The sequence below is a fragment of the Rhincodon typus genome, chromosome 37 (genome assembly GCF_021869965.1).
Source record: "Rhincodon typus isolate 14 chromosome 37, sRhiTyp1.1, whole genome shotgun sequence".
NCBI lineage: Eukaryota > Metazoa > Chordata > Chondrichthyes > Orectolobiformes > Rhincodontidae > Rhincodon > Rhincodon typus.
The window spans coordinates 5,415,556-5,477,516 of record NC_063368.1 but is presented as its reverse complement, the minus strand read 5'-3'; the positions used below and the strand labels follow the sequence as shown (position 1 = coordinate 5,477,516).

The window sequence follows — 61,961 nt, the reverse complement described above, 5'->3', positions numbered from 1 at the left end:
TTTCTGAAGAACAGTTCTGACCCGAAACGTCAGCTTTCCTGCTCCTCTCATGCTACCTGGCCTGCTGTGTTCCTCCAGCTCCACACTGTGTTATCTCAGACTCCAGCGTCGGCAATTCTTACTATCTCTGCCTTCTTCACTATTCTGTCCACCTTTAACTCTACTTTCTTCTTGAGCTATAATGAGCGCTAGTATAACAGAGTGGTTTTCTGGCCACTGTGAGGTGGTAGTTTTGAGTCAGCGGTACTGAATTTTTTTAAAATCACATACAAGCCTGTCAGGGTAATGACAGCAGATTTCCTTCTGCAATATACATTGGTGAATCAATTTCTTTTCTAACAATGCAACAGCTTTGCGATCACTAAGCTGAAGTCTGGAATTTAATGAATTTAACATGAGAATAAAGATAACAGAGGAAAAAATAATGGGACTTGAGATCGCATACCATCAGTGAAATGGTGGCTCAGTGGTTAACGCTGCTGCCTCACAGCACCAGAAACCCGGGTTCGATTTCCACCCTTGGATGACTATTTGTGTGGAGATTGTGTGTTATCCCATCTGCGTGGATTTCCTCTGGGTGCTCCAGTTTCCTCCCACAGTCCAAAGATGTGCAGGTTAGGGTGGATTGGCCATGTTAAATTACCCCATAGTGTACAGGGATGTGCAGGCTGGGTGGGCTAGCCATGGGAAATAAGGGAGTTACAGGGTTAGGGTTGAGTCTAGGTGGGATGATCTTCAAAGGGTCAGTGTGAACTCAATGGACTGAATGGCCTGTTTCCACACTGTAGGGATTCTATGATCACAAACCATTAGCTTTTGATGGTCTCCACCCAAAAGTTTTTGAAAGGAATGTCAGAGAAAATTACACTACATATGATCATTGAGTCCTCCGCCAAGGGCAATTAGGACTGAGCAATAAATGCTGGTCTGGCCAACATGACCCACCTCCCAGTTGTATTAATCATCATTGTCAAAGCTTTCTATATTCAGAAAATGGATTGGAAGGTTGTCCACGTTACTCAGTTAATGAGTGGCCAAGTAATTATGGATCCATCATTTTAACATGGATTGTGATTAAACAACAGGAATATATTGAAAGTGACAGACTGACTGAGTACTTGGATAAGTGTGAACTGACCAAAGAGCGTCACCTTGAATTGTTGAAGGGAAGGTCACATCTAATTAGCTGTGCTTATTTTTTTAAAGAGGTCACTAGCATGTTGGAAATGGCAACATCAACAGATTCAGTCTACATGGATTTCCTGAAGGCATTCCATGAAATTCCACCCAAAGGATAGCTGGCAATAAGGAAGATGCTCTCAAGTAGAGGGATCCTGTTAATATGGGTGATAACTAATGGCAAGAGAGGAAATTGGTGTGGGATAAATGAGATGATCACTCTGTTGTTGGATGTGATTTGTTGTTGGCCTCAGCTTTTTGCTGTGTATGTAAGTATCTTGGATGACCTTTGCAGGTGATATTAAGTTAGGAGACCCCGTAACATGTGTGGGTGGGGGCAGGAGGTCACAAAGGGACGGAGACAGACTGATGGGGGGGAACATAACTATTGGCAGGGAGAAATGTGAAGTCATCCTCTTGGCATTTGAGAAAAACAAGTTGATACATTTTCTTGATGATGAGAGGCGAGGAACTGTGGGGATTGGAAAAGGATTTAGCTATCTACATATAAAAGGAATCAAAAAGGCACATGCATTGTTGGCCTTTATAGAGTCATAGAATTGTACAGCACGGAAACAGACCCTTCAGTCCAATTCGTCATGCTGATCAGGTATCCTAAATTAATCTAATCCCATTTGCCAGCATTTGGCCCATATCCCTCTAAACCCTTCCTATTCATCAATATGAAAGTGACAAAATGATGCTTCTGTCTTAGACAGCCTTAGGCAAACTCCATTTGCATTCAGTTTTAAGCATCACATCTCCATAAGGATATATTCATGTAAGGTCTGCCTGAAGGCAGGACCTTGCTCAATGTCTTACTAATGTTTCACCCTGAGTTGGTTTCTTGGCACTTTTTAACCAATAGTGGTTTGCGATTGCCTTTCACTATCAACAGCAGGGCCCAAGTCCACAACAGCTAGGATAGGAATTAAATTGAGCTTCTCTCCTACATCATATGCTCACCAATCAAGTTAACTGTGGCCCACATGAATAGATTAGATATTCAGGGTCTCTCCATAGCATCTGTATTAAAGTTACTGCAAGACTAGGATACGTTGTTAAACAGAAAGTTCCAGACTGATACAGGAAGTGCATTATGCAAAGAATGATCAATAGCTGGATGCAATGGCCTAATGGTATTATCGTTGGGCTATTAATCTAGAGATCCAGGTAATGTTCTAGGGACCCAGGTTTGAACCCTGCCACAGCAGATGGTGGAATTTGTATTCAATTTCACTAAAAAAAAATCTGGAATTAAGAGTCAAATGATGACCATGAACACATTGTCAATTGTTGGGAAAAACCCACCTGGTTCACTAATGCCCTTTAAGGAAGGAAACTGCCATCCTTACCTGGTCTGGCCTACATGTGATTCCAGATCCATAGCAATGCAGTTTACTCTTAACTGCCCTCTGGGCAATGAGAGATGGGCAATAAATGCTGGCCTGTGAATGAATAAAGGGAAAAAAAGTTGGAACTGTGCAAAAGGTACTTAAACCGGATAGTTTGGGTGTCTATGAAAGGGCAAGCTGGCCAAACCAAACAGGCTTCTTTATCCGAATGTACACTTGTGATCTTTGGCAAGGGTGTAGCTTGACAGTGCTTATGCCAAAAAATCATTACGGGCCGTTGTGTTGAACCATTTTATCAACTAAGCAAACCTCTCTGGTAATGTTTAGTGATTAAAAGTGATTTGTCATTGCAGTCAGCATTTAGCTAATCCTGTCATAATGGGCATGATACACAAACCAGGACACATTCAACAAAATTGTTTAATGGAACACAAAGCCAAGCAAAATACAAGGTGCAACAAATCATCACAAAGACAGATTCATTATACCAAAGGCCTCAGAAGGTTGGAAATAGATGTCATTTCAGGTCGCAAGGAAAACAACTGAGACGTTGTCCTTTCTCAGGTAGTTAATGGAACGGAAAGATAAATACTGCTTTATTTATTTCAAATATGGTAGATACATACTTCAGAATAAAGAAAGCTTTAAGAAGCTGTGATCCCTTTTGTAGAAATGAGAAGGCTGACCTAACAGAACAACAACAATCTGGATTTATATAGTGATTTTAATGTGGCAAAATTCTGAAAGTGCTCCTTCACAGGATTAGAAATTTGACTGGGACAACACCAAGATCCTGGGACAAGCAAAGCAGAGACAAACATGGGAATTCCTAGAAGCCTGGTACTCCACGAATAAAGCCATCAACAAACATATAGAGAACGACCCCATATACACTCCATTGCGAAGGAAAACTGGAACGGAGGTAATCCAGCTCAACGGACTCCAGAGTTTAAATACCAGGCGAGAAAATACAACGGCGCTTCATCGGAGCCTGCACTGATGATGTTACCCAGCAGGGTAATGAAACGTCTGTGGAACAATGAACCAGCTCGGCGAGACAACCAACCACAACATCCACAACTCGAGCTACAAATCTACTCTAAAACCTTAGAAAAATCAAAAATGTAACACTGATCCACAAAAAGAGATGTCTGAATAGGTGACCAAAAGCTTTTTTATAAGACAAAGATTTTACGAATCATAGAGTCATGCAGTATAGAAGAGACCCTTTGGTCCATCGATCCACACAATCAAAAACTAATCGAAACCTGCCCTAGTCCCACTTTCCAGCACTTGGTCCATAGTTTCAAGTGGTTATCCAAGTACTGTTTAAAAGGTTATGAGGTTTCTCTTCTCAACTAACCGCCGAAGCAGTAGTATCTTCAAGCAGTTAAAAGTGTTGAGGAAGATATGTTTAAGGAGGGAATTTGTTAATAATTCCCAGACAGCTGAAGGGACAACTAAAAAGGGCAAGATTCCAAAACTGGGTGCATGCTGTGGTCTTGGAGAGTTGTAGGGATGGAGGTGGTTACAAAGATAGGGAGGGGTTAGGCCGTAGAAGGATTGGAAAACAAGAATGAGGATATTAAAATTGAGGCATTGCTTAGCTAGAACTTAAGATTAAAAGACAAAGGAACAGGAGTAGGCCATTCAGCCCCTCGAGCCTGCTCCACCATACTGATCCAACATTCCTCATACCTACTTTCCTGCACTTTCCCCATAATCTTTGAGCCCCCTATTGATCAAGAATCTATCTCTTTTGGCCTTAAATATACACAAGGACTCTGCCTCCACAGCTCCCTATGGCAAAGAGTTCCAAAGACTCACACAATGCTCAGAAAAGAAATTCCTCCTCATCTCAGACTTAAATTGGCACCCCTTTACTCTGAGACTAGGCCCTCTGGTCTTAGACTCTCCCATGGAGGAGAAACATCCTCTCAGCATTTACCCTGCCAAGCCCTTTAAGAATCCCATATGTTTCAATGAGATCACCTCTCGTTTTTCTAAATTCCAATGAGTAGAGTCCCAACCTGCTCAGCCTTTGCTCAGAGAGCAATCCCTCAGTGTTGGACATCATCTTAGTGAACCTTCCCTGAACTTCAAGTTCAGGACTGAAGGGTGCACGATGCTTGGTGTGAGCTAAGGTACGGGTGGCTTAGTTCAGGATTATCGATGGAAATCAGCCTGGAGCCTCCTGGAATAATCAGATCTACGGTTAACAAAGGCATTGCTGAGGCAGATGTGATGGAGGGCAAATGGGTCTTAGTGGTGGTGCAAATAAGCAATCGGAATTTCATTCTTTGATCGTCTATGATGCTGAAGTTGCAAACAGTCTGTTCCAGAAGCAGAACATTGTTAGGGAGAGAGATGAGAAGGCGTTTGGGACACTTGCCTTTATTGGTCAGCGATTTGAGTATAGGAGTTGGGGGGCCATGTTGCGGCTGTACAGGACAGTGGTTAGGCCACTTTTGGAATATGGTGTTCAATTCTGGTCTCCCTGCTACAGGAAAGATGTTGTTAAACCATTCCTGAGGAAGGGCCACTGGACCAGAAACATTAAAATTTTTGAGAAGATTTATAGCTCGGGTTGTGGATGAGGTTGTAGACCTGCTTGCCAAGCCGGTGGGTTTGGTTGCAAACGTTTTGTCACCCTGCTAGGTAACACTGTCAGTGCGCCTCCGGTGAAGGGTCAGTGTTCTGTCCCTCTTGTTATTTATATACCTCAGTTTGCTGGGGTGGTTGGTATTGAGACATGACCAACTTTCACTTGTCTCACTACACACGGACAACGAGGGACATGAATTCAACTGGGACAACACATCCATAATCGCACAAGCCAAACAGAGACATGCCAGGGAATTCCTGGAGGCCCGGTATTCTAACCGGAACTCCATCAAAAAACACACTGAATTAGATGCTGTGTACAAACCACTGAGAAACAAAACCAGAAGTAATACCAACCACCCCAGCAAACTGAGGCATATAAATAACAAGCAGGTCAGAACACCAACGCTTTACCGGAAGCACACTGACGATGTTACCTAGCAGGGTGACAAAACGTTTGCAATCAAACACACCAGCTCAGTGAGCCTGTCTACAACCTCAGAAACATTAACTCTGATTTCTCTCCACAAATGCTGCTGGACCTGATGAGCTTCTCCAGCAATTTCTGTTTTTGTTAGGCTTGAAAGGGTTCAGTAAAGATTTACAAGGATGTTGCCAGATTTGGAGGGTTTGAGCTATGGGGAGAGGCTGAATAGGCTGGGGCTATTTTCCCTGGAGCGTCGGAGGCTGAGGGGTGACCTTATAGAGGTTTATAACATCATGAGGAGTATGGATAGAGTGAATAGCCAAGGTCTTTTCCCCAGGGTAGGGGAGTCCAAAGCTAGAGGGCATAGGTTTAATATGAGAGGGGAACGATTTGGAAGGGACCTGAGGGGCAGAGAGTGGTACGTGTATGGAATGAGCTGCCAGAGGAAATGGTGAAGATTGGTACAATGACAACATTTAAAAGGCATCTAGATAGGTACATGGATAGGAAGGTTTTAGAGGGATATGGGCCAAATGCTGGCAAATCGGACTGGGTTAATTTAGGATATCTGGTCAGCATGGACGAGTTGGACTGAAGGGTCTATTTCTGTGCTGTATGACTCTATAGCTCTGTGAAGTCACTGATAGGCAGTGGTATTGATAGTGGAGTTAAGGTTAGGTTTAGGATTAGTTATGTTTAGGCAATGGGTTTGGTCACCCCATGTTTAGTATTTGCCTTCAAATCATGAAGATACTTGGAAATGTAGAAATGGAGAAGAATTTCACTTTGAAATGATAAGTGTGTCACCAGTAAATACAATAAGGAGTTCAGGAGAACCCTATTCACTCAACGAATAGTAAAAATGTAAAATTGGCCACCCCATATTGTAGTTGAGGAAAACAGTATGGCTATAATTGAGGGAAGGCGAGAAAGGAATATTTGACATAATTAGATAAGAGAGAGTTGGGAGAAGATTCATATGGTGCATAATCGCTGGCAGAGAACGAACATGGATTGAATGCTGTCATCATCCACAATCATCTTGAGATTCTGGAGTTCTACAAAAAGAACTGGAAAAAGATAATCAATGCATTTTTGGGCTTTACCTGTTGAAGAGCACACCATTTCTCCAAATGCATCAATTCACACAAAAGCACAGTTTGGTAGTAACTTGTTTTTTTTAAACTAGCATCAAGCGGGCCACCCAATTTACATTTTAGAATATTTTCCAACCCTGACAGATAGTAAATCAGTTTGATTTACCTGCTGAAAGCAAATTTTATAGATTGTCGTATAAAGTTCTTATCTCTGACGTTTTTCAGTCCCAAATTCCTGTGTTCACATTGAGATTGGAGCCAAGGTAAACTTTCCAAACTGAAATTATCCCTTTTCCTGACTCTCTCTCTGCCTCTCTCCATCAGTGGAAGTTCTGCAACATTGCAATTCCTGGGAGCGAGTAGGTATAGATATTTGTACTCAACAGGATGTCGCTGGGAATGGAGGGTTTCAGTTATAAAAATAGATTGGATAGGCTGGGACGTTTTTCCACTGGAGTGTAGGAGGTTGAGGGGTGACCTTATAGAGGATTTTTAAATAATGAGGGGTTCTAGATAAGGTGAATAGCAAAGGTCTTTTCCCTAGGGTGGGGGAGTTCAAAACTGGGGGCATATTTTTAAGGTGAGAGGAGAGAGATTTAAGAGGGACAGGAGGGACAAGCCTTTTGCACACAGAGTGTATATGGAATGAACTTCCAGAGGAAGTGGTGGATGTGGGCACAGTTACAACATTTAAAAGACATTTGGATAAGTACATGAATAGGAAAGGATTGGAGGGATATGGGCCAAGCATAGGCAGATGGGACTAGTTTAGTTTGGGACATAAGATTAGCATGGACTGGTTGACCTGAAGAGTCTGTTTCCATACTGTGATGCTATGATTCTATAACCTGTTTGGAAACACCTGAGAGGTAGAGGGGACTTGAACCTGGGTCTCCTGGCTCAGGAATAAGGACTATAACCACTGCACCAAAGGAGCCCATAGAGTGTGCAGGTCCAGATTAAGGTAAGCCATGATGCACCTGCAGTCGAATAGCTTGGTCAAATTTACACATGGGAGGAATGATGAGGTAGTGGAGGAGAGCCAGCAACCCATGGAGCTATTTCACAATCAGACAAAGTGCTGACTGAAGACGGGACAACTGCAGTAGGAAAACTCATTTTGTACGAGGAACAAGAAAAATTGATGCCCAATAATTTGCCAGTCGCACTCAGTGCAACCCACATATTGAAAAAAAAAACACAGATCACTCTGGGAGCTTGAGTTGCTGTGGCAACATACACTTTTTGCATAGATGATGAGGCCCGCAATACAAAAATGGTGAGGGCTTGGAAATTTTTTGCCATCATAAGGCTGACAAGGAATCTCTCCTGCTGTTACCACCTGCCATTGAAGTGTGTTTGAAGGATTTGCAGGTTGATACACAACCTGTTTGCTAAGTTAGAAAACCACCCTCCTTTACTCATCAAGTCCTGGGGTGGGACTTGATCCCAGGACCTTCTGGTTCTGAGGCAGGAACATCATCCACTGTGCCTCAAAACATTGTCACTGTGGTATGAAACTAGTCGCGGGGGCATGGGGGGGGGGGGGGGTGTGGTGGGCACAGTTTAAGGTTACAAGGTAGACCATTTATCACCGAGATGAGGACATTTTTTTTCACCCAGAGAGCGGTGAACCTGTGGAGTTCTCTGCCACAGCAAGTGGATGAAGCAAAAAGATTGAATGTTTTCAAGAAAGTGTTAGATGTAGTTCTTAGGGCTAAAAAGGTCAAAGTTCTGGGGATAAAGCAGGAACAGGGGATAAAGTGGGAACATGGTGTTGAGTTGGATGATCAGCCCATGATCCTGTTGAATGTTGGTGCAGACTTGACAGGCTGAATGGCCTAAAAGAGATAACAGATATTAGAGAGTGATTACAAGCCCTTGCTCAATCCCTGGCTCTGCAATTTGAGATAGTACCTGAAAGAATCTACAATACTGAGGTGGCACAGTGGCTCAGTGGTTAGCACGGCTACATCACAAGAGACCTGGGTTCAATTCCACCCTCAGGTGACTCTCTGTGTAGAATATACATGTTCTCCCTGGGTTTCCTCCAGGCGCTCCAGTTTCCTCCTGCAGTCCAAAGATGTGCAGGTTAGGAGGATTGGCCATGCTAAATTGCCCCCATAGTGTCCTCAGCAGTGCAGGCCATGTGGGTTAGCCAAAGGAAATGCAGGGTTTTAGGGATAGGTTATGTGGGTGGTATGCTCTTTGGAGGATCAGTATGGCCTGCTTCCACACTGTAGGGATTCTATATTAGTCAACCTCTGTCACTTCTAGGCCCTAATTGTTTCATAGATCCTCAAACTCACAAGTAGCTAGCTGATTTTTACTCATTAATGGATATGCGTCACTTTTGATATATAAATTATTTGACAACCTTTGTTGAATAATCATTTGCAACTAATTGCTGGATATTAATTACATTCTACGCATAAATATCTAATCCACCTTAATCCCTTGAATAAATTCTAGACTATGACTAACTGTATGGTATCTGTTATGTTCTGCTAATAAAGATTTTTCTTGTTTTAAATTGCCCATTTGTAATGTGGCATAAATTTGTGTATAATCCATCATTTTGGGATGTTTCTGATTCCAAATCACCCTTTTCCTCAATACCACCTCATTCAAATAGCAACTTGCCTTTGTGCAGCACCTTTAACACAAAATAACATTCGAAGACAGAAAATGACGTGAACAAACACGCATTGTTGAAGAAACCAAATTTAAATTGTACAGTAAAACCGAGGCCCCATTCTGGTCTCTCAGGTAGGTCTCACGAAACCGTTCAAAGGAGACCAGGGCACATCTCCCCAGCGATCCTGGACAATATTATCCCTCAACAAATATTACTAAAACAGATTATTGAATAATTTAATTTCATATTTTATAGTAATTAAGCTATAGGGAGAGGCTGAATGGACTAGGGCTGTTTTCCCCAGAGCATCGGAGGCTGAGGGGTGACCTTGTAGAAGTTTACAAAAGGCATGGATAGGGTGACCAGCCAAAGTCTTTTCCCCACGGCAGGGGAGTCCAAAGCTAGAGGGCATAGGTTTAAGGTGAGAGGAGGAAAGATTTATAAAGAACCTGAGGGACAACATTTCCATGCAGAACGAATATGGAAGGAAACTGAAAATCAAGGTGAAGAGCCTCCTTTTCAAGAAACAGAATCAGAAAGTGCTGGAGAAACTCAGCGAGTCTGGCAGCATCTGTGGAGAGAGAAGCAGAGTTAATGGTATGATCCTTCTTCTGAACTATTTAAAGTAGCTCCCTTTTAAAGCTCCCTGAGAATGAAGCACAATTAGTAAAGCGCTTAACTACTGCAGAGAAAAGACCATGTTTTGTCAAAGCTTTTCATCTTGCCCTCTTCAGGACAATTCGCAAGAAATATGAGAGTAAAGGGAAAAGAAATATATATAATTTGATGTGAGTGCTGATGACTGCATTCCCCATAGCAACACCTTGACCAATCAGCACTCTTGACTCAAAGTGTAAATATTATTTTTCCTCACGTTGGTAATTCTTGTGGAAGATGAAAACCTTTCTCAAAATGTGTCTTTTTTCAACATTACTCAATTTCTGCACAACTAAACCACTATAAATAACTTAATCTCAACACCAAAGGAAATTTATAAATTTAAATAGCAGGATTATTTTGATTATCTGCTTTTCAAGTTTTCATCTGGGAGCTCTATGTTGTTGATGCTGCACTAGCATCGCATACACAGGAACACCTTCAGCAGCGAAAGGACAGACTCTTTCATGCTGGCAAAGAGTTTAGTTTGACCATCAGCATCAGGAAGACAAATATCATGGCTCAGTTTGTTGCCATGGGGTCCTGAGCCAAATCAGGTGCTGCTTACCCACCATGGTGGAAGTCAGTATCTTACAAAAGGGAAGGCTGCTTTTGTGTATCCCACCATCATTCCAGTCCCAACTGGATCAGGGAAAACATCTTTAGTAATATTTTTCTTTATTCATTTGTGGGATGAGAGTGTCCCTACCCAGGCAGCATTTAATGCCCATCCTAATTGCCCAGAGGGCAGTTAAGAGTCAATTGCATTGATGTGGCTCTGGAGTCACATGTAAGCCAGACCAGTTCAGGATGGCAGTTTCCTTCCCTAAAGGACTTTAGTGATCCAGATACATGTTTCCTGACAATGCAATTAGACAATTGATTCACAGTCATTATTAGACACTTAATTACAATTTTTTTTATTGAATTCAAATTCCACCATCTGCCATGGCAGGATTTGGACACAGGTCTCCAGAACATTATCTGGGTCTCTGTATTAACAGTAGTGATAATACCATTAGGCCATCAGCACCCCCCCCGACCCCCTCCAATTTATGGGAGCTTGCTATGCACAAAACGGTTGGTAAAGTTACATGACAGTGGATAGACTGAGTTTCAATCTACCAGCATTGAGTACTCTGGTGTACTATATATAGTTTTAATCTCCTGATTTCAAAAAGGACACAAATTCATTCGAGGCATTTCAGAGAAGGTGCAACTGACTGATACTTGGAGTGAAGGATTATCATTCAAGGGACAGTTGAATGGGTGTGGCCTCTTTCTGTTTGAGTTTACAGGAATGAAAGGCGACCTTATTGAAACATTAAAGATGCTGAAGGGTTGTGACAGGGTGGATGCTGCTTTGTTCAGTCAGATGAAATCGTGGCATTTATTGGCAGAACAAACTCGCCAAATCAGCAGTACCGGAGCACATTAGTCTCATCAGCAGCAATACACACATTGTTTAGCGGATGGTGTCTGTTCTGGCTCAACCGCATTCATCACATCATTGGAGGCTGGACAACTGAAGATATTCTGGACAGTGAACTGGCTGCAGGGTGTCATCCAAATTAGAAATTAAGATGGCGCATGTTGTCACTGACAACTGGAAGATAATGGCTGACAGCTATGACCTCTGGAGACTGATTTTTTGGAGGAGCATTAGAAGAGCTCAGCTGGCTGTAAAGAGAGCCCAGAGTAAACAGAAGCCACTGAATCGAGCACCTTCTCAGCTTGCTGTCTCCTCTGTAGCAAATGCAGAAGAGAGTGCTATGCCACAATGGGGGTCCTGAGCCAAATCAGGTGCTGCTCAACACAGAATTAACCACCATAGGGCAAGTCAGTATCTTACAAAAGAGAAGACTACCTTTGTGGATCCCCCACACATTCCAGTCCCAACTGGCTCAGGGAAAACGTCTTTACTGTTTACGGCAGCTTGCTGTACACAAAATGGTTGATGAACTTACATGACCATGGACACACTTCATTGAATTTAAAGCAAGATATAATTGAACCGGAGAGGGGTCAGAAAAGATCCAACAGGATGTTGCCTGGAATGAAGGGTTTGAAATATAAGGAGAGCGGGGACTTTTTTCACTGGAGCGGAGGAGGTTGACGGGTGACGTTATAGAGATTTATAAAATCACGAGGGGCATAGATAAGGTGAATGACAAGGGTCTTTTCCCTAGGGTAGGGAAGTTCAGAAGTAGGGGCCATATTTTTAAGGTGAGAGGAGAAAGATTTAAAAGGGGCATGAGGGGCAACATTTTTACACAGAGAGTGGTTCATATGTGGAATGAACTGCCAGAAAAAGTGGTGAATATAGGTACAGTTACAATGGTTAAAAGACATTTGGATAAGTACATGAATAAGAAATGTTTGGAGGGATGTGGGCCAAGCGCAGGCAGGTGGGACTAGTTTAGTGTGGGAATATGTTTTGTGTGGACTGTTTGGACCAAAGGGTCTGTTTCCATGTTGTATGACTCTATGACCCTATAAAGCATGCTGAGGACAAAAAAGGTGCTTTAAAATTAAAGTTGTGTTGGGATGTCCGAGAATATAAAAGTTGCTAATTCAAGGCATTTCGATTGGGACATCCAGAGAACATCAAAGGGGATATAAAAGTGCAAGCCACTTTAGGACCTCCTAAGAATACAAAAATTAACATATTAATGCAAATCAGTTTGAGGCATCAAGAGGATGTGAAAGATAGGAATTAGGAGCAACAAAAGGTCACTTAGTGCTTCAGGTCTTCTCCACTGTTCAAGAAGATTACATGAAAATGCGAGTGACTTTGGGATGGCCTGAAAATGTAGTAAAATGATATAAAGTTGCATTTTTCTGAAGAAGGGTCCAGACCCAAAACGTCAATTTTCCTCCTCCTCTGATGTTGCCTGGCCTGCTGTGTTCCTCCAGCCTCCACACTTTGTTATCTATATACAGCTGCAAGTTATTTTGTGGAACCCTGAGGACATAAAAGTTGCTATATCAACATAAGTCAGTATTGGACAGCTTGAGGATACGAAAGATAATGTATAGATGCAAATCAAATTTAGGGAGTCATGAGGATGTAAATGTTGCTATACAAACTTAAGTTAGTTTGGTACATCCTGAAGACATGAGACATTATATAAAAATGCAACTCATTTGGTGGAAGAACTTAATGATGTAGACATTGATCATATTAAGTCCATGTCACTTTGGAGTTCCCTCAGGATCTGGAAAACATTGAAACTCTTCCGGGTAGCAGCAAGGATGGGAAAGGCGATATAAGAATACAGACCCATCCTTTACCCACCCTCTCCTTGACGGGGCAGTGACGTCAGCGACGCGATCGCCCATTGGCCGACTCCTGACCAATAGGAGCTGAGTTGCTAGCACGCTGCGTTTATTTTTAGGACCGAGGGGGAGGCGGGGTCACGTCGCGGCGGTGCACCCCCTCTCCCTGACGTCGTACGTGCCATCCTTCCGCCCCACTTTTTTGAAGGCGGGGGGGGTGGGGAGGGTGACTGGGGAAAGTAGATCCCGGGCAGGGACGAAAGGCTGAAAGTAGTTCCGGAGGGTTGTCGAAGGGACTGTTAACGGTAGGTGAGCTGATATAAGTACGCCAGGGAGCAAGGGGCGAAAGTTTGGGCAGAGGCTGCTCGGGGCTGACAGGCGGCGGCGGCACCACCACCACCAGGACCCGGGTTCGAATCCCACAGCTGCAAGTAAGCCTTCCCCATCTTTTAAAAAAAATACCAAATCAATTAAAATATCTTTATTAACAATAAAAAAAACCTTGATTCAATCGAATTACGCCCCTTTTCACCCAACCCCGCCCCCCAAAAAATTAAATGCCCCGTTTATATGTTTTGGGGGATTGCGGTGGGAATTTTATCCCTCTTTTACCTTCTTGGGGGTTTCCACTTATTACCCCATTGTCAGTTTTACGGCAGCGTTGCTTAATTTTATTTCAATTTTATGTCGATCGGTCTTAAAGAAAGCAGGCCTTTTAAACTAGAAAATGATATCCGTTCGTGAAGGAGGGGTACTGAGGTTAAAATTTTAAAGTTGTTTTTATTTTGGTGATCTTAACCCCCCCCCCCCCCACACCTCGAATCATCTATTGGTGAGAGTACCCTTAAAAAAAACTACCTAAGCTAGTCTTGAGGTTTATTTGATGACCTTAAGTTTTATTTAAAAAAAGGTCGTGTTTTTTTTTAAAAATGTACATATGTGAGTTTTCTTCTAAATCCAATTGTTTTTGTCAGCGCGTTAGAGATTTAAAAATATTCGTGGTGGAACTCGACTTTTTTTTTCCTTTCAGACTTAAGAATTTCAAAATAGATATAGGACGATTGTTGACGTGTTCAGTCAGTAATTTCAGTGCCAAATCGGTTGTGTGTGGAAAAAAAATGGATTAAATTCTCTAAATGTCACGGGGGAGTCGTTGTTGTTTACCCCCTTCTCTCATTTAGAGGTGACTTTGGAGGTTACCCCAGCACTTAACAAATTTTAATCAAACGGTGTTGGATTTAGTTTAGCTTTAAGGGGATTTGGAAAGGTTAAAGTCCTTGGGTTGGACCTTTTTTTATTAAAGTTGGAGAGATTTTACTGAACGAAATGTTATTTTATCTTATTTAACTGATTGGGGAAAGTGTGTCTGAAAGGTTTTGAGGGGGTTTTTGTTTCTGTCTTACCCCCACCCGTCCCGTCCCGTCTCCTCCCCTCCCAGTAAGGTTTGGATTTTAATGGAATTTGGAAGGAGGGGGGATGGGGCTCAGGGACATTTAATGTTGAGCAATAGGGAGGAGGGAGCGCGACTGCGTCTGCGCTGCGGGCTACCTCTTCCACCGGACTCAGTGCGCATGCTTGTTGACGCCGACCACGCTCTGCATTTTGGGGCCTGTAGTTCTTGTCACGCCCTTTCCCACAGTACTGGCGGTGGGGCGGACTACAACTCCCATACTGCATCGCCAGCGAGTCCCCCCCCCTCCCCCCGCAAACCAACCCAACCCAACCCCGCACGACCTTGCAGTGTTGCCTCCAGCCTGTAGGGCTCCTTATTTGGCTGCTTTGAGCTTGGGTTATATGTCAAGAAAACAGACGGCCAGCACAGCTGGGTTGAGTGCAGTTATTTTTTTTCAGATGCAGTCACTTTTCCCTAATACTATTAGCCTTAATCTGCGACAGGGATTCTTTTAGGCTTGGTGCATTGCTGTACTGGTGCCTTTCCCTGCTCCTGTATAACTTAAAAAAAAATCGGCAGTTGTCACGTCAGGTCAGGATGTTCCAGAGCACATCTGCCGGGTGGACGGGTCATCCAGCTACAGATGGTAGTCTCATTGGGGATTTGAAACCTTTGTGTTTCAGGGAGCTGAATACTGCTCACATTGCCACCAACAAACACTTCTCTAGCTTCTTCCTCAACTCTACGTATTCCCTGTTGCCAGCAAGACTGGGGAACATATTTTAAGGTGAGGAGAGAGACTTTTTTTTTAAAAAAGGCTTATTTTTTACACAGGGTGGTTCATGTGTGGAATGAACTTCCTGATGATGTGGTGGATGCGGGTACAATTACACCATTTAAAAGACATTTGGATAGATATGAATAGGAAAGGTTTGGAGGGATGTGGGGCCAGGAGCAGGTAGGTGGGAACTAGTTTGGGATTATGTTCGGTATGGGCTGGTTAGACTGAAGGATCTGTTTCTGTGCTGTATGAATCTGTGGCTCTAAATATTGAGGAAGGTTTCTTTAGCATGTTTGATTGTTTTCATCCTAAAGGACCCCATTGAGTAGATGTTGAAATGGGTTGACTCATGATAGATTAAATTTAATGTGGAGAAATGAGACATTGAAATGAAAGTGGGAGACTTGTAAATTTTTAAAATTTAAAAGGAGTGCAGGATCGAAGGGGAGATGGTGGTGTAGTGATCACATCCCTGAACGACTAGTCCAGGTTAATGTGCTGGGAACAATGATTCAAATCCTGTTGTGGCTGTTGGATTTAAGTTTCATTAATAAATCCAGAATTGAAAGCTAGCAATGATGACAATGTAATTGTCATTCCATTAAACACCGGTGATTCACTGCTGTTCTTCAGGTATGGAGAGATGATCACTATCCCTTGTTTGGCCTGTGATACCACGCCCACAGCAATGTGATTTGACACTTAACTGCAATCTAGAATGGCCCAGCAAGCCACTCAATTCAAGGGCAATTAGGGATGGGTGAATAAGTGATGCCTCCATCTGAATAAAATATGGAAACCAAGAGATTTGAGAGTTCGTGAACTACAATCTTGGGGCATGTTAACAATGCTGTTCATTTCTTTACACAAAAACATTGTGGCATTGGCTTTATAAATAAAAGCAGGGAAGCAATGTTAATCTTTATGAATCTGAGACTAATGTTGATCAATTCTGGGCACCATATTTTAAGAAAGATTTAAAGGTCTGGTGAGGAGGACACATTTTAATTGATAAAATAAGTGAGAGATTTGTAAGGAAAAGGTTACAGGGCTATGGTGAAAGAATAGAAAATTGGATCTAACTAGCTTTTCCAAAGGGTTATTGAAGAAACATTGGACTGTAAGACTGTCTGCAAATGCTTCTAGAAATGCTGTAACCAATTGCTTAAATTCTTTCAGAATTTGCTTTGTACGACTCCATTTGGTAGTCTGACCTATGTTGATCAGTGTAGGTGAAGTATTTATTGGTGTGACACAGTGGACTTGCATGTTGTCCTTCATGCTGGCAATGAGTGATGCCCCCTCAGGTTGAAATTTGGTATGTTGTTTAATGCCCCAGCACTAACATGAAATCCCCCAAAAATTGGGACAACTGGAATTGGCTTCTGCTTTGCTTAGAGTTAAAAGGCAGGTACTACATATACTGAGAGTGGATGGAATGAAACAGTTAAAGCAACCGAATAGCCATGATATTGATATTGCTGAATAATGGAGCATGCTTGAGGGCCTGAAAGGGCTGTCTTCCAGTTTCCTTGACCTTTTTTTATCACATTTGGCCAATTTCTATAATGGCCATGCTTTGGTCTCTGGTTAGTGATTTGTGGAGCTATGTCTGCTAAGAGGTGGATGGAGGCAGTTCCAAGTGCTTTATTACTTTTGACCTTCAGGCGATTAGCCTTCCCCTTGACATCCCAATCAATCTAGACTGGTTTCATATCTTGAGCAGTGTGAAAAACCACTGCATTGTTATAGTTTTGTTTTTATATTGACTGATCAGTTAGGTTTGGAGCTCACCTATTTCCTTGTTTTGCAACTGTTTTCATTGCATTCGAAACAGGAATTCATGTTCTTTCCAGTCTTCCCTTCCTGTGTTGACTCTGGGCTGGATAACTTCCAATGGCAAGGCAGTGTGTGTGGCGGCAGCTCGTGACAGTGAAAAGCCTTTCAGCTGAAAATGATCCTGCACTTGTCTGTCCACATACCTGCTTTCCAGCAGGAACTTTCTTTCCCTTCCAGCCTGGCTTGTTGTGTAGCACCCTTCCCACCCCACAGCTGATCCCTATGATCACCAACAGAATGGTTGGAATGGCTGAGATCCAGTCAGGGCAGTGCTCTTACCCACTAGACCATGGGCAGAAGGCTGGCTATGCATTCTCCCTTTTCTGACCTAATGTCTCAGTTCTGCAGCATTTGCTTTGGAGATTTGTCTTAATTCTGAGGATGTGGCAACCTGCAGCCATTAATCCATATTGTCATGACTCTCAGCAAAGATGCTGTGAATTTTAAAAAATTTTATTAATGAAATTCCCTCTGCCTTGGTTTATTATACTGGAGGGACACAGTCCTGAAATGTAGGTTCATAAACCCCTTTACTCTCCTCTCTCAGCTGCATATTTGAAAATATGCATGTTTTCATTCAGCCCAGCTGCTCCATACTCGTGCTAATACTCCAAATGAACCTCTTTTCATTCCATCCACCAATCTCTCTTCCCCATCAGTGTAATCTTTTATTCCTTTCTCCCTGCATACATTTAGTTTTCCCTTTTACAGCTTTGGTGGTGTTCACCTCAACTACTGGGCATGTTAGTAAGTCCCACATTTTATATAGTTTTGTGATTAAAGAAGTATCTGATTTGTTTTTTGGATGTATTGGTGACTATTTGTATTTATTGTTCTTAGTTTTGCTCATGATCACAAATGGAAATCTCTCTACATCCATTGGTAAGTTTATTTGCCCTTGCCAATGTGGGTTGTCCTCTTGCCCATCCGTGATTACATCAATCAACAGCGTACGATTCCTTTAACCCTTAGGCCTGTGCTACAGAGAAGTGGTCTAGATGTCCCACCGGTTTTTTTCCTAGTCTTGTCCCTTTTCTAGGATATTTTTTAAGGGCCTGTGTGCTTTTCCTCATCAGCACATGAGCTGTCACACTGATTCTGTTGAATCATTACATTTGAGACTAATGCTATACAACTGACATCAGTACTTGTCTGTGAAGTATAGGCAAGATGAATTCTCCCTAACCTAAGCATACTTTAACAAGTTTCCTGTCACTGTGATGATGTGGGAGTGAAACTAGGGCCTTTCCTGGTCTCTGATCTAGCTGCTGATTGGATAGTTAATTAGTAATTGAGTGAAATTTAAAATAGGCAGGCGTTATCAATGTTTTGACTGGTTATCTTGTAGATGCTCATTTCAAAATGGAGGTAACTTTAGGTGGATTTGTCGTGCAGGCAGAACACCAAGCAAAAGCTAGGTGGGGGACAGTGTTCGTATTAGGAACCTTGCAGTGTACATTTTTCACAGCAATGTAATTGTGTAATTAAAACAATTATTGTCAAACCAGTAAAATAACATGGGTGCTCACACTAAGCATTGTCTCTTTCTGTGCAGCCACTATTGTATGTACTGAAAACTTGGTCAAACTTCACTTGTACTCCTACATATTACAGCTTTTTATATTTGTGCTGTTGCTCATACAAAAAAAATGTGGTGCTAAAAGGAGCAAAAATGGTGAAATTTGTGCTGAGACTGTATGGGAGGAACAAATCAACTTAAAGTGAATGTCAAAGATGGCTAGGGAAATATTTTTGATACAGCAAGGCTGAAATATGCAAAGGGCATTTAAGATTGAACTGGAGGAATGAAGCTAACTCTTAAGCTGTGGGTTTGAGAGGAGACAGTAGAAGCCATTCATGGTCAGAGTGAAGGTTGAGCTGGTAAGTCTGTCATGTAGCATGGAAACAGACCCTTTAGTCCAACTGGACCGCACCAACCATGTTCCCAAACTAAATTAGTCCCACCTAACTGCAATTGACCCCTGTCTCCACCAACCCACCCCACCCCCCAAACCTTTCTGATTCATGCACTTATCCAAGTGCCTTTTAAATATTGTAACTGTACCTGCATCCACCACTACTACTGGCAGTTCATTCCACTCACTTTCCACCGTTATTTTAAAAAAAGTTTGCCCCTCATCTTTTTTAAATCTTTCTCTTCTCACCTTTTAAAAATATGCCCCTAGTTTTGAATTCCCTCACCTTGGGGGGAAAAGACCTTTGCTATTCACCTTATCAATGCTGCTCATGATTTTATGAACAGCTAAGGTCACCCCCAACCTCTTAGTCCAGTGAAAAAAGTTCCAGCCTTTCTAATAACTCAAAACCTCTATTCCTGGCAACATCCTGGTAAATCTTTTCTGAACCCTCTCCTGCTTATTATCCTTCCTGTAACAGGATGACCAGAAGAGGCCGCACCAATGTTCCGTACAACCTCAACATGACTTTCCAACTCCTATACTCAAATGGTCTGAGAATGAAGGCAAGTGTGCTGAAGACATTCTTAACCACCACCTCTACCTGTGGTGCAAATTTCAAAGAACCATATACCTAAACCCCTCGGTCTCTGTTCTACTACACTACCCAGGGCCCTAACGTTAATTGTATAAGTCCTGCCCTTGTTTGTTTTACCAAAATGCAATGCCTCCCACTTATCCAAAATAAACTCCATCTGCCACTCCTTAGCCCATTAACACACTTGATCAAGATTCTTTTGTAATCTTGGGTAACTGCCTTCACTGTTCACTATACCACCAATTTTGGTGCCATGTACAAACCTACTAGGCTGCTATATTCTCATCCAAATCCTTTATATAAATGAAAAACAAAGGTGGACCCCATACTGACCCTTTTGGAACACTGCTAGTCACAGGCATCCAGCCTGAAAAATGACCCTCTAACACAACCCTCTCTCTCCCACTGTATAAAGCCAACTTTGTATCCGATTTGGCAAGCCCTCCCTAAATCCCATGTGATCTAACCTTACTGATTAGTGTACCATGCAGAACCTAATCAAAGTCTTTACTAGTCCAAGTAAACATCTACCATTTTGTCCTCCATCTTTTTGACTATTCCTTAAACTCAATTAAGTTTGTGAGATGTGATTTCCCTCTCTCATAACCATGCTGACTGTCCCTAATCAGTCCTTGCTTCTCCAAATGGCATGTAAATCCTATCTTTCAGAATCACCAACAACTTATCCACCACTGATGTCAGACTCTCAGGTGTATAGTTCCCAGGTTTCTCCGTACAGCCTTTCTTAAATATAGAGATGACATTAGCCACTTGCCAGTCTTCTGGCACCTTACCCATTGTTATGGGTGATACAAATTTCTGTTAGGGGCCCTGCAGTCGCCCCTAACTTTGTGCAGTGTCCTGGGACACGCTTGATCAGGTCCTGGAGATTTATCTGCCTTTGTTTTCTAAGACCTGCAGCACTTGCACTTATGTAATGTGAACTGTTTTCAAAATAGCAATACTTATTTCCCCACATTCTCTGGCTTCTACTTCTTTCTCCACAGTTAAAACTGACCCAAGTATTCATTTTAATATCTTTCCAAGATTCAACACAAAGATGACTTTGATCCTTAAGGGGCCCTACACTCACTCTCTCGTTGTTCTTTTGCTCTTAATGTACTTGTAAAATCTCTTCCGATTATCCTTAACCTTCTCTGTCAAAGCTATCTTGAATCCCCTCTCTGCCTTCCTGATTTCCCTCTTAAGAATGCTGCTGCACTTATTTGGTCCCAGTTGTCCATATGTGATATGGTTTTTTCTTGACTAAACATCAATATCTTTATTCATCCATTATTCCGTAATCTTACCAGCCTTACCTTTCACTCTAACAGGAATAATGTCTTTGAACTCTTGTTATCACACTTCTGAAAGTGTCCTACTTGTCAGTCATCCTTTTACCTGCAACAGTCCACTCCAATCAACTTTTGAAAGTTCTTGTCTCATGTCATTAAGATTTACCTTACTCCAGTTAAGAACTTCAACTTTTACAGAAGGCTTCTCCTTTTCCAAAGCTACTTTAAAGCTAATAGTTATGATCACTTGTCCCAAGGTGTTCCTGTACTAATACTTCAGTCACTTGCCCTGCCTTATTTCCCAAGAGAATGTAAAGTTTTGCTCTTTCTCCAGTAGGAACAGTTTACATATAAAGAAAATTTTCTTGACCACATTTAACAAATTCCTCACCATCCAAACCTTTAACACTGGCAGTCCCAATCAATGTTTGGAAAACTAAAATTACCTACTATTATAACCCTATTATTCTTAGATGATATCTCTCTACACACCTGCTCCTCCATTTCCCTCTGACTGTTGTAGGGCCTACAGTACAATCCCATCAAGGTGATCATCCCTTGTTTCTAATTTCAACCTGTTTTCACTGAATGACCCCTCAGAAATATCCTCTAATTACAGTAGTAATGTTTTCCTTAAGCAAAAATGCCATTCCCACTCCTTTTTTGCCTCTTTCTATACTTGCTGTAACATCTAAAACCCAGAACATTGAGCTGCCAGTCCACTCCTTCTCCCAGCCAAGTTTCTGGAATAGCTATGACATCCCTGTCTTGTGTTCCTGGAGTTCATGCCTTGCTTGTAAGACCCTTTGCATTGAGATAAATGCAGTTTAATTTTTCAGTTACCTTGTTTTGACTTGCTCTTTCTTTTCTAAGTAACTTGCTCTTTTCTGATTCAGAACCAGCCTCATTTCTGTATTTTCATTATGAACTGTCACCACACCGCTTCCCCCACCCAAAAAAATTTCCCCTCTAATAGCTTACAGGCCCCTGCAAAAGAACTAGCAAATCTCCCTGTTCAGGTGAAACCCATCCCTTTTGAACAGGTGGTTTCTACCCCAGAAGAGACCCTGATGATCCAAGGATCTGAACAATGCACCACCACTTCAGCCATTGATTTATCTGCCCTATCCTTTTATTCCTTCCCTCATTAGAAAGTGGCACCAGGAGTAAACAAAAAATGATTACTATTGATGTTCTTGTTTTTTAACCTTCTACCTAACCGCTCATATGCACGCTGCAAATCCTGATCCCCTTCCCTAACTGTCATTCCTATCAATGTGCGCAACAACTTATGCCTTCTCGTTATCCCCTTTGACAATATGCTTCAAACGTTTTGAGATGTCCTTAACCCTGACACCAGGAAAGCAATGTACTATTCTAAATTCAAGCTCACTGCCCCAGAATCTCCTAACACGAGTCCCTATAACAGTTATTCTTTTAAATCTTGATAAACCCATTTAACTTAAGAATCATTCTTAGTGCCCAAGATCTGACTGCCACTTATATTTTCATCTGAGACTGTCGCTTCAATAGTACCCAAAATGGAATATCTGCTTTGAGGAAAAGCCATGAGACTTCTGAACTATCTTCTTACCTTTTCTGATAGTCACCCACCTACCTGACTGATCCTGCTGTGCAATCACTTCGCTAAATCTACTAGTCATCAGTGTCTCTTGAATGACCTCCATGACATTAAGCCTAAAAAGAAGCTCTGAATAGCACTTTGTATATAAAAATAAACTACTTTTCCACTAACTTTAATCTTGATCATGCAAAAATTTTAAAAAGTTTTTTAAGAAAAAAACCAAGTGCTTGGCTGAAACAATCAAAGCCTCCAATTCCTCAAGATTTAAAAAAACTCTCTCCAGAGCTGTCGACAGGTAGGCCTTTCCACAAGCTTGCTATGTAAAACAATCACTTCCCACTAACTTCTGTATATATATTTTTGAAATATGTTTGAAACAAAAATCCCTTTCCAGATTGACACTTGACAAACAGGTGGAAGCTTCTCTCTCTCCAAATCCATTTGGGGGAGAAAAGATCTCTCCTTCTTTTGTTTTGCATTTTTGGACTATAAAAGTTCTAAAATGATCTTGAATAAAAAAAAAACTTGTGCTTCTGATATACTTTAACCAGAAAAGATCTGCAAGACTGTGCAACTCAGGAGCAGCTGCAAAATCTACAAAGCTTTCAGTCCACCTTTTTTTAAGTCACCAAGTGGATTAACTGCTGGACATTGGCAAGTTTCACCCCAGTATCCCCATTGACACCATTTTAGTGACCTGTAACTACAGAGTAGCAAGACAAGGGAACTAAATTCCTCCATCTGAATACCATAAAATCTTGCAGTAGAGGGAAGCCATTTGGCCCATTTGTGCTTTGCCCAGTGTTTGAAACAGCTATCTAATTGCACACTTGTTGCTCTTTCCCTGTTTCCATGCAATTTGTCCTCGAAATATTAACACAATCCTTCAAGGGTTACTGATGCATCTGTTTCCAACATCCTTCTGAGTGCTGCAATCTAGATCATAACTGGATTGCATTACAATTAAAATAAAAAAAAACCTCCCCACCTCTGCCTCTCTTTGCCAATAATTTTCCCCAAAGTGTACTTATTTTTGGAATTTGTAAAGGTACTTTCTATAGTAGTCAAATTTGACATTGCATATAGTGCTTCTTTCTTAAGTCTCACTCTCCACTGGTTATTGATGTGTCTACCAATAGAACACGTTCTCCTTGTTTAGTCTTTTAGAACCATCTGTGCTCACCTGCAACTCTGGGTACTGAGGAAAATTGTAATATTTGCACTGGATCTGCAACGTCTGTTCAAATATGGGCTCGTTGGCTCAACCTGCTGATGAGAATGAATTCTTGGTAGGGCTATCATTAATGACATTGATCCACACGTGACTGTCATGTCATAGCTAGTGCATTGAGCTCACTGGCAATTGGTGGGGGTGTGTGCGTGCGCATACAGATGCTGGCTGGCACAGGCCCTAATGCAGAATAAAATATGCTCAAACACTGAAATTGTATATTGCAAAATGATAGCTCAGGGTAATTGTGATTATCGAACAATCAGTATCTTACTGACCTAGCACTGCTGTTGTGGTACAGAATAGTTTTCAACCTGTAATTCTCACAGGTAGCCATTTTTGTATATACAATATACATAAATCTTAACTGCTAGACCAGGTTGTAATAGCACAATAGCTTCCATTTTACTTACGGGTAATTGTGTTTTATTTCAGAAAATACACTTGCTTCTCAGTTGCTGCTTTGTGTATCTGGTGAATAATTTTACGTTCATGATCCCTTTTACTTGTTACAAAGTAGTTACACTCGGCTTTTCAGTAGCAATCGTGATAATTAATTATCTGGTGTATCGTGTAGTTGGAGAGAAGCATTTTCCTCATTGCAAAGTTTGCAATTAATGGTAGGGTTTAGTGCCTCCCTGATGGAGGTAGCAGCTGTTCCTAGCAAGCCACTGATCATGCAAACAGATCTTACTAGCTATGGCTCCTGACCTAAACTAATTGATGCCTAGCATGATGTTAGGGCAACCACACTTGGTACATCTGGGAGGCAATATTCAGTGAAATTTCAGGATGTCCAATGTGGACAGCATTGGGCAAAGAGCTGATGGTGCAGAACATCACAACTGAACGAGCAAATGTTCTGTTGTCAAGGCTCCTGTCAGTCTCTCGGGCAAAGTAGTAGATGGTGCCAACCTGTGAAATCGCACTCTGACACGGAGTTGCTGTTTTGAGGAATTGAAGGGGAAATGAGTTTTAATTTGTTTTCTTTATCCCTTTTGCGCACATTCAGCAGTGTTACAAATGTAACATCCTGCATCCAATGGAGAGTCTGAGCAATGGTACGTAGCTACCCACTGTCAGTTAACTTCCTTACATATAGTAATTGGGACAAACTCCAGCCCATTCTTGTACTGCTTGCTTTGTTCAGATGAATTTTGGAAGATCAGGAGCCAGTTAGCGTATGTGGTGGCTTGAAAAATGTACACATCTTTTTAAAATGGTGCCACTTTCCCATTGCCATTGACTGTATTTCACAGCAAGCACAGTAGAAACCTAACACACACACAACGCTGGAGAAACTCAGCAGGTTTCACCACCTGTGGTGAGAGGCACAGAGTTAATATTTAAAGTCTGGTATGACTTGTTCAGAACCTCAGTTTGCAGCATTAGCTGTATTTGTCACACCGCAGATGCTGTCAGACTTGAGTTTCTCCAGTGTTCTTTATTTCAGGTTTCCAACATCCACAATGTTTTTTGCATTTATCTAGCATTCTCCACACGACCCTCCATAAATAAAGTCTGAATGCTGGAACAGTTAACTGTTAGGATATGGGCAGACAAAGAAGCTCCTGAGCAGCACCATCTTGAAGTTCCGTTCCAAGCTACGCACTATCCTGACTTGAGCTATATTGCGTTTGCTGCCAGTCACAATCCTGGGACACCCTCTCTAAAAGCACTGGTGTACTTGCAACCTAAAGACTACAGCGGTTCAAGAAGGCAGCTCACCACCACCACCTCCAAGGCATTGCGGTGAGCAATAAAGGCTCACCTAGCCAATTAGGTCCATTTCCATATGAAAGAAGAATTAGGATAACTTTTAAAAGTTAAGGGCAGTGAATATCTGTTAATTGTTTCGGGTATGGCTATTGAGAATGGAACAAAGATTCAGAATGGGTTTTGGGCGCATTGCCCATGACCTGATTGAATAGCGACACAGGATTGAGGGGTTGAATGGTCTACTGTTGTCCAGTAGATTCACAGTTCTATAATGAATGAGGATTTAGTGTATTTGAATTAGCCAGTCCCTGCTAGTATAGCAGAGTTTTTAGTTCTGTATCCACAAACCAGTGAAGAGAATCTCATCCAGGATTCCTGCTCCCATTTAATTCATCGGCTTTGAACTGACTGTTGAACAAGCTGACGGCAGGGTGATAGCATCCTGTCCGCGTGTCGTGGATGGCAACGTTGTCCAAGTACCAATAAGCTGCTACTTGTGGAAGTTGTGACTCATTCCCTCCGGACAATGAAGGCAGGTATTTCTGTGACTGTGTATCCAATTTTTTAGGTGTGGGCTCTAACTGACCACGTCTGTAGGGATGGAAGGAAGTAATTGGCAAGTATGATCATGAAAATGTTTTGGAATTAGTTGTTCAGGTTGTAATGTAAAATGGCTCATATATGGAAAATATATAGAACGCATTGACCTGTGTACTTTGTATTTTCATTTGATTTTCAGCATTCAGAATTTTACATAGTAAAATGCCAAAACCTAAAAGTCCCTTACTGAGACACAAATTATTTAACAGAGCAGCAGTGATGAAATTTGAAATGATTTCGATAAAATATTTTCTTAATCTAATGTAGTAACTTGATACTGTTTCAAGAAGGGAGCGTGGTTTGCTGTAGGATTACAGTTCTATTAAACTAGAGGGAGCAGTTTGAGATATTTCAACAGGTGGCATGATTTACTTGTTTCAAGCTTCCATTTCTGAAGATGCTGTTTTAGAAGTGGCTGTTTCCTCTGACACCTAACCCAGGTGACATCTCTAGTTGGCAAGCTGCTTAATGACATATTTCATTGCAGCCCAAGCAAATAATTTGATCATCCTGCACTTCGACTGGGAATTATTGGCTGATTAAGACCCAGAGCTTTAACACATTATTCTACTCCTTGACTGCTCCTTGAAACCAGGGCATTGAGGTCACTTGTAACTCCACACTCTTTTCTCCCCAGCTGACATCAGCCAACACATTACAGATAGACTATGGATAAATTGGAGCTTTAGCTGCTGTTAGCCCCCTAACTTGCCAAAACTTTCTTCCATGTTCAAGCCATCCAGTGTGGATATTTTATTCCTTGGAATCTTCTCTCAATTGTCCGTTCCAAATGAATCCACTTGGGAATAGCCCTGCTCTGTTTTTCCTAATTATGTTCAGAAGACTTTGTTTGTTCACTCTCCACAGCACTTCTCCATTTGTTACAAATTTGGCCTATCCCATTGCCATCCTTGTTCTTATTTCTTTGTTGCCACATTGTGGACTCTAAATATAAGTTGTTGCATGCAGTGAAGTCCTTGGAAATAATCAAGGTTGGAAATATTGAGCTGTAGCTAATATTGACATGGATATGAATTGCAGTAGTGGTGAGGTAAGAATGGCTATGGGAAATGTTTTTGGAAATCAGCCATGTTGATGTGCAAGCTATAGACTAGCAGGTGTCAAGAAAGCTTCTACAGCTTTAGGTGCAGCCTAAATGTGTGAACAGCTGGCATGAAATAAGGTAAAGTCAGAAGTCACATGACACCAGGTTAAAATCCAACAGATTTAATTGAAATCACAAGCCCTTGGAGTGCTGCTCTGAAAACTTGTGATTTCAAATAAACCATTGGACTATAACCTGGTATTGTAACATCTGACTTTGTCTGCCCCAGACCAACACTGGCACCTCCACATCATAGAATAAGATAGAGGAAGCAAATGTGAACTACATTGTAAAAGATGATGGTTTACTTTCTTCATACTTTAAATGAAGAACCTACTGTGAAACCACTTTGTTTTTTGGAAATCTCTTGGTTATTGGTGCAGCCTGTTAAAGTTGATCATAATCTTTTGAAAATGTCTCCCCTATGGGTGATTGTATGACAGAAGAAAGAGATTGACAGTCCTCATTCCCCTCAAAACTTGTTATAACTTGCAGGTTTATCTCAATGTTAAGTGTAAACTTTCCCAAGGAATTTGGTCAAAGTTTACCAAGCTATGTAAGGTGATGTATTAAGATGGGTGTCCCAAAGATTTGTTTGAGATGGGTTTTAGGATGCTTTTATAGTAGAGGGGTGGAGAGGTTTCAGGTGAGAATTTAGAGACCATGATTGAGGCAGCTTTTGAGTGAAATTTGAGAATCTGCAAGAAGTCAGAACTGGATATCAGAGTGCTGGGGCAAAATACTAAGCTCCTGAAGAGGGGCAAGGGGGAGATGTGGAAATTGAGACCAGGAGCCCATGTAGATCAAGCACAGGGTGAAGGGTCAATGGACTAGTTTGCCTGAGTTGTAACCGGATTCTTGTGGCTGAGATCAGGAATTCATTGGAAGAGTCTGTTACAAACAATGTGAAAAGATTTGTTTAGTGTTCTTGTGTTTGTTAAATTGGCTTTTTTATTCCCTGGAATGCCTCTGGTATAAGTCATGGGAAATCTTGGTGATCCGAATGGAAACTGACTTTTTTGTCCTGACTATTCGTCTAACCTACCTCAATCTGAAACCATTTTCAGCATCACTGTGGTTACACAGCCCTGGGAACCTACAAATGTTGGAATTTTACGCAATTCCTTGAGGTGCCAACCTGGAAAGCAGCTTTATAAGTTGGAATCGGGAGAATGTTGCATGTGATGTTCCTGTACCAGCTATTATATTGAATGGTGTGAGGGTACTTTTATGTAATGATTTCTAGTCTGGTGACTGGGCAGTAACTCTGCTCTTTTATCTCTGAAATCCTTGCAGCTGTTGGGAGACTTCATTCCAGTTGTTGGACACAATTCCAAACGTGCCAAGCTGTAATTGTGTACCCAGTGCCCCTGTTGAAGTACAATGTGAGTTTCTATTTGTACCTTTTTAAATGTCCCTCTGTTTGACTTCCAGAACAGAGGCTTGATATGCTAAACTTGGTTTGAAGACTTGCTTCATTCTTTTTATAGCAATATAATGGCTTGATTGTAAATCAGCTGAAAGTTTCATCTGCTTAGAAATGACAAGTCAGTCTGATACTGCACTGTGTTGTCTTGTTGATGGGTTGAGCGTTTGCACCTGCAAGGTTTCACAGCAGATGAGCTTCCTATCTTGTTTGTGAGGGAGGTGAAGCTGCTACATGAAGGGAAGATAATGGGTGATGTAATTGGGTCGCACCCGTGTAGCTCTAACAGATGCTTGCAGCCTAGAATTGGCAAAGTCATGGCAGCAGCTTATTTGTCCACCCTTCTAACAGATTGGTGCATGGCATGTGACACAAGCAGGTGGTGAGATGGGGGGGGGTCGCAAGCAAAGTACACGTTAAAGACATTAAAACCTTCAAGCCACAGGAGTAGTGTTCATTGTCGCAGAGGAGAGAGCTTATTGTGATTTAATGACAAAATAAAATTGGAAGATGGTTTTAAAATTTGAAGGTTGTACTTTTAGGACAAGAGAATATCTTTGAAGGTTGTGCAACTTTGGAACACTGCATCAAAAGGCAGTGAAGGTGAGGTCACTGAATAATTTTAAAGTGAAGGTAAGTTGATACCAATGCGCCTCAAAAATGTAATGTTATTGGGAGTGTGATTATGAAATCGGAAACCTAATCAGATCAACCATGACTTGGTGAATGACACAGCAGGTTTGAGGAGCCAGATGACCTATTTCAGTTCTTGTTTCGTATTTTAGTTAAAATGGTTATTAGCTCATGTTTAGAGCTGCAAGTCCTTTGGTTGTTACCCTGAAGGTGCAGTGTTCATTCACTTGCAAAGGACTTCAGTATACTGGTAGTTTACACAGTGGCCAGTGTTTATCTGTGAACCGAAATGTGCTGCTTGATAGTGTCACAGCTGAGCTCTTGTCTTTGGAAAAGCTCCGCACATCTGGCAGCATCTAAAGAGAAATCAGAGTTAACGTTTTGGGTTGAGGAAGAGTCACTGGACCTGAAACGTAAATTTTGATTTCTCTCCACAGATGCTGCCAGACATGCTGAGCTTTTCCAGCACCTTCAGCTTTTTGTTTCTGATTTACAGCATCTGCACTTATTTTGGTTTCTATTGTATCTTTATCTGCTATCTATAAAAATGCACTGAATAGTGCATTTACAAATGTAGTACAAACTGGTTTATACTGTTGCTGAGGTTTCACAAATATGATTGGGTTCTTTAATGGGATGTGGGCAATGCTGGCTAAGCCAGCACTTGTTTCCCACCTTTCAATTGTCCTCAAGTGGTAGTGAGCCTCTTCATCGAACTACTGCAGTCTGTGGAATATAGATACATTCTGATCAGTTGGGAGGGGAGTTTTAGGATTTTAACGTAGCAACAAGTGAAGGAACAGTGAGACAGTTCCAAATCAGAAGGGTTTGTTCCTTGGAAGATGTGCAAGTGGTGGTGTTTCATGAGTCTACTGCTGTTGCCCTTGTAGGTGGTAGGTGCCATTGAAGAAACTATGATGAGTTACTGAACTGCATACTGACCATGGCACTCGCTGTCAGTGTATTTGTGAAGGGAGTGAATATTAAAGGTGATGGATCTACTGCCAGTCAAACAGACTGCTTTTGTCCCGGACAGAACAGTACAGCACAGTACTGGGCCCTTTGGCTCATGATGTCGTGCTGAACTTTTACCCTAATCCTAAGGTCTATCTAACCTCCACCCTTACCTTATACTATCATCCATATGCCTATCTAATAGCCGCTTAAATGCCCCTAATGAGGCTGACTCCACTACCCTCTCCGGCAATGCATTCCACGCACCTACCACTCTGAGTAAAGAACCTACCTCTGATGTCTCTGTGTGTGTGTGTCTCTTTCTCTTTCTCTCTCTCTATATCTATATCTACCTCCACTCACTTTAAAACAGTGCGCCCACGTAATTGCTACCTCCACCCTAGGAAAAAGTCTCTCTGGCTGTCTACTCTATCTATACCTCTGATCAATTTGTACACCTTTATCAAGTCACCTCTCATCCTTCGTCGTTCTAAAGCGAAAAACCCTAGCTCTCTCAACCTTTCCTCATAAGATCTTCCCTCCATTCCAGGCAACATCCTGGTAAATCTCCTCTGCGCTTTTTCCAACGCTTCCACATCTTTCCTGTAATGAGGCGACCAGCTGGACACAATACTCCAGATGTAGCCAAACCTTGACAGTGTCAAGTTGCTTGTGGTGCTGGAGCTGTGTTCATCCAGGCAAATGGTGTATGTTTCATGCAGTGTCAGGTGGCGAGTTATTTGCTGTAGAATTCCTTGCTTCTGACCTGCTTTCCTGGCCAGTGTATTTTATATGGCTGGCCCTTTTCAGTTTCTGATCAGTAGTAACCCCCAATGTGTTGGTGTTTTTTGGTTCATTGCTCACTGAAAGCTTTCTCTCCATGTCTCAGCCCAGCTCATTGTAGCATTGCAACCTGGTTGGCTGACAGTTAAGCTGGGCATTAAATGTGAAATACTGTACCACCTCCCTAGTGAAGGTGCTGATGGCACAGAATTAACTGGCAGGTTGAGGGGAGCCAATCTTCCTCACTATCACCTTGTTGTAAAATTTGTAATGGAAATTAACCTCACTTCTGATGGAGTTTAAAAGCAAACCTCATTTCTTAAAACAGCTGCAGGGCAAATAAACTTGTTCAAAGCCTGCAATGCCAGATCCCTCACTGGTTCGTTTGCAAAGACTTGTTACAGAACCAAATTGATCAGGAATGTTGGTTTGATTCCTGGTCTATGGTGTTAGCTGATCTAAGTATAAGCGATATGTAGTGCAGTTAGGTGAGAGATGGAAAAATTGGCCTTGGTTCATCTCCCCTACTCCAGATTGCCATCCAATGTTTCCATCACAAGGAAGTGGTGGTTATAAATCTCTGCTGTGAGCTAGACTGAGTTTATTTGTGTCCCCCTTAGCGTATACTATCTAAATAACCTGCTGTCCCTCCTGAGTGACATGCTGAGATGTGGGCTGTTGGTAATGTGCCCCAGGATGAATTGGCACCTTTTCACAAGGTGAAAATTATGCTGCTTCAAAACTTTCTTAAATTAACTGTTGTGGTTCAACCATGCTGAAGTGTGGAGAGGGTGTGAACTGAACCGCATATCGTCCCTATTTGCCGCTTTTGTGATGGTGAAGTCATCAACACTATAAATGTGCTCTGTTTCACCATCCAGTCCTGTACAGGATGATGTTGCCAGCTATTCTCAGACTTGCACAGTTAGGAAAGGAGTTTTTTGAGTCACAAGATGCCAATAGCATTATGAAAAGGCACAGTTCATCTTGGGTTGCAGTAAGAGCTTAGATCCAGCTTCCTCCTAACAGGTCCAGCAGGAGGAGGGGAGCAACATTGAATGTTTCAATGTGACAAAGCATTTTGGCATTTACTCTAAATACTTAGCTTTGGGAAATGGATAAGTGGGTATAATTTAATATTGAACTATAGATTCTGTAGTCTTATTTCTAACTGCACGCAGGCTGCAATTAATTTTGCATGAGGGGATATGTTAGCATGGTGCTTGAAGGGTAACCTGCTGCCATAGTGCTGCGATAGGGAGGTAACCTGTTCCAGTGTTAATATTTAAGCAAAATACATTTTGCTTATCATTTGTCAGTAACAGACAAGGGTGAGTAGCCAACAATTTTGTAACTTTCCTTCTAATTGAGCTAATAACATGCCTATCTATTTTTACCTCCTGTGGCATTGTTATTCTGTTAAGATCAACTTCAGTATCTCTTTACCTGTTTAAATGTTGGGTAGGTGTGTGCTGTGTTACAAGTCCCAGAAGGGTTTTTAACAGTGGGTAGGGGTGGGTAGTTATTTGGAGAGAGAGGTTGGTGCTTGTTGTTGCCTCATCATGCATGTATTTTGCAGCAAGATCCACAGGATTTTTGATTACGAGCCAGACTTCTTCACATCTTCAACACCAGCTCCCACCCCCACAACCCCAAACATAACTTCAAATTCAGCTCTGGGGTGATGAGGCTCATTAATCCTATTGCTGGAATACCTAATTTGGTTGAGTGGGATAGTAACTACAGGTTTTTTGTGTTGATACAAAATGTGATCAACATTTTGCGCCTTGGTAATAACAGAATACATGCTACCAGCACTCTGAATTTTTCTTACACTGCTACTGGAGCATTGTCTTCACTCTACACTGGAGATCTTGATAATTGGCTTTGTCTGCTCAAATTAACTTCTATTATTCTCCCAGTGAGTTTTCACTCTAGTCTCCTCTGGACATTAAGCTTAGCTTCTCAATTCAAGTTGTGTAACTTGGCCTAAATGCCACTGAACATATTGGTGGTAAGGATGTAATATGTCATTGCTCTGATATTTTAACTGAATCAGAATAATGGACTGTAGCCAGTGTATAAGAAGGATGTTTAAATTGAATTGTGCAGGAGTTCTTTTATATGTAGCTTGGACAATGTGGCAGTAGATGTTAAATTTGCATTGAGATTGAATTCTTAACCTCCTATTTCAAACAAGTTCAGTTTTTAAAAAAAGGCTGATAGGACAAGATGCATTGGTTTTCTCCCTTTCGTGTTTCCCCTTCTGTTCAATAAAAGCCAAGTCCTCTGAACAGTACGGTAAGACATTGCAATGATGATCAGAGATTCAACAGAAAGCCATTCATAGTCATAGAGTAAGCTATAGTACAAAAATGTAAAATATTGAGTGTTGGAGATCTGCAATAAAATCCACTTCTGGAGAAATTCTGTCAGGAAAGAGTTGTGTTGGACTGTGTTTCTCTGTCCAAAAGATATTGCCAGACCCTAGGTTTCTCCAGTGTTGTTTAAGCTGGGTACTGTTCTCATTAGCTATGCGCTGACTTGCATCTGCACAAGTGCTGCCTTCAGATTCTGGAAGTATGTAGGCTTAGGGAGAAGTGGTGGGCAGCTTAGTATGTTATTGTACCCTGTGTGAAGTCGAAGAGCCTGTGGCTATTGTCATTAAATTCCAGGTGGTTATCAGGAGTTAAATGTAATGACAGCAAAATATCTAAGCAATTTCCAGCATGGTCACTGGGTGATGATCAAGGTGATCTCTATCCTTATCACCCACCCCCATCCCTTGCTTCTGAGGCCAATTGTAGCTACAGTGGCTGAGATGAACCAGCTTAGCATGGAATTTGATTACTGTTTAATCAACATAATGTTGAAGTATCAAGGATGTTGCTGTTGGAATTTTAAGCAGCATAGAAATATTTGTGCAGCGGCCTCCATGTCTATTCTCAGTTTAAATGTTTGAAAACACAGCAGTGGTTGAAATGTTCTTAATTTAAGGATTTCTTTTAGAAAAACCTAATTTGCAACGTGGAATATGAACATTGCCAGTTCAGCCAAGATGTCATCTGCAGGGTAGTATGTTAGAATATTTCTAGTGTTGACCCATCCCATATTTAGATTCTATTTGCTGTTAAATGCACACCACATAGGTGCAGTTCAGCTTGTGTATGGGTTTAGCTTTCAAGGCAAGCACTTAACAGGTTGTATTCAACTGGGTGGTTATTTGTTCATTACTGTAGTGCCAGTGGCAGTAATATATTTTCGAGCCTGAGTGCTCTCAGGCTTGGTAAATAGCTCAATATTCATATGCCTCATTGTTTTTAATGCCTAATTAGACTGAGTACAAAGTAGGAGTATGACTGACTGCTAGGCAGTTTTTTTTTTTTTGTAGTCCCTGATGCACAATTGTATCACTAAGCTTGCATCCAGTCTATTAATACTAAGCCATTGCAAGGGTAAATTATGCTGATCTAACAGATCTTCCACTGTCAATGTTAAATACTAGCCACACAACATTCATTTCTGGTGTAGAGCATTGCATTCCAGGTCGTATGTATAAAGCTCCTTGAAACTTGCACACTGTGAAAGTAAGAGTGTGAATAAGTGAAGGATTTTTAAAATTAATTGCAAAGTAAATCTGGATATTTTAATGTAGTACTGAGAAAGCTCTGTTTCCTAGAAATCATAGGGAAAACAGGAGCCAGAGTAAGCCATTTGGCCCTTTTTTGAGCCAGCTCTGCCATTCAGTATGCTGGCTCATCATCCAACTCAGGCCCCTGTACTGGCTTTCTCCCCATATCCTTTGATCCCTTTAGCATTAAGAACTATATCTAACTCCATATTTGAGGGGGCTGCAGTGGCAAGCTGAAACACACTTTCAAGATTTTTGGGTAAAGCCTTAAAATGTGATGACCAAGCTCAGAATTGCCTGAATGCTTGTAGTTGAAAGAAATGCAATCACGTTGCATTGCTGTACAGTTCTTGTAATGTTTCTAATTTTCATCATCCTTTACAATCCTTTCCTCGTGCTATCGTGTGTTGACTGCCCTGGTTCCTATCTCTCCTGGTGCTATACCAGGATAGAGCTTTATAAACTTGGTATGAGCACCCAGATTTTCTTGCCAAAGCTTCTCAAGTTAGAAATGTGTGGAGGAGGACAGGAAAAAGAACCACAGCAGTTCCTACTATCTCAACTTGTAGATGCTGGAGAATCTGAGATAACCAGGTGTAGAGCTGGATGAACACAGCAGGCCAGGCAGCATCAGAGGAGCAGGAAAGCTGACGTTTCGGGTCTGGACCCTCCCTCAGAAACGGGGGAAGGGGACTCTGAAATAAATCGACGGGAGGGGGCAATGATGGAAGTTGGATAAAGGAGCAGATAGGTGGAGAGGAGACACAGGTCAAGGAGGCGGGGACGGAGCCAGTAAAGGTGAGTGTAGGTGGGGAGTTGGGATGGGGGTTGGTCAGTCGAGGGAAGACAAACAGGTCAGAGGTGAGGGTGAGGCTGATAGGTAGGGGGTGGGGGTTGGTCAGTGAGGTGGGAGGAGCAAAAGGGGTGGCCATGGGTACCCGCATGGCCCCAAGCTATGCCCGTCTCTTTGTAGGGTACGTGGAACAGTCCCTCTTATGCAGCTACGCTGGCCCCATCCCCCACCTCTTCCTCCGTTGTATCAGTGCTGCCTCGTGCTCCCACAAGGAGCTTGAACAGTTCATCCACTTTACGAACACCTTCCACCCCAACCTTAAGTTCACCTGGACCCCTCTGTTTCCATCTCTGGCAACCACCTGAAAACCCACATCTATTTCAAGCTTACCGACTCCCACAGCTACTTAGAATACACCTCCTCTCTACCACCTTCCTGCAAGAATGCCATCCCCTGTCCCAATTCCTTTGCCTCCGCCGCATCTGCTCCCAAGATGAGGCATTCCACTCCTGGACGTCCCAGATGTGCTTGTTTTTTCAAGGACCGCAATTTCCCCTCCATAGTGGTCAAAAATGCCCTCGACTGCATCTCTCTCTCATTTCCCGCAATAACAACGAAGACACAATCCGCCTCGTCCTCCCGTACCACCCCATCAACCTCTGGATTCAAAGCATCATCCTCCGACACTTCCGCCACCTGCAATCTGACCCCACTACCAAAGACATTTTTTCCCTCCCCACCCTTATCTGCCTTCCGGAGGGACTGCTCTCTCCATGACTCCCTTATCCACTCCACACTCTCCTCCACTTTTCCCTGCAACCGCAGGAAGTGCTACACCTGCCCCTACACCACCTACCCCCACACCGCATCCCCATCCCAGGCCCCAAGAAAACCTTCCACATTAAACAGATGTTTACCTGCACATCTGCTAATGTGGTATATTGCATCCGCTGTTCCCGATATGGCCGCCTCTACATCGGGGAAACCAAGCGGAGGCTTGGAGACCGCTTTGTGGAGCACCTGCGCTTGGTTTGTGACAAACGATAACACCTCCCAGTCGCAAACCACTTCAGCTCCCCCTCCCACTCCTTGGACGACATGTCCAACCTGGGCCACCTCCAGTGCCACAACGAAGCCACCCAAAGGCTGCAGGAACAGCATCTCCTATTTTGCTTGGGAACCCTGCAGCCCAATGGTCTCAATGTGGACTTCTCAAACTTCAAAATCTCCCCACCCCCGACCTCATCCCAAAACCAGCCCAGCTTGTCCCCGCCTCCTTGATCTGTCCGTCTTTTCTCCCACCTATCTGGTCCTCCCACCTCACTGACCAACGACCAACCCCCATCCCCACCACCTACCTACCAGCCCCATCCCTGCCTCCTTGACCTGTCTGCCTTCCCTTGACTGACCAACCCCCATCCCAACTCCCCACCAACACTCACCTTTTATTGGCTCAATCCCCACTTCCCTTGACCTGTCTGTCTTCTCTCCACCTATCTGCTCTATCCACCTTCCATCATCGCCTCCTCCCCTCCCCCTCCCCTATTTCTGAAGAAAGGTCCAGACCTGAAATGTCAGCTTTCCTGCTCCTCTGCTGCCTGGCCTGTGTTCATCCAGCTTTACACCTTCTTATCTCTCATTGCATGTTGCCTTACTTGGCAACATGCATTAATTAATCAAGTTACTTGAAGCTGGATGCTGTGGGCTGAAGAACCGTCCATCAGTCAGATGGACTTGGAAGGTGCAAGCAGACTTGGTACAACTTCTCTCAGCAGAGGCATTTTGGAACATGGCAAACGTACTTATCATCCATATTGAGTGACATGTATAAGTGAGATGGTGAATGCCATACTATGTCACCTTAAACACCTTTTCAATGTTCCAGTAATTGAATCGTCCTATTGAAGTATTACTTGCAGCAAAACAGTTGCAGTCCACAACATCTGTAATGCTTGGATTAGGAAAATGCATTTCTTGTTGAGCAGGGAGTTCCTAAATTATCGTGTGCAGCTGCAGCAATCCGGCAACAGCAAAACGACTGAGATTTTGCAAGCTTACTTCCTAGATTTTGTAACCATCCACTCCTGTCTATTGCAAGAAAAAGATGCAACTTATAATTTACTTTCTTAATCATTTGCTGAGGGTAACTTGATCACTTGGACTAAGAATAGTTTCTGCAGATGATATTTGAAATCTGAATGAGTTCCTGTATAAATCAATGTGATATGGAATTTAAATGAAGTTGCTCCAACTGGGAAAGGAAGGCCTTGGCCTGTTCCCTGAAATTTTGCAACTCTCTCCAAGTACACTGCTGTGAGAGGCACAAGCAGCTTTTTGATCATTTACCCCAAAGGAATTTGTTTTTCCTTCTGCATCAAAGTATTCAGCTTCCACTTTGCCCTCTGAGAATGTAATATTGCTTAAGGATAGGAGCAGGCAGTCAGGACTATTTTAGCTTGGGATTGTTTGGCATGGACTGTTTGGACCAAAGGGTCAGTTTCCATACTGTAGGACTGTGTTGCCTCCTGATTAGGCGGAGCTGTCACTAGCAGTTGCCAGGTGTTTTGATACAACTGTATTTCTGAATTGTATGTCTTCACCACTTAAATGACCAGGAGTACAATTTGTCCAAACTAGAAATGAGTCCAGAAAAAACACTTTGAACTTCCCAGCAGGAGGGCAAAATATTGGCGATTACAAGCCTGTCGCTGTGGTGAAGCCAATTTGATGTGATTTAAGTGCCTTGCATAACTTCAGTGATTGGATTAGAGGAGCACACAGTGCAGAAGTCAGCTATTCCTCCAACCCCCCCCCCTCACAGTGCAGACTCTTTGACAGCCATCCAATTAGTCCCACACTCCTACCCTTATTTTAACCCCCCTTTCCCAATTAAGGTGCATCCTAGATCATCTCTTGCTGCATGAAACACCAATCTCATTTCACCTCTGGTTCATTTCCCAGTTGCTTTATGTCCTAGAGTAACCAATTTTGCTGCCCCAGAAACACATTTGCCGCCTTTAATCTAGCAAACCCTTTCGCAGTTTGAACACCCATTAAAGTTTCCCCACAGCAGCTATGTGCAGAAATGTATATTTCATGTACCTGTCAGCTGCTTTGTTTTTCTGTTGTTAACTTTGTAACTGTCCTCTATCTTTAGCCCTCCAAATGTTGTGCACAATGGGTAGACTTGGTAGAAATGGTGACAGCGATCTGCTCTGTTATCCAGTGACTAATTTAATGAGTTGGGCAACATAATTTTCTATCTCCCACGTATAGACTTGCCGTTCATCATTTTTAACTTGGTCTGGTGCCCTGGCTGGGAGTTGAGGTTGGATGCGAGTCTGACCGAATCACTAGTTTGTTGAAGTTTAACAGTTGCAAACAGAATTCACAGTATGAGTATTTATGAACTAACTGCTGCTTTTCCCTTTTTTGTATAGGGGTTGTGTGAAGATTTGAAGCTATTTCTGCACTGCCTTGCCTGGTCGCCATATTATCAAGAATGCATTTGGAGATCAAGGTGGCTTTAAATTTCATTATCTCCTACCTGTATAACAAATTACCCCGGCGACGTGCAGACCTCTTTGGGGAGGAGCTGGAGCGGTTGCTAAAGCAGAAATATGAGGGCCACTGGTACCCAGAAAAGCCCCTGAAAGGATCTGGTTACAGGTGTGTCCATATTGGAGAAACTGTGGACCCCATCGTTGAGCAGGCCACAAAGAGGAGTGGGTTGGATATTGAAGATATTCGGGCTAATGTTCCTCAAGAGTTGAGCCTCTGGATTGATCCTTTTGAGGTATCCTATCAGATTGGTGAGAAAGGAGCTGTGAAGGTCCTCTACATGGATGACAATGAAAATAGTGCAGAATTGGACAAGGAGATAAAGAGCAGCTTTAACCCAGAGGCCCAGGTTTTCACACCCATCACTGACCAGGGCAACTCTTTGTCTAATTCCCCTTCTCCTTCTTTTGGGAATTCTGTAAGCCCCACCTTCATCCCAAGGTCAACTCAGCCAATCACTTTCACCACTGCAGCCTTTGCTGCCACCAAATTTGGGTCCACCAAGATGAAAACTGGAGGCCGGAGAATGGCTCGCTCTCCCACCAATGGTTTGATGAAGCAGAAGGGGTTGTCCACATCAATGCACTCACTGGTCCTTGGAAGCAACCAGATGCCGCCATCCTCCCTTTCTCCAAATGCCAAGGAATTTGTCTACCCTGGCTCGTTGAGCTTGTACTTCGGGAATGAAAACCAGTCATCCTCCGGCCCAGCTCCGTTCCCTAATGCCTTTGAGGTGCCACCAATCTACAATAACAACAACTTGGGTGAGAAGGCCCCATTTGTCGAAGGACTTGACTTGAACTTGAACACCATGCAGTATCCTAACCAGCCATTTCAGCCAGTTGTCTTGGCTAACTAAAATATGTAGTGAAGAATCCTTTCTATACATAGAACTCAAAGAAGGCCAACACTAAGATTAAAGTTGAAGAGCACTTCGGGAACAGTTTAACATTTAACCTCTAAACCCCACTTGCAGTCTCTAAACAGTGTTCACCATCTCCTAAGTTTTCAAATTTTTTTGAAATTTGTTCGTCACATCTGTACAATCCATAGGGAAGTTGTGGGTTTTAGAGTTATAGTAACTTGTTTTCCTGTCAAATTCTATATTCCACCCTCCCCAAACTTGGGAGGGAGGGCGGAACAGGGCACCAAAGTTCCTCTTAAAGGAAAAGTGGATGACTGAAATATTGGAATACTCCAAATTTGAGTAAAATAAAGTCACTATTTGTAACTGGCAGTCTTATCCATTTTTCGCAGTAGTTAGATTTGGGGCATTACCTCACATCTGTGCCAATATTTCTGTATTTGAGTTTGCACTGTAGTAACAGCTGTATCAGGGTTGTTAGGAGAACACACTATTTCCCTTTTTCAAATTATTGCTATAGTGCTACAGGATGGGAAGCCATGGCTGACAATTAAGTTTGGCAGGTTCATGGTGAAGCAGAATTCTGCCAAATAGCATTTAATGCAATTAGTGTATGTCTTAACTGGTTCAAACTGGTTGTCCAATGAGTCTTGACATTGCTCCTGTTTGCCCTCACTCCCCCTCCTTTTAAAACTCCAAGTGTTGTCAAAAAGAACACCTCGCTCTGAACTGCAGCAGAACCGGTCATCTTGGTGTTAAAGGGCTTTGAAGTTCTTCGTCCATGCTAATCTCCTCATTTGGATTACTACTGTACAATGGCAACTAGCAAAAAAAATCTTGTGAAGCTGTGGCATGTACTGTGGATCCTGCTATTTGGACAAAATACTTCACTGCATTGTGCTAGCTGGTTTAAAGTTCTACGTTGAAGATCTACAGTACTTTGCATCTTACTGAGAACCTTCTATGTCAATATGCTGCAAGTTTGATGAAGTGAGCACTTAACAACTATTGTGCCAGAAGAAGCTGTTTCAGAGATTTTTATGGGGTGTTTGTTTGCATCCTAGATATTGGTGAACTTTTGGGGTACTTTGTTTTTTTTTTAAAAAAAAAAAAAAACTCCTTTCTCATTTTCCAGTTGGGCTATTTGAGCTATGCTGTTTGTTCCTCTTCCTACTTGTGAAGAGAATGATGCTTCACTTGGTCTATGGATCAGTCACCACCCCCTCCAAAAGAGTCAAATGTTTGGCTAGTGAGGGGAAAGTACCAAACCTCAGGAAGAATTTCTGTTGTGGGTGCTCCGAGACATTCACCTCAACTGAGATACGACTGAAATGGCAAATGAGAAAAGATCAAAGACTGCACTGGATTTGAGTAACTGGAACCAGGGAGTGTGTTTTGTGATACTTTATCTGAAGCTGGTCAGGAATTGGGTGCATGAGCCATGTTTTCCATTGAAAAGCCCTGCCTCTCAACTAGTTCTTACTGTGTTCAGCTGTTTATGATGATGTACCAGGTTCACACCATATGTCCGTGTCCAACGCATGAGTGGGATCTAATCCTAGGAAGGATGAGAGTGACCAAATTAGAATTGTATCTTCTTACCATCCTCCCTTCCCAGTTGTCAGCACCTTTTTTAAATAAATGTTATGTCCTGTACATTGGCTATTTGAGGTGCTGCACTGCTGGAGCATTCCTGTTTCCCACCTTCAGTTTTTCAAATCCAGTATTGACTACCTACTTAAGTTATGTTCTCATTCTTCTGTCTAATTTAAATGACAATCCAAGGACCCCTGTTCCTTCAGCCTATAAGGAATAGCGGAAAATGTCTGGGGTCATTGTTTTGCATATGGTCTGAACCCAACACTCCACTGGAAAAGTTGAGTTCAAGTGAGTTTGCAGTCCTTGTTGCAAACATTGCAGTCGAATGTCCTTCGGTCATATGCACAACTCCCAAGAAACTGACCCCCTTCAGAAGGTTTGTCCTGAATTTGCCAGTTAGGGCATTTCAACTGTCTGTTGTGATGGCTTGCTACAGCCTGGATTTCACAAACCTCTCAGCAGCACTTCAACTAGGTCACAGCTAATTCTGTAACTGAAGTGTCACATGGTGTTGCTGTGGGGAGGTTGGGGAATGTCAGGGGTGGGGACTTGCCACACCTGTTTTTGTAGTGAATGTTGAGGGAACTCCAGAGGCAACTGTAGCTGCATGTGCTGTATACAGCATTCTATCCAGAACCCTTTGTGTTCCTGTATTGTAAGATCATAATGCTTGTTCAGTCACTGTTAAAACATTACCACATGTTCAGCAGTGTTTACTACCTTCTTACAATTTACAGCAACAAAGAATACTTAAAGTTCAAGCATTGTCCTTGAAACACAAGCAATATTTAAATTGTCCAGGGTGACCAGCTTGGTTCATCAGTTCCAGAAATGAGCAGCAATGAGATCAGTTTGCTAAATATTTTACCCCAATGCTTTGGAGCATTGCTGACTAAATTTTTGCTGCAGTTGTAATTAAAAGTTTTTTGTTAGAATAGTTGATTAGTTGATCCTAATGGGGAAAAAATATGGGCTTTGGCATAACAGCAAATATTTATAAATGTATTGTGAATCTAAGCAGGAGACCTTGAACTGTTTACAACCTGAGAGGTACTAGGCGTGCTCCATTCACTAAGAATATTCTGGACCTCAAAATAGCTCTTGACTGCTTGTTGTAACCCCTCCTAAACAACTGACTAAACTGCTAAGCAGCTTATTTCAAACAAAAGGATTCACTTTAAATTTAGAGAACATGTCTAGAACAGCTGCAGTAAATTGTTTTAAGGTGGGTGAAGTTCTGAGTTGGACTTTGGTATTTGCAAGCCAGTTTTTCACGCTACATTCTGATGTTACTGAAGCAGGGAAGTTGGGAGAGAGACTCGTAGGCCTGAGCCAGGTTCATTCAGCTTGCTGTTCTTTAAATCACTTATTGCAAACTACTCTTTTGGCAAAGGTAGCAATCTGCTCAGACCTTTTTCTAGTATTGCTGTACTAGAGGCTATTAGAGATAACAGAAATGTCTTCTCTGATTTATTTCCCCTTCCCCTGTGGGAGTTGTGCAGGTTTTTATATCGCAACCAAACAGTGCTGCTGAACTGGGAGGAATAGTTGGGTCCAATGTTAATTTTCTTTCAGAGGCTGTAACCTATACCATTGTATTACATTTCAGGCAGGATTACAGCCTTTTTGGGGTAAGGGGTAAGAAACATTAAACTACCTGTGTCACTCTGAAACAAGAGCAGGTAACCTTGGACTCCTAGATCTTTGCTTATGAGACACTTGCTGATGTATTCCAGAATCAAGTGCTAGCATTCCTGGGGTTACTTTCATTTATTACTTTGAGGAAATTTCCTACCATTCCAGTCTGTTACTGATGAAATGGCGGTCTTTGGCATTTGGCTCTTTCTTGGCCCTCTGGTGAAATTTGCTGTGCTGATGATCTGTACCCAGGACCTGAGTTAGTGAGGGTGCCAGCCCCACCCCTGTTGCTCAATTATGGGCAAGCAAGCCAACCTTGCTAGTAGTCCTAGCATTAATGTTACTGGGAATATTGATTGCTGAACCATCACTGGCTCTGCTGCTTCAACCTGGCTTGTGTTCTATAGTGTGGAATCCTTTCCCTAAACACTGAAATGAAAGCAAGCACTTTTCAAAAAAAACAACTCACTGTGGGTACTGCACAGAAACCTGAAAGGTCAGACTACATGCTTTCTTTTAAAGTTCTTTATGGTCTTGAACTGTAGTGACAGTCCTAAATTTATTGAGCCTTTTTATATGCACTTAATGAACAAGAATAAGTCCACTGATAGAATAAAGGGATCAAGGATGGATCAGTAAATTGAATATGGTCTAATCCATTTGATTACTGTCCCAACAATTCCATAAGAAGTGATGCATCCTGAGCTTAACAACTGCAGTTAAATGTACCCATATTAAGACTGAACCCACTGCTATAGTAACTTTACCTAATGATACTGTGTAAGATGCAGCATTAATGGACCTTTTTAAGCTGATGTGGTAGCACTGAGCCTGTCCCTGTAGTTGCCAGGTTTTCTTCTCCCCTCATTTCTCTTGTTCCAATCTGAGCAGTATTAATAGTTAGCAAACCTATACTGGTGGAATTGCAAACTGGAGTTGGTATCCACTGATCATCTCTTACATTCTCTCTTTTACTCCTTTCCAAACTATTCCCCCCAACTACTGCCACCGCCCGCCCTCCCAGCAAGAGCAAAGTGGCTTGCTGGCCTCATCACCCTGAACTGTTGGAGTGCAATATGTGAGCAGCAATGCTACCATACCTATATCTTGTGGCAATTATTTAGCAATTGTGTAAGTTTATAAACAAGGGTTGCATTAAACACTAATCTGGTCATAGGTTTCTGCATTTTATAAACAAGATTGTATTGCTATCTTTCATGAAGTACAGTTCACTCTTTGCTTTTTTTTTTAAACCCTTTGCAGGTGAGTGGTGTGCTATGTTGGGGGCAGGGGAGGTTTGGAGAAGCTGCAGTGAGAATTGGTGATGGGTAAAGAAAAGGACCACTGCAAATTTTGCTGTTCAGTTCTTCTAGGAACACTTTTTGAATTCTTGGCTTTCTAAATGAAAACAATTTCTACATTGCATATTCATGTTCAACGAGCATTCAGACTCCTCCAGTGTTCCTCCATGTTCCTGTCATGTGGAAGGATGCTGTGATACCCAGGTAAACACCAGGAGGGCCGGCAAAAGGCGAGTAATGTTGGGAAGTAGGTGAGGTGCCTCATGAATTCACTGTATGCTGAGTAGAAAGAGGCAGCCTTAATTTGCTAGGGGCAAAGGGTTTTCAATTGGGTTAAGATGATGGCAGCTTAGCTGTTTCACCATCCCAGAGGAGGCAGGTTTGACATGTAAACCTGAGGTGTCTTCTGACCAGATCTTGCAGCTTAAGAGGGTAAGCAGCACTGCAGTTTGTGATCAACTGCCCCCCACCTCCATGTTTGCAGCTTTCAAATGTGATAATCCCCACTTTTTCGGAACCTGTATCTCAGATTTCATGACTAGAGGGCAGAGAAAAATCCATTGACGAGTGCTGTTACAACTAGGTCTTTGACTCGTGGCAATGATGGTGAGTTTGTAATCACCTTGGAGCTAGTGAAACTGTGTGCTACACCAGTTATGATGTCTACTGAGTTTTCTGACTTGAAAAAGAATAAAATGTTCAAGGGAGGGGGATGTGTGTAAACTCGGAGATGCGTAATAGCCTAGTTTCTAAATAACTAACTACTTGGCATCCCTATTTCATGAGGTTTGAGGGGGGAGGATGAGAGAAACTGAAATGTTATTTTTTTTTTAACTCCCTCCCCCCCCCCCCCCCCCCCCCCCCCCAAGTGTTCTTCATTGATGTATTATACAGATGTTAGCTTTCTTTACTTGAACATTAAAAACACTGCTTGGTTTTATTTTTATTTTTAATGGATTTGGCACTAACTGATCGAAATCTTTAAGTTTCCTTTTCTTCCTTTTGGTTTCCTTTTGCTTGAATGATTTAAGATGTTTGTAAAGGTTAAGAGTATATATTTCTAATGTACATTGTAATTTCATTTCAGATTTCATATGCAACAAATTATTTTTTCAAAAAAATTGAAAACCAAGAGATATTGACATTGTATGCTTCAGAAAAAGACAAAACGATGGCAGGATTTTTTCAAATTATGTACATTTTACTTTCTCAAAAGGAATGGTTATTTTCTGTTAAGGAAAGCGGATGCAAATAATTCCTTTATTGTAGACTGAATAATATCCCAATTTTCTACTTTGGAACATTGTGCAATACTTGCTTGATGCTAAAATGTTTTTTGCAGATTTGTTGTAGGTGAGGTCAGAGCTGTATAGTTTATAATGTTCCGGATCTTTTTTAAGTTTGTATTAAAAGCATGAAAATTGGAGCTGCTTGTGTGTATACATTTTTGTTAATTTTCAGATTAAATTGGACACCTTGTTCAAGCAATTAACTAGTGCCTAAGCAGGAAGGTTATGCTTGCTGTATTCCAGTGAAAATTTCAACAAAACTGAAGTTTTAAAACTTGATGCTGCCCCCTATCTGATATGGTTCCATAGAGCAGCATAATATGTAGCTTGGGTGTTTCCCAGTCCTAGCCACAATACATTTGGAAGGTGCCTGATAGATGCAGGCATCTCCCTCAAATGAAACGAAACACTTTCATTTCATGCACGCACTGGTTGCTTTCAATTCATTTTGTAATTAGTGACAAATGGGTAGAAGATACTTGGGTGCATAATAATTTGCATGAATAGTGTATTTTTATGTAGCTAAGCATCTCAACACTTTTTTAGCATTATCAAAGACTGAGTTGCTGAAGGAATGAAATGGACCATAACCGAAGGTATGGTCATCAAGGTAGGTTTTACAAAGCATCTTAAAGGAGGAGAGAGGAAGAGTTTTTAGGGAGAGAATACCAGATTTTATAGCCAAGGTAGTTGAAAACACAGCTACCAGTGGTAGAATAATTAGAGCTGGGCAATGTTCAAAATGTCAGAATTGGCCAAGGGCAACACTGGACCAGCAAACATCTTTCTTACAACAACAACTGAAGCAAGCAAGTGTAGTCTGTTGCCACTTTCGGCTCTAAAACCCTGGCCTGTTTCCCAAAAAGAATGTTGGCTGCAAAGGAGCAAAGTTATTTCCAGTTTTGATTCAAATGTTTGCTGTTGACTGCTTTTGTTGCCACGACTTGGGAATGGTATGTCTAAGGGGTTTTCAGTCAGCCTGGTGTCTTACACCTGCAACAACCCATCATCAACAGTATTGAGAAATGCATCAAGGAGATGTTTCTGATGAATTCTCATTTGTCTGTTCAGATTTTTTTGCTGTAGTGGATTGGCTGAATTCATGTCTCTTGATGGTCATAACTTCCAAATTCAAGCCCCAAAAAGGTGCTAATCTAAATAGATCTAAAAGTAGCCAGAAAATTACTGAAAGTGAAGATGTGTTCAAGCTGAAAAATTTGAAGAGATACATGTTTCAGGTATCTTTGGTATTTTTAATGGCTTAGTGTTTTATTTAACCATTGGTGAAATGTGGTCGCAGGTAGAGCCAGCATTCCTAGTTGTCCTTGAGCTCAGTGACAACTAGGCCATTTCGGAGGGCAATGAACTGTATTGCTGTGATTCCTTGTAGGTCAGACCAATTAAGGGGGTCAAATTTCCTTCCCTAAAAGACATTAGTAAGCCAGAGTTTCGTGGCCATCATTACCAAGCCTAGCTTCCAATTCTAGATCTAGGTATTTTCTAATTAGCCTGTTCAGAAATGCTATGACACTCTGCAGCTGGAACTTGAACCTGGGTTCCCTGGTCCAGAGGTAGTACCACTACTACTGCACCACAAGGACCACTAATTCCCAGATCTATAATCAAACTTTTAAATTCATCCAGCTGCCATGGTAGAATTTGAACCAGTATCCACAGCAATAGCATGGGCCTCAAGTTACTAGTCTAGTCCACTATGCCTCAGTCTTAGCTGTGTGATCCATGAGCTGGCAGGCTGTGGTTTGAAAATTTTCCTCAAACAGGGGTATAAATATCTAAGGTGATGCCTCAATACATTACTGAGGGGGTATGGTACTGATAGGTAATCTTTCATTCGAAACATCCAAATGAGGCTTCATCTGCAATAGTATTTCAAAGAGCAAGGGACTTATCTGCTGTCCTGACTACTATTTATCCTACCAACCAACATTACTAAAACATTACTAAATCTGAATATTATCCTCCACTGTGGAAACAGCAGAAAATTTGTATACAATGACTAAACTGAGCTTTTTTTAAACCTGGCTGTAAATTGACTTGGAATGGCCTGGAGTTGTGATAGCTGAGGTGTAAGTGAGACCACAAAATAAGTGCAATTCATACCAAGTGACTCGCTGCCGCCACTGATCCACATTCCACCCTGTGGTGAATCTTGTAACTCTTTCTTCCATTAAATAGAAAAGGGATGTACGAAAGCAATAACTCTCTCCATGAGACCACACTTGAGAAGGATTTGATCCCTTTGAGATGGGATGAAGGCTGTGTCTTAAGGGGAGGTTTTTACTGGGGAAAAGGGACTTCGATAAATGACATGCCTCTTTAAAGCAGACTTCACTTCCAAGCTGTTATTTCTCTAGTAATGAAAAAATCTGTTCTGTGATTTGACTGTAGGCTTGAGATTTTTCGTTGTTTAAACTGTTCTTTCACCTCCCAGAACTCTGATTCAGTTAGGAGGAAAATCTGAAGCAGACAAGGCAACTTAACAAGGGAGAACTATAGTTCTACATTTTCATGTGGAAATTTTAAGGGCATTCAGTTTTTCTACTTGAATTATTGGCAAGCATCCTGTTGGAGGTTGGCCTTATCTGGCTGTCTGGAGAGAGCAGTTTGAACAATGACTGATTACAATTTTTTCTGCTTTAGTAACACAATGCTTTAATGAAACATTTCTCCAGAGGCTGAGACTACTATGGGCATTTGATGGGGTTTGGGTGAAATTTTGACTCGATTCTTAATGGACACCAATTCATTGTAAACAATTCAAGAACTACTTGTGATGTATATCAAACCCTGGCAGTTTGTGCTGAGTATTTCCACTTTACTTGGAGCGTATGTCCTTATCTGGCAGGATCCTGGTAGTGCAGTGTCTCCTTCCTCCGAGAGGAGGTCTGTTGTTCGATCTGTGCTGTCATGTAAAATTCGCCAAATGATCAAGTGTCACCATTTATCTTTTGTGATCACAGAGCATTTTTGTATACTATTGCAAACTTGTAAACCATTTCAAATTTAATACTTCAAGATCTGAAACCCAATGGGGGCAGACCTATGCTACAGGATTGCTGTGGTTGTGTATATGAATGTTGCATTCATATAGGGTCTTCCATGAGTTCATGATTCTCCAAAGTGCCTTGTAATCAATAAACTTGCACCAAAACAGTTCCCACCATCAGCAACGGAATTGTGATCAATTAATCTCTGGCACCCCTGGGATGAATATTGATCCAGACACTGCTCATCTTGTTCATGAAAGTATCTGCTGTTTTTCAAAATGATGTCTTGGGATCTTTTACATTTTCACTTTGGTTTAATGCCTCATTCACAAGACAAATTAATATTCTATCGTGAATGGGTGCCATTGTCAGCAGTGGAAATAATGAGACTTTGCCTTTTTAAATTTAACTTGGCCATTTTGTAATGGGTCTCCAGTTACACTGTGCTCTTTCAGATAAATGATGCTATTGATTCTGTTCTGAAGACGTGACCGGTCTTATCATGGTTTGGTAAGTTGCCAAAACTGTAAACCATCACTGTGGGATGGTGCTGTTGTGCATCAGTTGGAACTGGTTCACAGTAGGAAATGACTGCCAGATCTCACTGTAGGAATTGCTGACTGTCTCAAACATTTTCAATAGTATACCTTTTCTTCTAAAGAAAAAAAAATTTAAATCGTGGGAGTTTGAGAGATGGGCTGCCCCAGAGAAATGATGTGGACCCGCTTTAATCTTTAACCATACCCCAGCAAAAGGCAGACAGTGTCAGAGGAACTGAGTGAGCATCAGGGAGACAGGGTCTGAGTCTTTGGAGATATTTAAGAAACAAGCGGAGATCCTAGACCCCCTGCACCATCACCAGGCTGTTGGGGAAAATCTGTGGGCTGATAGGCAGAGTAAGCTGCAGGGAAAGCTGAAGGATAACATGCAAGAACCAATTACCCTGCTAAAGGGTATGTTAACCATTATGATGAGGGGATTGGAGTACAGCAGTAACAGTCATTCTGTTATCTGGACTGTTGGTCAGAGCACATCTGGAATACTATGTACACCTTTTAGTCTCTGTCCTTTTTAAGGAAGGATGTACTGACAGAGGTGGTGCTCCAGTGAGGGTTCACTGGGTTGGGAAACGTAGAGGCCATAGGTTTAAAGTGAGAGGGGAAAGATTTAAAAAGGACTGGAGTAACTTTTTCACAGGGTGGTGTGTAGCAAATGAGCTGTCAGAGCAAGTGGTCGAGGCCAGCTGGGTTAGTTTAATCTGTAATATTTTGTTAATTGCATAAATTATCAAACTCCTAAAGAATTTGAGTCCTACAGCATGGAAACAGATGGTACGGTCCAACTTGTCCATGCTGATCAAGCTCCCCAAACTGAACCAGTCCCGCTTGTCTGACACATCCCTCTCAATCTTTCCAAATGTCTTTTAAATATTGTAACTACCTGCATGCACCACTTTCTCTAGCAGTTCATTCCACCTAATGAATAATCCTGTGTTGAAAAAGTAGTGCAGTGATGATGTCACTAGAACAGCATAACCAAAGGTTCAGGTTAATGCTGTGGGAGTAAAGTCCAAATTCTACACTCCTAGTTGAAGGAATTAAAGTCAATTTTTCAATCTGGATTTGAAAGATAGTCTCAGCAATGGTGACCATGCTGGCATCGTCGTTTGTTGTAATCTGCTGGCTTTACCCTATCTAGCCTACTTTAGGTCCAGGCAGTGTGTTTGACTCTTATCTGCTGTAATGGCCAAGTAAGTCACAGAGTTCAAGGACAACTCTGGATAGCAACAGATACTAGACTCGCCAATGATGCCCACAACTTTTGTACCTGACAAGTTTGAATGTGGGGAAGTTTTATATGGTTTAATGGTTTGTGAGGTGAGCTTTGAAAAGAACAAAATCATGACATAATCAACTAACACTGGAGTTGTACCTCAGCCATGTTACATTCTGGGCACCACTCATTAGACCCTTTGGTCCAACTTGTCCATGCTGACCAATTATTCTACATTAATTCCATTTGGCCAACATCCCTCTTAAACCCTTCCTATTCATGTACCCATCCAGATGCCTTTTTGAATGTTGTCATTGTACCAGCCTCCACCACTTCCTCTAGCAGCTCATTTCATACACACACCACCGTCTGTGTGAAAAAGTTGCCCCTCAAGTCCCTTTTAAATCTCTCCCCTTTCACCTTAAACCTATGCCCTCTAGTTTTGGACTCCTGTACCCTGGGGAAAAGATCTTGGCTATTCACAGTATCCATGCCCCTCCTCATTTTGTAAACCTCAAAGGTCCCCTCTCCACCTCTGACACTTAAGGGAAAATAGCTCCAGCCTATTCAGCTTCTCCCTATAGCTCAAACCCTCCGACCCTGGCAACAGCCTTTGTAAATCTTTCCTGCACCCTTTCAAGTTTCACAACATCCTTCCTGTAGCAGGGAGACCAGAAGGAGATCCTTGCCCATGCTTCAGACAAAATTCACTAAAATGGTACCAGGCCTGAGAATGATTCAATTCCATGGAGATACTAGCAAAAATGATTGTTTTCTTTAGAGCAGAGAGAAGGCTTGGGGTGGGGGTGGGGGGTGGAATTTAATAGGTGCACTTGAAATTGATTGGGTTTTGATTTTAAAAACAGGTTACATCCAGTAACAGGTGGGTCAGTAACTGGAAAATACAGAACTACAGCGTAAAGAAGCTAAGGTGGAGATGGGCTTTTTTTCATGTAGCGATTGGGAATGCATTGCCAGGAATGGTGATGGAAGCCTATACGATAGTAATTTCTGAAAACTAGTTGGATAAATGAAATAAAGGTATTGGGGAAAGAGGCAGAGAATTGGGTAGCTCTTTCAAAGTGCTAGCACTAGTATAATGTGCCAAATGGTTGCCCTCTGATATATCTCTAATAAAATGCTCTGGGATCAAACAGCAGGGTGTCTTGGGCTGCTAATGTGGAATGGCAGAGGCTCAGGTAGCTATTCACCCTTTACATCATATTAACACAAACGGTACAGGATTCAATCCCTGTTTTAGTTGAGATAAACTCGAGGTCTGCCCATCTTTATGCTGAAAAATCAGGGAACGTTGCCAAGGCTCAGCAAATAATTGTCAAGAACCTTCAGGCAGAGAACTCTAAGAGGAATAGCATGTACTAAGTTAGGATTGAGTTATGAATCCCCAGTAAAAGATTCTCCTAGGTAGGAGTGATCATAACGTGAGAATTCCCATTCCCTTTTGAGGACTTTGTAAATCACAAATGTAACACCTTTTTCAAGACAGGAGGGGCGCACTGCAGGAAGCAGTGTCATTGGGCATATGTTAGAGATTTGCCAAGAAGCGTAGAAAAACAGGCTATTATTTAAAAAGTGAGACTGCAGAATGCTGTGACATGGGAAATCTGGGTGTCCTCATGAGGAAGTGTTGGATATGGCACAGTTACGACATTTTAAAAGTCACTTACTTATGTAAGTGTATAGGAAAGGTTTTGAGGGATATGGGCCAGAAGCAGGTGGGACTAGTCTAGTTTGAGGTTATGTTTTGCATGTACTGGTTGGACAGAAGGGTCTGTTCCTGTTATATGACTCTGAATCTCAAAAGCCTGGAGATACAGCAAGTAATTAGGAAGGTGCATGGACTTTTGGGCTTTGTTGCAAGGGGAAGGAATATAAAAGTTGGGAAGGCTTGTTAACAACTATACTGGGTATTGATCAGACTGCACTTGGTTTGTGCATAGAATTTTGATCTTATTTAAAGATGCAAGTAGTTCCATTAATGGTGTCAGGGAGAAATGCTGGAATATTGGTACTGTTACTGCACTAGTAATCTAGAGGCCTAGACTGATGCTCTAAATACATGGGTTTAAATCCCTCAGTGTGGTGGCTGACAGTTTAAATCAGATAATAAATCTGAAATTAGCCTCAGTTGTGGTGACCATTATTAACTTGTTTAAAAACTCAACTGGTTCACTCCAAGGAGGGAAATCTCACTTTAGTCTGGCCTACATGTGATTCCAGACCCACAGCAATGTGAATGACTTTTAATTACCCTCTGATATAGCCGATTTAAGTTTGTGGGCAGCCTTGCCTATGATGCTATCAAAGAATTAAAAACAATATTCAAACCAAAGCTTACTTTGGACATAAAAGCAGCTGGATCAGATCTCAGTCACCCTTGCCCAACTCCAGCTAGCCACAGCTGGGGAAGGTTTTCAGTTAAATATTATTTGGCTCACAATTCCGTCGATGAATTCACCGATCAGTGGATCAAGCAGCACAATGGGTTAGCTTGTGGTGTTTGGACCAGTATTGCTATGGTAGTGAATTGCAGGCTATTTTCTGAAGATGAGTGGGGACCTTGTGGGATCCTGGCCAACATTTATTTTTCAACCAATACGAGCACAATAACCTCATCAACTACTTCACTGCTGTTTACTGCGCCATCGATGCGCGCAAATATTAGTTTATAAGGGTTTCCCAGTGGAGGAAAGATAAGTCTTTGCATTATCTCAAAGGGAGAGTCAGTGAGGTACTCTGCACTAATAATGTAGTTAAATGTTCTCTTGTTGGGTACCTAGCCACTTCCCTTTGGAAGCCACAATTGAATCTGTCTAACCCCTTAAAAACCAAAAGATGCAGTAAATCAGAAACAAAAACAAATTGCTGGAAAAACTCAGCAGGCCTGGCAGCAGCGGTGGCGAGAAATCAGAGTCACTCTTCTCTCCGCAGATGCTCCCTGACCTGCTGAGCTTTTCTGGCAATTTCTGTTTTTTGTTTCTGCCTAACTCCTTGCTTGCTGAGTAAAGATGATTTTTCCTCATGTCGGCTCAAGCTTTTTTTTTCCAATTGTGTTAAATCAGTATTTTCAGATTTCCGAATGCTCAGTAATGGGAACGGTTTCTCTTCTTATGCCCTATTCAGACCTCCCGTGATTCTGAATCCAGTCTCCTCTCAGCTGTCTCCATGGACAGTGGAGTCCCTTATGCCGGAGTCTAAAACCATTCTGGTAAACCTTTCCTGCTCTGTAAAAGCTTTCACATGTTTCTGAACTGTGGAGCTCGAAAGTTGTGGCTGAAATAATGTTTGATGAACATTTCACGTGTAACTTCCTCATACTCAATTTATAAAGCTCAAGATTCTGTATGCCTTTTTAGCCACTTGATCAACTCACCCCCAGCATCTTCACATACATAAATCCCCTCAAGGCAGGGACAGGAATCACAGACTCAGTATTGATCCTGGTGTGGGCCTCAGCTGAGCAGCCCTCACCCCCAAACGGCCTCAGGTCTCAGTTACTGAGCTGCTTGATGTGCCCCTCCTTACTGGTCCGTTACTCCTCCATCCTGTGGCCTTGTTGTAAATTATTATTTATATCATGGCTCTCCTCAGCTAAGCCTGCGTCTGCACGTTCCAAAGGCCCCGGAGAGCTAGTTCCCGCTGGACCACGTCCTGCAACAAAAACAAAAGTTGCTATGAAAAACAGTGTCAAACAACGTCTACAGAGAAGGAGGACCCAGCTTCAGGTTCATGATCTTTCACCAGAAGTCCGAGATTTGACCATCTTTGAGCAAGTGTGGAGCCAAGGCTATTCGTTGAGGTGAGCACAATTGTTTTATTTTTCTTTCACAAGGTGTGGGCATCACTGGCTGTGCCAGCATCTTTTGCCTGTCCCTAGTTGCCCTTTGAGAGGGTGGTGGTGAGCTGCCTGCATTGGTCCATGTGCTGTAGATTGACCCACGATGTCATCAGGGAAGGAGTTCTGGGATTTTAGCTCAATGACAGTGAAGGAACTGTGATATATTTCCAAAAAGTGCCTTGGAGTGGAGCCTGTAGGTGGTAGTGTCCCCATGTATCTGCTGCCCTTGTCCTTCTGGGTGGTGGAGGATGTGTGTTTGGAAAGTGCTGTCTAAGGACCCATGGTGAGTTGGTGCAGTGCATCTTGTAGAGAGGGTGATGGAGAGAACAGCAACACTTGCTCACTAGGAGATTTCTTTTAGATTTATTTAATATTGCCACTTGCGCACACATTCTGGTGCCATCTTGGGTTACTGAATAAATTGACTGACTAAAACTGAAACAGCTTCAAAAGTTCATCTTACCGACTCCGTTCCTCCACTCACTGCCATCTGGCATTGCCCCCCTGAAGTCCTGGCAATGTGCTCCTTTCCTGTCGCCAGCAGTACCACGGCTTCCACGTCCAGCACCTCTGGGCTAGAGACGGTCACACAATGTGGGACATGTACCTCCTCCCACACTGAACATTGACTGATGGGGTCCCGGCTCGTCTTCTGCTGCTGCCACCCAAGATGGAGCTTGCACAGAGATACACAGGAGGGCCCCAGCCTCCCACAACAGGACGCCCCAGGGCAATTCGAAACAAAAGCAAATGTTACCGAGTTGGAAAGATAACGATGGAGCCATGTGGATGTGACAGAACTTGCCACGTGAGCCACCGAGCCCCGCGCTCAGGAGCTGAGAATCTCCGTACTCAGTAGGCCAAGAATTGGGTTTGGCTGCCAGCTTGCTCCCCAGGGTCAAAGCCCAGTTGGGCACAAGGTAGTGGATCCACTGTGAGAGAAGTCACTAACTTCAGGAGAGCACAGGACGTGAAATGCAGCAGGAGACAGACATGAGATATCATGGAGGCAGTGTTGTGTTGTCAGCAGTGCTGTTGTTAGGATGGGACCAAATCTTCTGACACGGCTCAGGGACCCCATTTCCAACCAAGATCAGACAAAACATTAACCTTCCTACTGACAGTCTGACTCGCAACACAGGATCCATCTCAGATCAATCGATCTATCTATTTATTGTCATGTGTATTTGTTACAAATTACGTGAAACGTGTTGTATGATGTCGCCACACTCCAGCACCATCATGAAACAGCAGAAATAAACCAGACATAGCGTATAAATGTAGAAAAATAAAGTTAAAAGTTCAACATTACAGTACTTCCTTAATGCTTTATCTATAAGCCTGGCTCTGGGCTTGTCCAGCCTGATGCTGGGCCCATCATCAGTACAAAGCAGTCAGCTAGTCTCGACTCCCTTTGCTGCATCGCTGCCCAGAAACAGGATGCCATTCTTTGGTGCCATCTTGCCTATCCCGATGGCCCAGCATGGTCTCACAGCAGCGGTGTCAATTTCTACAATTTAACTTTTATTGAAAGATCTCCCACACCAGGCGCTGGGCCTAAACCCATCTCCTTCTGTCACCACCGACAGGAGACTCCCTTCTCTTCGCAGACCCCACCAGCTGTCTAAGGTGTGAGGATATAAGGTGCCAAGTAAGTGGGTGAAAGGTGGGTAGTTGAAGGCGGAAGGGTGGCCGGTGTGGAAAGGAAGGATTCCAGGTGGGAAAGTGAGGAAGGTGTAGCAGGTCAGTGGTTGAAGGGTTAGTATGGGAGTCGGATGACAGAGCATAGTGGATGAGGCGGTAAAGTGGTAGGTAAATGAGGGAGTGAGGGGATTGGGCATCAAGCAGAGACAGGGTAGAGTAGGTCAGGTTGGGTCAGGGGGCCGTGCAGGCAGGAGTCCTGCCAGGCGTGTGGGTGGGGAGAAGATTGGGTCTGTTCATATATTGGTGGGGTGTGGGTGTGGGTGTGGGTGTGGGGTGGATATCGTGCAGGTGTCAGGGAGAGGGTAGGACTGGAGTGTGGTTGATTACATATCTGGCCAAATCAGGTAACGGGTGAGAGTCAGGTTTTGGAGGGGGAGTGTCAGGTGTTCAGGGACGGAGCAGGTATTGGGGTGGATTGATGGTCAGATGTTCAGGAGGGGCATTAGTGTGAGTGACAGGGGGCAGTGGGATCAGTTTCATGGTTAGTGAGGATTCAGAGTAATAGGTAACCAGGATAACAGTCCCGGTCTGTAAAGCGGGAGTCTCTGACTCAGAGTTGAGGACTTTTTTGGATGGGTTCAGATGTCAGGTATGCAGGCATTGGAAGTTTAAATTCCAGGATAATGACTGCATTGGTTGTGGAAATTATCCATGTCGATAGATCCTTGCATCCACCACTCGCTAATTTAGGATCCAGATCACATTTACACACCCTGTTCCCAAATTCCTACCTCTGAACATCCAATCCAGCTTAAAATATTGACATTGACATTGACATGGACTCTTTCAGAGACAGGATGTAGAATTGCCACCTCTGGAAAAGGGTGATCATGTGACTACTTCTTACCAGCTACCTCTCTTCCCATTGGTCATCAACATGTCCATCGTAATGGTGGCCAGGACTCCCCTTGGTAGTCGGAGAGACTCTTCATTTGATGATTGGATGATTGTTGCTTCTTGGTCTTTTCCTGCTCTTCAAAGACATTTTCCTTACTCATAAAACAAGGGCGTTGAAAGATGACTTTTACAAATTCCCTGAGGAATTCTCTCCTGGATTTTAATCACAGCAGCACACAAGAAGTTAAGCTTCAATTCATGGGAGTCTTGAGGATAATAATGGAAGGGTGGCGACTCTATTGTGAAGCAATTTCACAATCTCACAGCCCTCGGTATAAACACATTTACTGTGTTCTCTGTTCCAAATTTCTTCCCTTAATCTCAATTCCCTAACCGAACGCCATGAGCGGCTGTAAAAGACACCATGGGCCTATTGGAAAAGCAGCAAGTGGACTTGACTGGTAGAGTGACCAATGTTCATCAGTTCATTTATCTTGTCACAGTTTCAGGACCTTTACTACCAATTTACGGAGAAATCTATTGGAACCACTGGGTCAGTCAATGCACTGCACAATGAGGAGGAGGCAGAGCAGGACTTAACAATAAGCATAAGATTCTGCTCAAGATGGTGGCAGAGTAGCAGCACTGTGTTAGCTCGTTCACTTCAGTCTGCTTTACTTTTCTTTTTACTTTTGCTCTTTCTTTTCCCCTAATGTTTAAGAATCTTTTGCTTCAGCGAGGCATTGGTGACAGGTCATGCCTGAGCATGTTCTGGGACCCAGCGATCGGACGCTGCAAGTGAGTCCTGCCTGAGGATGTTCCAGGACCTGGTTGTGGCACAGGGTTGTTGTAGAGTTGGAGATGGTAGCATTAGCGCCAGCAAGCATTCAGTTTGTCCCGAGACTCCAGACTGGGGCTTGGCCTGGGTGCCTGCATGGAAATAAGACTTTAATAAGACTTTAATATCTGCATGTATATCATTCCTTCTGACTTTTTGTTTCCTTTATTTCTGTTTTTTTACCACATTCTGGTTTTGTAATCAAGTGTGTAACCAAGATGGTGCCGAAGAGTGGGTGACTTTTGTTCTAGTGGCGGAGGAGAAGGGGTCTTGTGCCTGGCCACTAGGCCCATGGACCATGGCAGAGCACTTAATAAGAACTGTGAAGTTGGACACTTCCTTTATTTCTTCATTTTTCTGCCTTTATATTCTAGATTTTGGTTTATTTTTCTGTGTTTTAAGATGGTGCCGTAGAGCGGTGACACTTTTTTTTGCTGTATCTATAACAAGATACCAATGATAATAAATAAATCAATCAATTTTTACAGCAAACGGAATCTGTTTTAATCTTCATGCTATTTAAACAGTGCATCACAGCACGCAGTTTACAGAATTTATTTAAAAAATGCAAACCATCTACAGCATTTAATTAGAAATCCCTTCCTCTGAATATCCAATCCAGCCTGCAATATTGACATTGACGTGGACTCTTTCAGAGACAGGATGTAGAATTGCCACCTCTGGAAGAGGGTGATCATGTGACTACTTCTTACCAGCTACCCCTCTTCCCATTGGTCATCAACATGTCTACTACAGCAAACAGTGCAGAATCTACTTAAATAGTGCACAACAGGCAAGTCTACAAAATTTATCTAAACAGACTACTGTAACAAACAGACTACAGATTCTACTTAAATAGTGTACAACAGGAAAGACTGCAGAATCGAAATAAACAGCACACTACAGAAAACAGTCTGTGTTTTCTACTTAAATAATACATAACAGGACCTGGTTGTGGCACAGGGTTGTTATAGAATTGGAGGTGGTGGCAGCAGTGGTGGGGATTTGGGGAGGTGATGGCCTAGTGGTATGATCGCTGGAATGTTAATCCAGACACCCAGATAATGTTCTGGGGACATCAAACCTGGGCAGGTTTGAATCCTGCCACAGCAGATGGTGGAATTTGAATTAAAAGCAAAAAAGAATCTGAAAGTCTAATATTGACCATGATTCCATTATTGATTATTGAAAAAATCCATCTGGCTCAATAAGGCCCTTTAGGGAAGGAAACTGCCATCTTTGCCTGGTCCGGCCTACATCTGACTCCAGACCCACAGCAATGTGGTTGACTCTTAATTGCTCTCTGGACAATTAGAGATGGGCAATAAATGCTGCCTGGCCAGTGACACCTTCATCCTGTGAAAGAATAAAAAAAATTGCCTACAGAATCTGTTTAAACAGAGCATTGCAGTAAACAGTCTACAGAATCTACAAAAATAGCGCACAGTAAAGTCTGTGGAGTCTATTTCAACAGTGCCATGCAACAAGTGGTCTCAAAGGCTGTTTAGACTATGCATGACAGCAAACAGTCTACAGAAGTGACTTAATTTGTGTTCCAAGCAAATGGCTAATGGAAACTACTACTTAAAAAAACAAAGAAGATGCTACAAATTACAACGTACAGAACTTGCGACCAAATCTCTGATAAAAGTGAAATGTAGTTAATGGGAGGTAATAACACATACTGCAAGCTCTGTACATTATGTCAAACTCTCACTCCCAACAATGCAGTCTCTAGGACTGACTGAGGATTTACCCTTTCACTTCCAAAAGCAGCATAAGTATATGCAAAATATTCACTTATCTACAGTAATATGACGACTTGAAAAGCACTTTGAGTTGTTCTTAGGATGTGAAATGTGCTATGCCAATGTGAAGTTCTCTTTTTGCTGCCAATTGTTAGCACATTAGGGAAAAGAAACCCTTGGTCTAACAGCTCCATGCTCACACACTTATGTCATTATACAATCACTACTTCAATTTGTTACTTGTAGAAGGGTAGATTAACGATTGAATCCAAAGTCAGCTTAAAATGTTACAACTTGCTTTGATTAATTGGTTTATTTATTGTCATGTGTACTGAAGTACAGTGAAAAGCTTTGTTTATGAGTAGTACAGGCAGATCACAGTAAACAAGGATGTACAGATCAAAAAGACTTAGAGGCATACAGGTTACATTGCACAGGGCATGTGCTAGGCTAGATCAACGTTAGCAATATCAGCATTATTTGAGGCTAGAGAGTTCATTCATCAGTTTAATAACGGCCAAGAAGAAGCTGTTTCTACACCTGCTCGTGCGTGTGTTCAGGCTTCTGTATCTTCTGCCTGGCAGAAGGGGTTGTAGGAGAGCATTACCAGGGTGCCATGGGTCTTTGATGATGTTGGCAGCCTTTCCGCAGCAGTGAGCCGTGTAAATGGGGTCCATGGATGGAAGGTTGGCTTCCGTGATGGTCTGGGCGGTGCGCACCACCTTCCGTAGTTTCTTACGGTCCTGAGCAGAGCAGTTGCCATACTAGGCCGTTATGCACCCGGACAGTATGCTTTCAGTGGTGCATCTGTAGAAGATGGTGAGGGACCTTATGGACATGCCAAATTTCCTGAGCTGCCTGAGGAAGAAGAGGCGTTGTTGTGCCTTCTCGACTGTCGCATCTACCTGGGAAGTCCAGGCCAGGCTGTCGGTTATCATCACTCTGAGGAACTTGATGCTCTTCACTCTCTCAACCTCAGTTCCATTGATGTAGATGGGGGCGTGTTCTCCTCCTTTATTCCTGAAGTCAATGATCAATTCTTTAGTTTTGCCGACATTGAGAGAGAGGTTGTTACATTGCACCATGTCATTGAGCCCTCTATCTCCCTTCTGTATTCTGACTCATTGTTGTTAGATATCAGTCCATGGATGTGTCAGCAAACTTTGGAATCTGGCTACACAGTCATAGGTGTACAGGGAGTACAGTAGGGGGCTGAGGACACACCTTGGGGGGCTCCAGTGTTGAGTGTTATTGTGGAGGAGGTGCAGTTACCTATCCTCACTGATTGAGGCCTGTGGGTCAGAAAGCTGAGGATCCATTTGCAGCGGGTGGAGCCGAGACCAAGGTCTCGGAGTTTTGAGATCAGTCTGGAGGGGATTAGGGTCCTGAAGGCGGAGCTGTATCAATGAGCAGGAGTCTGACTTAGGTGTCTTTGATGTCCAGATGTCACGGGGATGAGTGCAGGTCTAGGGATATGGCATCCGCTGTGGACCTGTTACGGCGGTAGGCAAATTATAGGGGATTGAGGCAGGCTGGGAGACTGGAATTTGAACAGCTAGGGACAGGCAGTATGCTGGCCTAGCCAGTGATGCCCTCATCTCATGACAGAATAAAAAAATGACTTTTATTTTAAATGCCCAGACTATCAGGGCTGAATAATAAATAATTATTATAATGTCATAGAGTCATACAGCACGGAAACAGACCCTTCAGTCTAACTAGTCCATGCTGACCATTTTCCAAAACTAAACTAGTCCCATCTGCAATATAATAATATAGTAAAGATAAAATAATAAAGAGAGATTGTGTTCATACTTGCATTCTACACATCTTCAGAATACCAAAAGGCGCTTCATTTATAATGAAGTGGTTTTTGAAATCAATTTGCACAACGCAAACTCCCAAAACTATCTCTGCAATAAAGATTAGATACCTGAGATTTTAGTCATGATGCTTGAGGAATGAACATTGGTTCCAGAACATCAGAATAATCCCTTCCTCCCATTACTCTTCTTCAAAATAGTGTCTCAGGGACACTTACATCCACTAATGATGGAGGTTCCTAATGTGTTATTGTTATTTGGGAACATAGATTCTGGTGAAAGATAAATGGATTTTAGTCTTCCGCTCTGTGAAGCTCTGTCTATTTTTTAAATAAAAGGATCAGAAAGTAATTTTGAACAGTGAGCTCTCAATAGCATTTCCAAGAAGCTGGACCAGCACGGTCCCAGTGTGATAACTGCTAAGGTATTTGCTGACTTCAGGGAGAGAGAGATGGGCCAGAAACACATTTATTCAGAGAGACGAAGAGGTGCTGTCTTTAACAGTCTAGACTGAGGGAGAATCCTGAATTGTTCAGAAGTCATTGAGAAGAAAGCTCCAGAGAAACAAAGCTGTGGAGGTGTTAGAGAGAAGACATCCAA

General features: G+C 42.4%; 1 protein-coding gene across 4 annotated transcripts; it reads left to right on the top strand.

Moving 5' to 3' along the window:
* The first annotated feature begins 13,527 nt into the window (after positions 1-13,527).
* LOC109932061 (protein Tob2) lies at positions 13,528-45,908 on the top strand. Of its 4 annotated transcripts, XM_048617436.1 has the most exons (4): positions 13,528-13,667; positions 15,313-15,416; positions 28,595-28,683; positions 38,959-45,908. In XM_048617436.1, the coding sequence occupies exon 4, from the start codon at positions 39,021-39,023 to the stop codon at positions 39,936-39,938; it is 918 nt and encodes a 305-aa protein (XP_048473393.1). In that variant the 5' UTR covers positions 13,528-13,667; positions 15,313-15,416; positions 28,595-28,683; positions 38,959-39,020; the 3' UTR covers positions 39,939-45,908. The 4 variants fall into 4 exon arrangements, with proteins under 4 accessions (XP_048473393.1, XP_048473396.1, XP_048473395.1 ...); XM_048617439.1 differs by lacking the exon at positions 15,313-15,416; XM_048617438.1 differs by lacking the exon at positions 28,595-28,683.
* The last annotated feature ends 16,053 nt before the right edge of the window (positions 45,909-61,961 follow it).

Bases quoted from the DNA above. Each gene is read 5' to 3' on its own strand.
- LOC109932061 (XM_020531310.2), top strand. From the start codon at position 39,021: ATGCATTTGGAGATCAAGGTGGCTTTAAATTTCATTATCTCCTACCTG.